This window comes from Toxoplasma gondii, chromosome X (genome assembly GCF_000006565.2).
Source record: "Toxoplasma gondii ME49 chromosome X, whole genome shotgun sequence".
Taxonomy (NCBI): domain Eukaryota; phylum Apicomplexa; class Conoidasida; order Eucoccidiorida; family Sarcocystidae; genus Toxoplasma; species Toxoplasma gondii.
Genome location: NC_031478.1, coordinates 4,126,707 through 4,185,251, shown reverse-complemented (window position 1 = coordinate 4,185,251; position 58,545 = coordinate 4,126,707). Strand labels below are relative to the sequence as shown.

Below are 58,545 nucleotides of genomic sequence, written 5' to 3'. Positions count from 1 at the left end.
GGAGCATGACAAAAACACTTGCATCGTTGCGACTGCATGGGCCACGTGGTTTCCTAGGACAAACATGTTCAGCGATATGCTAACAGCGGTGCTCATAGTTCTGGTTTTCTTTCGTAAGTCAGTAGACAGATTAGCAGCTTACACCTTCAAAAATGGCACATGCTCACGTGCCGTATCATTAGTTTGGCATACACCTGACACCTCTCCATTGCCTTCTCTAGACTGACACACAGGAAAATCCGGCCTTATTCGGTATCTGAAAAAGAAGCTTCTAACTGATACGTATCAAAAGCCCGTATGCGTATGCGAAAACTCCCCTGCTGATCACGCTTTCAGACTCGGCGTTTGTTCCACTAGGATGAATCCGATGCAAACTTCTAGTCCCTCGTTGTGGCACTCCCTTCGGAGCCAGATATTCGGAGAGACGCGTTCGAATAGAAGAGAGAAGCGGTAACAGCAACGCTGACAGCTGTACAGAAACCAAAACTGCTCCTACTGTCTATGTTACTGGGTCTACCATAAAAAAGAAGAATCAGTTGATTTTAGACCTTTACAGTGGGGTTATTTTTCACAGGGTGGTTCCACCCGTCCAACCGGATTGCCCGTAACGGTGGTGGTACTTGAAGTGAAGATTTCACGGTGGGTAAACATCTACCTGCGGCATCTGCATTTACGCCTTCATCACCTCCCACTGTCGCTTGCGTAGTTGCATTATACGCCACAAGGGCATCTACCTATCCATTGTCAATACTGTTGACATCTGATGTATGTAAGTGCCGATGTCGTTGGAACTTAGAGGCGTACCTAGAGTAGCTGACGGTACCTACCTTATCACACCGGGAAGCTCCATGTCTCCCCCTCAGAATCAGTCTGACCACCGCTTTTAGCAGATTTATAAATATGCATGCGATAAGCCTGCCGTCTGGACTGTTTTCTAGCCGCGTACCCAACGTGGGCGCTAACTATGTGGCTAGACAACGCCACAGATATATTGGTTCACATACGTTGTTCTAGCAGCACGTGTACGAAATGGTGTATTTCTGTTTTCATCATACGATGTTGGTTCAGACCCCGCGTGGTGATGCCCCCCATCCCGAAACAGTTGGTCGGACACCATCATAGGTCTGGCTCCCCACTTGTTTAGCTGTTCATCAAAAACTTTTGAGCATGCGTGGATGTTTCGTGTAGTTTAAAGCTGTTGTGGTTACACGCACTTGCGTAGGGTATGTCTATTTTCGGTCGACCACGTTCACTATGGTTCCCACTCTCCAACAGCAGCTACGGTGGAAGACTGTTTCCTCTGGAATGCTGCCACCGTCATTACACAAATGCATTCACACAGAGCTGCAGCGTCGGCACTGGACGGGGGAAGCTCCTCTTTATGAACTTGCTAACTGGCGCATCGGTAGCTCCATGGCCTACGCCTTCTGGGTCACCAAAACAACATCACTGACCAGAGCGTCGAAAATGCAGCTCCGGATGTTACCGCTGTGACTTACTTCCCAGCTCTAGGCCCCACTCATACCGGTGAGCGCCAAACTGCGTTACCGGGTGCCCAGCTTCCTACATCAACTACAGACCCACGGCAGCACCTGGCAAAACATTCTTGCCTAACGTTTGATCTTTGGATCTACCAGTAGCAGAAATACAAAAGGCGCGGTCACGTCCTCGCATACACAGTTTAAATGGGGAGACCACTGTATAGTGAAACATGGTTTGAGGAACCCTCGTTGACATCACAATCGATTAGAGGGATAAGATTCTTTTTCAACAACTGTTCAACAAATGATAACAATTCTGCGCAGATGGCCGTCCAGGTGAGCACAAGTTGGTTCCTTAGCGAGCCTATTTCCTACCCGCAACCTTTGCTTTCAGCAGAAAAGAAAGACGATAGTTGCCGACGGCGCAGATACGCTTGTCTCCCTCTGGAGACGCCTCATCAAGTCACCAAACAACGAGGCGTTCACCTCGCCTCATGCGGCTGCCAGGACAGTCTTAATGCACATCCACGCACATTACGAACACGTACAGCATCCGCAATAGTCAATTCTACCAACCTAGTGATATCAGACTCGCCGGCGTTTGCTTCTCATCATGGGGTTCCTTTCCCTCTCCGAGACGTTTGACGTGAAATGATATCCTCCTTGCGTTCACCGGAACCTCGTAATATTCGACAGTCTAAAATCCTCTCAGGAAGCCCATACACAGTCGTGCAACGATTGAGGTTTCAGCAGCAGTTGCACGGGCCGCAGTTTTCCAGAGAAACCACTAGTAGTCCCATGCGAGGGCTCGTCTGTCATACCAGAAACTACAACGAAACATGGCCTTGCCAGCTGCACACGCAGAACTGTTACGTTTATTCTTTCTACGGCTGTTCGCAGCGAATAGCTCTGAACGAAACCTTCCTCTGTCACCTTTGACAATTCTACAGGAATGACACTCTTCCGGTTGCCCCTGCGTCCGTAACGCGGATCACACACAAAGTGTCTCTCAAGGAGAGATTTAGCAATACCGGCACATCCAGACGTAGGAGAAAACAAACGCCTCTGCCAAGCCATTCTGCGATGAATTAAGGATCTGACGTCATCTGAGCAGCCATTCTGCAAACGTTCGTAGTTTCACCCCCCGCCCCGTGGTGTCCGTCGCCAGCACCTGCACGTATCTTGTTATGGGCGGCTGTTACCCCTTTCAACTATACGGCGTCGTACGTGAAGACACTCTGCCACGTTGTCCGGTGTGCAAGTACCTGAAAAGGAAACAAGCAAATGAGTTTTCATTATCTGCCCGTAGCTTCAGACGAGTGTTTAGGATATTGGCACTCTTCCGTTGTCTTGATCAACACCGGCTTAGCAACTGGGGCCTTCGCGAAGCGGCTGTATGACGAGCATGCTCTTAACGTGTGCTGATCCACCGTCCCACCCGACCAGCCACCGACTCGTCTCAACACTGGGGGGTGCTATGAACAAAAAATAATCGTCGTTCCACAAAATTTGCAGTTCTCATCTTCTTCTTGTATGGTGGAATGTAACGGTGTTGGCGTGTTGTCCTCCGTTGGGTCTTCCATCTTTGTCGATTCGGTCTTCTTTGTTCGTGTGCAAGCCACGCCATTTGTTGGATGGCGAGGAAATACATACCGCAAGTTCCTCGGTTTGGCAATTAGCCCGAATTCCACGTTTTGAGCTGGTTTCCAGTCCGAAGAAGAGAATTGGAGACCAGAAAGAACGCTTTTTTATCGTTTCGGCCACTTTTGTTCACTTTATGGATGCATTCGGGCCATTCTACGCCCCCAAGTTTCTTCGCCGTTGTCTCCTCTCAAGTCGCAAAAAGCCCTCCCTCTACAAGACAAGAAGATTGCCAGTGTCTGTCAGGGCCACTACTTGCCTTCACCACAGGCTCTTCTCTTTTCTAGCCTCTGAGTACTCCGTCGTGAATAGCATTGCGCCAGGCAGCGACGCAGGCTTTGCGTGTCAGGCACCGAGTAAAATTCTGTCCCTTCCTGGTCGCCCCATTGCGTACTTCACTTCGTCGTCATATCCCTTCAAGATGGCGCCGGTAGGTCAGCATCCGATGGTAGAGACAAACACCTACCTCAAAAAGTGATCCACTAAACGTACTTGACACTGAGGTCGTGAGGACCGGCTCACTGTAAATCAGGGTCCTGCTACCACAGCATTTGTTTGCTGGAGACAGCAACTTGACCACTGGTGGGCACACAGTGGTTACATCTCCCCGTTTGCAGTGTTTTATGCAAATCTTTTCTGGGTGAGACTGCCGTGGGCTTTTCTGGGTTGCTTTTTTTCTTCACGAGTGGCGTGGCACGTTGCTTCTTCATGACACAAAACGCGTTGATGAGTCTTTTCTGACGGGAAAATTGACCTTTTACCACCATTTCGGACCATCTGGCCTGAACAGAGACCCGCTCGACTTCATTGATGAGCTGTTGACATGTGTCTGGATGTACAGCAATCCGTTCCACCTGTGGGGAATTTTTCGGGCTTGGCTGCCGCCGTGGGGACCGATCACGAAGAGGCAGACGTCACAATGCTTCAGTCTGCGACTCCCCGTGGTGAGGCTCCAAAACACGGGGAAGAAGGCTCCCGACCAACGGGCACGAAGCCTCTTCAAGCACTCGCTACACAGGACCCCGAACTGTATGAGCTCCTTCGAGAGGAGAAGCGACGACAAATCTCTGGTCTAGAACTCATCGCATCTGAAGTGAGTACTGATGATCGGGTTGAACAGAAGGATATACGTTTCTGAATAGCACGTCTGCAGAGATGCGCGACTCCGGCTCTCTCAGTAGTCCGGCTGTTGGCCGTTTCGCGAAAGGATTCGCCTTGGAATAAACGCGTTATTGCTGTCTCTTACGCCGTCGGTGAGCCTGGGGACATTTGGCCGCGGCCACAGCAGCGGAACGTCAGGTAGTGCCGATATAACTTTGCGAGTTAGCGGTAGTCTCCGCAACCGATGATACGGTTTTAGATCTGGCGCATTTCCCGGCTGTTGTGTGCTCTGCAGAATTTTACGTCACAGGCTGTGATGGAATGTCTTGGTTCCTGCCTGACGAACAAATATAGCGAGGGATACCCTGGGGCACGGTACTATGGAGGAAACGAAGTTATAGATCGCATCGAATGTCTATGCCAGCGTCGCGCGTTGGCTGCCTTCGGCTTGGATATTGAGGAGTGGGCCGTGAATGTTCAACCGTACAGCGGCAGTCCCGCTAACATGGCCGTCTTCGTTGGGTTGCTTCAGCCCCACGATCGAATAATGGGACTTGATCTGCCATCTGGTAAGAAACGTGTGAAAATGGAACGGACACGAGTTTCTCGATGGTCGTAGACGAAAGTCATGAGAGAGGACAAAAAAGCCACGATAGACGGGGACTTTGTGCAGGAAATGGAAAACAGACGCTTGATAACATAAGGGGAGGATCTGGTCGTCCATTTCGAGTGGACAGGTCGAGATTCCCTCTTTGTGCATTTGTGGAATCGTACGCATGAGATAAACACTATATTTAATTCTTCGGGTGTGTCGTTACAGCTTTTCTTTGCTGGTCTTTACTTTCTGTAGAAATAAGTGGATCAATCATGATCCGATTAAATTAGGGGTTCACCCACGCAGATGGTTTGTGCATTCTGCGCGACAGTGTGCTCTGCCACTGTAACTCAGGAGGGCATCTGACGCATGGCTTCTACACTGCGAAGAAGCGTATTAGTGCAACGTCCATTTTTTTCGAGTCCCTCCCATATGGTGTGGATGAAAAAACCGGCTTGATTGATTATGAAGAGCTGCGGAAGCGAGCCCTAGTTTTCAGGCCGAAGCTGATTATCTGCGGCCACTCAGCCTATCCAAGGTACGAGCTGTTTTCAGTTCTGACGAGCGATCCAAACAACACACGTGAATAAGAAGCGGATGCGTGAAAACAGGTTGACGAGACGGTACAGGGCCTGATTGGTTCGTTCCGCGAGTGAGTGCGCAGCTCCTCTTGTATGATAGGAGATTCTTGTTTTCTCATCGCTGACAGATGTATTTGCAACGCGAACAAAGGCTTTCGTCTTCAGTGCCTGCTGTCCTCATGGTTGCAGAGATCTGGACTACGTGAAGTTCAGAGAGATCGCGGATGCCGCCGGCGCAATGCTAATGTGCGACATGGCTCACACCAGTGGTTTGATTGCTGCGAATCTCCTTACTTCGCCCTTCCCATATTGCGATATCGTCACAACTACAACGCACAAAACCCTGAGGTGAGGTGAACAGGTAGCAAAACGAGAAGCCATAGCTGTCGAATGGTACTAAACTCAACTGGGAAGGAAGTGCAGCTGTCGCATAACTGGTAAGTTTTGCCGCTAGTAAAAACAGTTCTGGGCCGGCTGTCTACGATGACTCGTGAATGATCCTAAAATATGTTCACAGGGGTCCTCGCAGTGGAATGATTTTCATCAACAAGAGAAGAGTGCCGGACGGCGAGGGACTCATTAATTCTGGAGTCTTCCCTTCTCTTCAAGGAGGACCGCATAATCACCAAATTGCAGCTCTGGCTTGTCAGCTGAAGGAGGTGCGTTACCGTGGAAGCCACTCTCACGGGTTCTTTACGCTATGTTGTATTGACACTCGATCCATCCCGTAACCCTGTCAGATACTCAATCGAGCACACAGACGCGTGACGCACGCATAACATGACCCGTCCTACACTAGACAGCAGATTCACAGCAGTCTAGGCGATAAGATCATCGACCACAGTTATTCCTTCCTGAATTCTCATTCCAGTTCCCTGAACAGCGTGCATCTGCTTTTCAGGGGCTTGTCGCATGTGTTCTAAGCCAGTCAAGTTCCCTCATGTTGGCGTGGCAGTCTGATATTTTCAGGACAGAGATGCCTATAATCATGTAAATTCAATTTTGCTATATTTTGCGTATCAGTAGAACTGGTGAGGGGAGCGGACGGTATACCGAGCTGAGTGTCAGAGTTCATGTGAATGATACAAAGGCCTGCGTGTACGATTGCTGATGCCTGCTGTCAATCAGGTGATGTCTCCATCGTGGGCGACGTATGCATCTCAAGTTATTCGAAACTCTAACGCTCTGGCTGCGCGCCTTCAACATCACGGCCACCGACTGACGACAGACGGGACTGACAACCATCTCCTCCTTATGGACCTACGTCCAGACGGGATCACCGGCACCAAAATGCAGCTGTGCTGTGATGAAGCAAGCATTACCCTGAACAAGAACACTGTCCCTGGTGATACGTCGGCGGCGAATCCCTCTGGCGTGCGAATTGGATCCCCGGCTCTGACGACAAGAGGATTCAAGGAGAAAGACTTCGAACAAATTGCTGACTGGCTTCACGAAATTGTTCTTATTGCCCAGGAAATTCAGAGTAAGCGAAGGAAGTAACGATACAACGGAACCGACGGGCCAAGAGTGTTTTCGATCTCACACGAGACCAGGTGCGGACGACGCTGCGACATTCGTTATTTTTATGCCGAAGCGCAAAATCGCGCTTCTTCCTCAGACAGGGGCAGGTTGGGTCACCGTCGAACCAAATGCTGTTCTGTGCTAACTGTTGCTTCCCTTCAGCGAACTACGGCAAGAAACTTGTGGATTTCAAAAAAGGCGTTCCCGGAAATCCCCGTTTGCTCGAAATTAAGCAAGCAATCACAGACTGGGCGTGTAGTTTCTCAATGCCTGGCCAAGCGGACATTTGAGGTACCAGAGGACACCGATGTCAGTGTGTGGTCACACCGGTGTGGTCGGGAGACAAACGGACAAACAGCGTCGAGGGAGGCGGCCGTGCAACCGGTGACTCCGAGTGGTGGGGGGATGCTGGACTGTTACAGGAGCGTAAGGGACGTTGTGCAGTGCTGACGTGTATGTTTATTCCCATTTCTCGATGGCTGGGTTGACGTGGCTGAACCTTCTGCATGTGTTTTACCAGCGTTTGGCTTCCGAGACAATTACCGTATTGCGTCTGGAAATTTTAGGAATCCCGTTTTGGACTCGTAATCAGTCTCTCGAGGATTTGATTTATATTGTTCAGCCATTCCACTGCGGTGGTGTAAGCTGCCCTCTAATTTCAGGCATCAATATGCGGCTTAACGGCGAGGCTGTCTTAGACTATCTCAATGGAAGAGACTAACCGCAGCATCGAAGGCGGGCTGCCATACTGCCATACCCGAAGAAATCTGTCTCCTCCCCCACGGTGCTGACAACAAGCGCGGACCTGTAATGGCAAGCTCCATGTCCATCGTCTTGACCCCTTCTCGATGGTCACCATGCTCGACTGAGGTATAGTTCGGTGGGCCTGCTACCAACACCCGAAATTACGAACTCTCTGTGTGTGATGCTGTCGCCCTGTTCTTATTTCCGCAGTCAATTCAAGTCTTCGGAATGCGCTTCGGTACCTACGAAGTGTGCTTGTACAGTTGTCATGATTTGTGTTCGGACCTTGGCATGGAAAACATTGTCCTGTGTGAAACAGTAGCTGTACGCGTCACGATCCTAACAACGGCCGTCTCGACCACGCCGAGTGCGACAGAAACTTTTTGATAAGGTTTCGAGTGTGTTTGCAGCAGGCTTGATTCCCGACAGTCGAATACCAGTCACATATGTTCCAATTAGGGGACAGGAATGACCCAAATTCAGTTACTTAGCCAATGGTGACCATCTCACTAGCACAAAGCGTGCGCCGTACCGGCTTCCACGTCACTGGAACTCACGTCATTGCTGGTAATGATCAACGCCAGACAAAGCGTGTCTCTTTGCACGAGGGGAGAACACACGTTAAAACACCCACATTTGGGATTGTTTCCCCTCTAGTAATGTGACCGCGACAAACGTGTCACTGGCAACACATACCCTTAGAAAGTGTGACTGCGACTTCGAACTCTTGATTTCTCTTTCAGAAAGTATTTTCGGTGGTCATTGTGTTTGGTTTCAGATCGTGCTTGTTACCAATTGCTGCCACTGCCACAGCCACACAATATTTCTCTTGTCCTGGCGTGAACAAGTTTGCTCGTCTGACACTTGCATCCTTTCTAAAATGAATATTCCTGACACCAAAAAAATATCTTCTACTGAGTGCGACTTTTGGTTCACGACGGGCTTCCCTTCAGTGTCCTTGCAATCAATCCTACAATGGAGGCGTCTTCTCTCTCTGAAAAAGCAGTCTCGTCTCCCCACCACATCGAGCTACGTCATGAACCGTGTCACCATCCTGCCTTCTCAGGATGATCCACAGAAAAGCCGCCGAAAAGCGTGTGAATAACTCCACTTGGAGAAACCTTTACTGAAACACTTGCACGATCACAGCGTCTGTACAGCGGGCTTCTGTATCGTTAACGGTGATCCCGAGGGCATCACGAAAAGCTTATGACGACTGGAGGCGCAGGCTCCAGCTCACACTACTGAACAACAAGAGGACATCAGCACGACTACATGTCAAGGCAGCTAATTGTACCATCTATTTTTCAACTTTCTGGCGGCCGGAAGGAAGGCTTCAGCGGCGGTGTGTCTCCGCGTGACGGCACCTGAATCATGCTACTAGCGTGATCCGGGTGAACTCACTATTTCTCTACGATAATGTCACTCTCCATGACGGTCGCGCAACACGTCCTTGTTTTCTCTAGCATCTTACCTGCGACCTTCTTTGCTGTCACCATGTATTCTCTTGTGTTTATATATACACATACGCACGACACAAGTAGGGACGGATGTTTTCCAATATTTTTCTCGTCTTCTCTTCTGTCGACTTCGGTGGCAGAACAGTTACGAGGTATAGTTGCGAATGGGCTCTGCCCGCCGAAGAAAGCAAGGATCATGCAGAAGCTTCCTCATGGCAACGTTCTGGTGGAAAGGACCTTGGGGGGAGCGCACTGATCAGGTGGACGGACATTCTTTCCCTTTCCACGGGGAGTGTGCGCACTTTCAATTTCTGTGCAGAATTTGGCAGCATTGCAACACACTTCATTCCGGGACGAGGCGTCATGCCTCGAGCAATCTTCCGTCGTCCAAAGACGTCACCACCGTGTACACCCACTAGCGAACCACGCCTAACTTTAACAGCAGTTTCCTGCATGGCATCGTTCCTGTCGTGTGTACGCTTGCCGCGTAACATTGCAGCCAACATATTGCCTAAGTGGTGCTTCTCTGGGACAACGTAGAACAGCTTCAGCCGATAAACCGTGCCTGCGTACCAAAAATCAGAATGATAGTGGCTCTCACCCGCGGCGCATGGATGTCGTCGCGGTCTACAAAAGAGGGCAGAAGCGCAAACTTTGTCAGAAGCTTTAAAACATGAGAGGAACACTCTCCCCGTGAGCATGAACCCACCAATGACCAGAATTGATTTGGATTCAAAGCGGGTCGCCAATAATCATATTAGATGTTTATCGGCAGTCTCTGTTTCATCGTCACCATGATCAACTCTTGTAGGGGTTTAACACGAAAGCTGCCAACTCCCGAGAAACAGATTTGTCAAACTGCCGAAATGTTGGTTTCCTTAGCATGGCCATCTGAGGAATGACCACAGCGGCGTGCACGAGTCACCTTTCCAGATTCCCCGGTACTATACCGACGTGTTTATGACCTCAGCTGTGATCCGTCGTCAGAAAAAGGCGCTGCATGGCAGCCACTCGTATGACTCTATGCAGCTGGTCGGCAGAGGCTGAGCTACCGTAGTTTGAGAAAACATACACTTTATTCTTTCAACAGTTGACGAACCTGGTTTCAAATCGTCGAACAGGAGATAATGATCAGCGTCGGGTTCGCACTCTACTTCAATGCCTTCTGTCTCGGTGCCTCCGCCATCTGGCTCCAAGTATGCTCGAATGATCGATTTCCTGTCAACAGCGACGGTTGCTCTGCATGAAACAACGGAGCAGAGTTACCGGGGCGGCAACCGGTAGGCAGCTCGGAGCACTGTACTAGCACCTTACCCGGGGACGTTCTCCAGAGAACTAACGAAGACACATCTGCTGGTGCAGCGCATGATAGATCTGCGCCCAAAAGCAGAGTAGTTGCAAATTACTTGGGCAACCGGTGACCCCCCTCGAAGAGAGACAACATCAACGAGGGAGCTCAACAGCTCGACTGCCTTCATACGTGGACTGCACTATTTTCGCCGATTCGACCACCTTGAATGCCTATCGGTGATTCAAATCCGGACCCTGACAGCATGAAGGAAGACGGGACTTAACGTTTTTTAACACCACATCCTCCGTCTGTTTAAATACACTTATAAACACCGCACAACACAAAACAAATATGCTGGCACTGGACAGTTATTCCGTCACTTACACAACAGAGGTTTTTGTGACACCGAAAAAACGGGTGGGGCGAGTTTGCTGGACGGCATCCTTGGGCACCTACACGCAGATAACGCCATACACAAGCAAATGGAACACGATCCCCGGAATCTTTTGGCGACGTCTTCTGTGGCCGTCCCAACCCTACAGCAGTAATACAGCACGTGTACATCGCGTAACGATGCTTGGGAGCAAACGATACAGTTCTCAGAAATCAACTTAGTCACCGAGTGACTTTGGTTTCCCAACACCATATCCCAGCTGCTTGAGAAGAATCGCCTTCACGAGGATCTCTGTGAGGGTGCGAGTTTAACTATGACGTTCGTCTGGAAGCTGCGCTTGCCGTTTCTGCTCGAGTATCCATGTGATTCACCGCTAATGTAGTGGATCGTGAGATACTATCAGGCGTTCGCACCTTTGAACCGCGTTTCTCCCGTTCTTTTCTCTTTCGCTGGATTTGGCCTTGTCGCCCTGAAGGTGTGCTGACTGGACTCTTGCTGCCGGTGCATCCCATGCTGACGCCCCAGTCGACTCCGGATTTCGCTCCAATTTTACCTCAACTCCATATACTGACACGCCGAGGAACGCCCAGTAATGGCCGAACATCGAAAGCTCCCGTTGTTTCTTCCGTGTATATCGACATCACCTGCGACTCGCAACGCGTGCAACAACCGCGCTTGTGCGGTTCGCAATCACAACGAGAGAGATGTCTCGCGAGACGAGTTTTTGTCGAGATGTCTTCCGTTGCCGTTGAGCGAGAAACGGAGGAAACAACAACCGCGGTCGACGGTTACGGTTTCTGCTAGTTTGTGATTTTGGAGTGCAACAATTTGCCTGTCGGCGCTCACTAGACACAGTCGAACTCATTGTCAAAACAACAGGCTTTGGTGAATATTGATCAAGCTGACCGGAAGGGAACTCGTCTGTCCGGAACTGGATTACAAATATGAACCGGTATCTTGAAATGAGCTGACAACATCATACGCACCTTGTTTAAAGGAAAATTGACGGGTTGCGTTGAGCTCAGCTCGTAGTCGCGTGCATCCTGCATGACTGAGGTGCGGAAGTTGTGCTAAACTGATGCGTTGCTACACAGGCGCCGCTGGCATCCCTAATACACAGGTCGCCCGCTCTGTCACAAGGTGAAGCAATTACTCCAAGAAGAAAGCAGTTATGTCAAAACGACTTTTTGGGGGATGTCGAGCAGCTGTTATGACCTTCCCAGACGAGTAGCTGGGTGGCCCCCGTCTCTGTACACAGTCTCTCTACAATAAGCTGCGCTTGCGCGTGGCGTTGTATGTCGCCGCGAACAGCTCCACCGCGTTCGGCATCGTTCCCAGTAGCATTTATGCACGTATACTACCGGTAAATTGCACAATGCGGACAGGAATGCCAACGAAACCCGATTCGAATGTCAAGATGATACCCGAGAGAACTGGCCCTCTTGTTTGCTTTCATCTCGTCGCATCACTCTTTGAACGGTCACCGCTAGAGGAGCCACGCGGCTATGGAAGAGATCGTCTTGATGACAGAAATGAATTCGCCCTAGAGACGGACCTCTCCCTTTCGTTAGATCTTTCCCCGGCAGTATATAGATATGCTGTAACAAGTTTCTAGATACGCTTTAACAGACACAGACGCTTCTTTCACTTACCATATTGCAAATACTGGCTTTCACACAGCGTCACTCGGTACTGTCGTTCCTGTGTTGGCGGCATCGACTACAACGTCTTGTCAACGAATCAGGCCGTCGGTTCACGTCCATATAGAAGGTATCGTCCAGAATCAACATTGTTCAGGGCTATCTCGGGTAGAATCACTCTAATCGCAAGTTCTCAAGAGATTCTCCGCAGCGCATCATCTACACTGCAAGGTCCACTTCCAATCTCTCGAAAACAGTTGGTGAGCTTCACCAGTAGACCACTCCCACGAACTGACGTTGCCCCTTTCGCAGCTTTCAGTTGCTTTGCCAAAGTGACCGCATTCGCCTGGTTTGAGAATGACAACAAACCGCCCAATATCATCAACCTCAAACATTGTTCTCTGAGAGACATCTTCGTGAGAACGGTGAGTCCACATAGAAGATTAAGATCCTCCACAGCATACCGCCATGAATTACCATCGTGAACGTAGGCATATGAATTGGAAGCGAACACCAGCTACAGAATACAGCCCACAACCGGATGCTCGTAGCCCTATACGAGCGTTTGCGTTACACCATACACCCAGTGGCATCCACGTTTCTCGATGGAGATACCATTTCATTTTTTTGTCTTTAGAGTTTTTCTGCATCCCAATATTTGTCGTAATCGCCACAAGAAACAATGAACTCAATGACTACAATCTTTCGGAACATCACATTTCAGTATGTCTTTCTACTCGAGGTGACCGTTTTTTTCTCGTGTCGGTCCTTCGGCATCGAATCTGCTAGGATGTTTGTATCGGGTGGAGGTCAACATGAACACTTCACACCGCAAACATCCTTCGACAGTGACTTGTTTTCTTCTGCAGTGGGCGCTGTTGTTGATCAAGACCATGGGTCACGTCCGACACTGCCGAGTCTAAGCAGCGACTTCGACGATCCATCACTGGCATCTCTACTGCCATCACGCAGCATGATTGCCACTGTTGTTGATGGGAGCATGCACAACTCAATTTCAGGTGCATCAGGAAATGATGACCTTCCGTTTGAAGCGATGGTCAGCAAAATCTTCGCACCATCGCGTCTGCTGCGTACAGAAGAGCCATCGAAGTTACAAGAATACAAACCCAGACTGCAATACACAGAAGGTAAGACACCACTCTTCATGGTCACAACGCAAACGCATTCCAATAATCTCCACTTTGCCACTGTCCCTTCTCAGACCCTACCCGCCTTCGCGACAACACCGACAAAGCACAACACACGATCCCTCAGCGCATCCTTGCCATTCAAGAATCCGAGGAGGACCTCACACACCCACATCACGCCCACAGCGACGATGACACAGACACTAGCCCGGAAAGCACTCATCGGCTGGCAATCGTGGACGCGGCGAGTGAGTTGAGGCGAGGAATGGAGGCGAGAGCGGACGTGGTCGCCATGGCGAGAGACATTGGAGCGTGGACGAGTGCCGACCCTGAGAGTGGGGACTCTGCAGCTGCATTCGTCGACACGGTGTTGGTTCCAGCTGGCGTCGTCAGTGAAGTCGCAAGCATGATGGAGAGAGCAAGAGAGGCAATGAACGTGGACGGTCTGGTGGCACCAGATACAGCTGATTTCGACGAGTATCATTTGAAGGCGCTTTTGGGTTTGGCGATGGAGCTGGAGAATATTGTTTCGTCAAAGATTGCGTGTGTGGCGATGGCCAAGGCTTTCTTCAAGTTTGTTCTGGTTCCGCTCAAGTTGGCGGCTCCAGTTGCCAGGTTGTTGTTGGATCAGAAGCCGAAGCTCTTATTGGCATTTGCATCGAAGGCCTTGCTGCTGAGGACTACTGGCGGCAACGGATTCGGTGACGACAACATGAAGAAGTTGTTGCTTTTGGCGCTCGTGGCACCGAAGGCTTTGGATCTGCTCAAGCTGAACACAGGCGGCGACCTGTTGCCTCTCCTCAAGTTGCTGCCTCTCCTCGGAGGCACGAAGCTGGAAGCGCTTTTGCCGATCGCGCTCCTCGCAATGACTGCTTTCGAAGGTGCTGAGGCAGCCGGGTTTCTCAAGGCTCTCTTGAGTCAGAAGCTGTCTTCAGGAAGAATCAACGTGGAGTCGACGTCGGAAGGAGTGAGTGGCGACGAGATGGCTATTGTGGACTATGTGGTGGAGTCTTGGACGACTGTTGAAGAAGAGTCGGCGGCGGGCGTGGACGCGGCGAGTGAGTTGAGGCGAGGAATGGAGGCGAGAGCGGACGTGGTCGCCATGGCGAGAGACATTGGAGCGTGGACGAGTGCCGACCCTGAGAGTGGGGACTCTGCAGCTGCATTCGTCGACACGGTGTTGGTTCCAGCTGGCGTCGTCAGTGAAGTCGCAAGCATGATGGAGAGAGCAAGAGAGGCAATGAACGTGGACGGTCTGGTGGCACCAGATACAGCTGATTTCGACGAGTACCATTTGAAGGCGCTTTTGGGTTTGGCGATGGAGCTGGAGAATATTGTTTCGTCAAAGATTGCGTGTGTGGCGATGGCCAAGGCTTTCTTCAAGTTTGTTCTGGTTCCGCTCAAGTTGGCGGCTCCAGTTGCCAGGTTGTTGTTGGATCAGAAGCCGAAGCTCTTATTGGCATTTGCATCGAAGGCCTTGCTGCTGAGGACTACTGGCGGCAACGGATTCGGTGACGACAACATGAAGAAGTTGTTGCTTTTGGCGCTCGTGGCACCGAAGGCTTTGGATCTGCTCAAGCTGAACACAGGCGGCGACCTGTTGCCTCTCCTCAAGTTGCTGCCTCTCCTCGGAGGCACGAAGCTGGAAGCGCTTTTGCCGATCGCGCTCCTCGCAATGACTGCTTTCGAAGGTGCTGAGGCAGCCGGGTTTCTCAAGGCTCTCTTGAGTCAGAAGCTGTCTTCAGGAAGAATCAACGTGGAGTCGACGTCGGAAGGAGTGAGTGGCGACGAGATGGCTATTGTGGACTATGTGGTGGAGTCTTGGACGACTGTTGAAGAAGAGTCGGCGGCGGGCGTGGACGCGGCGAGTGAGTTGAGGCGAGGAATGGAGGCGAGAGCGGACGTGGTCGCCATGGCGAGAGACATTGGAGCGTGGACGAGTGCCGACCCTGAGAGTGGGGACTCTGCAGCTGCATTCGTCGACACGGTGTTGGTTCCAGCTGGCGTCGTCAGTGAAGTCGCAAGCATGATGGAGAGAGCAAGAGAGGCAATGAACGTGGACGGTCTGGTGGCACCAGATACAGCTGATTTCGACGAGTATCATTTGAAGGCGCTTTTGGGTTTGGCGATGGAGCTGGAGAATATTGTTTCGTCAAAGATTGCGTGTGTGGCGATGGCCAAGGCTTTCTTCAAGTTTGTTCTGGTTCCGCTCAAGTTGGCGGCTCCAGTTGCCAGGTTGTTGTTGGATCAGAAGCCGAAGCTCTTATTGGCATTTGCATCGAAGGCCTTGCTGCTGAGGACTACTGGCGGCAACGGATTCGGTGACGACAACATGAAGAAGTTGTTGCTTTTGGCGCTCGTGGCACCGAAGGCTTTGGATCTGCTCAAGCTGAACACAGGCGGCGACCTGTTGCCTCTCCTCAAGTTGCTGCCTCTCCTCGGAGGCACGAAGCTGGAAGCGCTTTTGCCGATCGCGCTCCTCGCAATGACTGCTTTCGAAGGTGCTGAGGCAGCCGGGTTTCTCAAGGCTCTCTTGAGTCAGAAGCTGTCTTCAGGAAGAATCAACGTGGAGTCGACGTCGGAAGGAGTGAGTGGCGACGAGATGGCTATTGTGGACTATGTGGTGGAGTCTTGGACGACTGTTGAAGAAGAGTCGGCGGCGGGCGTGGACGCGGCGAGTGAGTTGAGGCGAGGAATGGAGGCGAGAGCGGACGTGGTCGCCATGGCGAGAGACATTGGAGCGTGGACGAGTGCCGACCCTGAGAGTGGGGACTCTGCAGCTGCATTCGTCGACACGGTGTTGGTTCCAGCTGGCGTCGTCAGTGAAGTCGCAAGCATGATGGAGAGAGCAAGAGAGGCAATGAACGTGGACGGTCTGGTGGCACCAGATACAGCTGATTTCGACGAGTACCATTTGAAGGCGCTTTTGGGTTTGGCGATGGAGCTGGAGAATATTGTTTCGTCAAAGATTGCGTGTGTGGCGATGGCCAAGGCTTTCTTCAAGTTTGTTCTGGTTCCGCTCAAGTTGGCGGCTCCAGTTGCCAGGTTGTTGTTGGATCAGAAGCCGAAGCTCTTATTGGCATTTGCATCGAAGGCCTTGCTGCTGAGGACTACTGGCGGCAATGGATTCGGTGACGTCAACATGAAGAAGTTGTTGCTTTTGGCGCTCGTGGCACCGAAGGCTTTGGATCTGCTCAAGCTGAACACAGGCGGCGACCTGTTGCCTCTCCTCAAGTTGCTGCCTCTCCTCGGAGGCACGAAGCTGGAAGCGCTTTTGCCGATCGCGCTCCTCGCAATGACTGGCTTTGACGCTTTCTGAGGAGCGGCTGCGCTGGGTGTCCGGTGGTAACCTAGGGGAGATTCGTTTTTAATTAAATTTGTGTCGCGTGTTCGTTGTATCTAGATCCATCTACTTTTTTCTGGGCTTTCAAGATGTTGCGTACAGCGTGTGGGCGTAGAAACTCGCTCGTCTACTTGCACCATGCAGTGACGGTGTTGCTACGCCTACCGTCCGTTTGTCCAGTCGTTTACGAACTGATGGGGCGGAGAATCGTATAATCCTGTTGGTATTTGCTTGATGAGTTTTTGTTTAGGCTGCAGTGACGAATGCTAAGCACCACTTCGCACTCATGCCCATGGAAGACGTACGATATCTCTCGAACACGAACGGTAAAACATACTGCGGGTACTCTCGTCGAAGGTACTTTGTGAAAGTGCAGAATAAGACACCGATGAAGAGAAAAGGCTCTCCATACGCAGTAAACACAACCTTTCCCCAGTGTAGGTCTAAACATGTGCCGGTTTAGCGCTTCCATAATCTATCAATAGAGAGTTGCAAACAGAAGCGCGTAGGATCACGTCTGGGTTACGCCACGTATGAGTGCGAATTTGTGTTGCTACCGAACTGCTCTCAATGAAAAAGTGCGTTCCAGAGGATACAAAACGACGGCGCGTGACGCTGTAGCTCGGATTTGCTGACCACGATATCCCCTGTGATTCGGCTTTGTAGCACCCGAAAATAATATCAGAGCGTTTCAGTGTTTCTGTCAATACCAGCCGTGTTTCGTTTACAACAGAGTATTACCATCGAGCAGCACTGGCGTGGTCAGTTGTGTAAAAGAATGTTGTATCGTAAACGTCTGTAGCATCATGGGCCGTATAATGTGGCCAGGGGCTGTACGTCGAGACCAGGTGAAGCCTTGACAACTTACCTAGGACGGTCTGAATGAGATCTCCACAGAACTCACCCAGACACGGAGTTTGTCAGCCCTTCAACCCAAATACTGTGAAACGCCCATCATCAGAGTCAGGGGTCGGGATTCTAACGAAAATATGCCTCAGGCAAAACACATACCGTCAGAACTGAGAGCTGTCAGCCCCATCAGACGTCCCCTTTTCACATCTTGATTAGTTCATCGTTGGTCACAATCTTTTAATTCAGTTCCGGCCAGCTGAAATAAACATCGCAGTGGCGGTGGTGTCACACATGACACGACAGTCCCACGGCCACCTTTTTGATGGCACAGACGAGTCCATTCCACGTTCTCCACGAAAATAGTGTGCTACACGTACCGCATGTGTTGCACAAAGTGGCTGATATACGCATAGTGAATTTGAATGACAGAAATAGCTTCCCTTCTCCTCTCGACAAGTGCTTACACAGTTTCTACCAGAAAGCGCCTCTGCCTGCACACGACAAAAGTGCGTGTATTACCGCACCCACTTTCTAACCCTGTAGAGGATCTATATTCTGAACAAATATATCGATGAAACGTTCGCGCTGCAACGATGTGTTGGCCTATTGTTCGCTAGTGGGAGATGTTCTGGTGCCTAGGAGAACGCCAAAGACGATAAATGCTTCCGAAATCCCACCACGCGGGAAGCCCTGTACCTGTAAGATGGGAGGGGAAACACCCCCTGTGACCGAATAGGAGTCCTGAAACTGCGGTGGCGTAAAACTGAGGTTTTTTATGTAGGCATAGATAATACATCATGACTGTGGTGCGACTAGTGCCGTGACTCACTAATTTTAATCCGAAAATATTCTCTGATCATGAACAGTGAAATTGGAGAGACACTGTTGTGAAACGGATGGTCTCCCTAAAAGTATATCAAGAATGAAGGGACACCCGTTGTTCTGGCCTCTAAGCATAGCCTGCAGCACCTGCAAGCATGGAAGCTACCTGGACCACTTATAAGCCACCCTGCTTGGTAGTCCACGGATCGAACTTTCCATAAAAACTATTGGAAATTGCCTTACACCGCAGGCGATGAAACACAACCACTTCCCGGAACTGCGCCACGTGCGGCTCTCCAAGAAAGTTTCTGGTCGTGTGGAAAGTCCCAACCGACTACCTGTGGCAAACGCTAGGTCAAGAGAAAAAACTGCAGGCAGCGACAGCAGCACTCTAGCACAACAAACCTAACTTGCAACATGCCACCGAAAGGACCGGGTGCTCAGCTACGCACTCTGGATGAATACACCGAAAATACCTGTTCCGTAAATGGTTAAATCACCCAGTTCATGCAAAAGCTACGAAAACCGTGCACCTTCTACACCTTTTCTGCAGAAGACTGGGACCTCGTACCCAACAAAAAAGAGTACATTCTGATAAGCCTCCCGAACCACGTCTTTTTTCAGCAGCTACTTGCCCACCGATCCCCTCGGGAGTTCTGTTTGTCATTGCTGTTCCAAAAAGGGTACTCTCTTTCCAACAAAGAGCTCGAGTGATCGCGACACAAAATAATTGCGGATGATCCGGGGGAAAGGGGGGGGGGTTGGTTTCAGGAGAGATGAACAGCCGTCTTGTCTGGAGGCGGCGATGCCGAAACATTCATACGGGACAGCCCCTTTCACCTCCGAAACAGCACAACACTGCCTCTATCAGCACAATTTCCACTTGCTTCTTCCACGTCAAACACTCATCTATCACGATACTCGGGCTTATGAACAACCCCTAAGAATTCGATAGCAATGCCGGTATCTTTCGCAATTCGACTACTTGCATGCAGCCGTTCACAGCTGGATGACCCTGCGGCGACGCGCGTTTGTATAGCGGCGTGCCAGGCCACCGTATATCTCGCTTGTGCCCGCTGTTTAGAAAAATAGGGTGGCCGACATCGCGATTAACAGATACAAAAGAATTCCCGTCGACAAGACATCCTGAACTCACGCTGTGTGCGCGTAACAGTTTCTTCAGGCATTTGAATTTCACTGTGAGGGACTGTTCAGGACACGCAGGCTTGGCGTCTTTGTTCGGACTATGCGCCGCCAAGAGTTGTGGCTTGTCACTCTGCTTTCTCACACTTCTTCGACATTGCTGACACGCGCTTGCACAATAAGTGAGTGTTTTCCTCCTTTCCACTCAAAACAGCCGTGATTGCCTCGTTCTGGACTGAGCACGCAACAAGTTGGTTTGAGGTTGGGCAGGTCACCTTAGGCAGCGGCGGGCAGCACTCCAGTCAACGAACGCCATACCAGTCCTCGCTTCAGCGACGCTTTAACCTAACAACCACTCACCGTGGCAGCCAACAATGATTGCCTGATTAGTAAGGCGCTGGAGAAGGATGACGACTTGTATGTGCAATGCATTCCTTCACGTGTTCAGATCGCAATCATGGCCCCGAGAAACCCTCTGGCAAAAGATCCGTTGCACGATGACAGCTTGTTGATGATTCCACCGCCCGGCTTCAAATTCATCCCAAAATCCGAGGTGATCTGCGGAAAAGCAGGTTGTTTCGAATGCTTCGATATCTATTGCGAGCGGTGTGAGAGCAAGGATCGTCGAATTGTCGAACTTGAAATGCGGAACAACGACCTGGTCAAGTACATTACGCAGTTGCAAGCGAAGCTTTTCGGAGGTCCGTCGGTTTCTCAAAGGCGGCCACCTGCCTCAGGCTCCGCTTTCAGCAGTCGAGTTCCGTCGGCTCCAGGCCCAGGAGGATCCGGTTATTCAGGTGAGGTCTCCTTCCGTAGACTAGCACCCCAGCGATGACTAAATCTCGGCTGACGGGCAAGGCGGTTACGAGGGAGGGCAGTTTACCCGTACTCCGACACCGAAATTTTGGAGTTGAGCAAGGCAGAACACGCTTTAGAGTGATCTCGGGCTTTGTCTTGCAGACCCACCGTGTTCCAGGAAAAGTCATTGTGTGTGCCACGCTTGTTGAATACCTCAGGTTACCCGTCTCAATGTGCCCCACCGCCCGTCGGTCAAGCAGGGGAGCCATTCGCGTTCATTCAATCTCCAATCCTGTATGACCCGTCTATGGATCTGTCATACGTAGCTACTACGTCGTTCACTCCCGCACCACCGGACTCTATTGGTGGTCCCTCTGTGCCGCTAGGTGGGCGCAAGTAAATGTTATTGCCACTTCTCCGTTGTTTTAATGTCAACCCTCTGTCTCATACTACAACTTCTGCCCAATTCTGTTTTCCTTATTTTGATTGCCACTTCTTGAGGTGTTGTTCGCGGACTGCCTATACCTCGTGTGTCGATGTGTTGTACTACGGTGCCTCACAAGCGGTGAGTGGTGTGCAGTGGGAGGACAGTCACTACTATTCTGGTAATTTTGGGTTGCTGCGAAGATGTTCTGTCTAGTCGAAGCGTTTTATGGTTCTCCGTTCCTGCTTTGCCAACAGTGTGTAACAAGTGACTGAGAAGCAGCATCATCTCTTCCGAGTACGCGGAGATCCGCGTGAGGTAACGGAACACTATTTATCACTCAAACGTGATTGACCTCGGTTGAGATTTCGCTCGGAAGTACCAGGAGCCTCAAGGCGGGCGAAAGCATGGATATGCTCCCCAGCAACGCTAATAGCGAGTCAGTCGACGATACACTATAATCCTCGACGGTGACAAGATATTCTGCTTATAGAAGTGCAGTGTCTCCCGAGGGCCTTCCCCATGGACGGGTAGTGGCTGGCCTCTGGGAAGCATGCAGGCCAAGGTGGGGAGGGAACCTCCAGGGGCTATTAGGCAACATGGACGATTGCATGCGCCATCTCGAAAACGGCTGTATGAATCATTAAGTAGCGTGTGTAAACTCACTTGTTGCACAGGAAGACTTCCGCATACGGACGTAAACAAGAGTAGCTGCCGCCTGGTGCACCTTGAGAGTCGTGGAACACCTGCCTGGTTACCAATGTTTGACAACACAAGCGAGGCAACAACACTGAAATAACGTTAGATTTAGATTTAAACGCTTTATTTGCTCCTGCAGATGCGCCGGACTCAGGGCTGCTGTGCTCAGGAAATCGCGATGCCATCGGGATCGAGTTCTGCGCGTTCCGCTTGTGTCTCTTGTGTTGCTTCTTTAAGGCAAGAGACGCTTTCAGCTGTCCGAAGGGAACACTTACCGTGGGATGTTGCTTGACTGCAACGAGCCTGATGACTTGCGATGCATCCCCTTTGGATGAGGACGCCACGCAATGCACTTGGGCTGGTGACATTTAAAACCGGCGTAGATACGATGCAACGGCTATGATCGAGCTGCAAAGTGCACAACCTCTTTCACTGGAAGCATAAAGTGATATGCTAAGCATCTAGGTATGGGTTGTTCGGAGTAGATGGTCCTCTTCGGCGAAGACGCTGGTGCAATAAAAGTGAAAGGGGGAGAACACTTCGTATCGTATCGACCTAGGGTGTGGCTGACGCGTCACATTCAGCGATAAATAGTGTCTCCGATGTGCCAACAAATGAAACAGTTGTTTTTGGCAGTAATTACTGTGTGCGTTTGAGAAACTTAACAGACTGCTGGCTAGTTCGCCGATTAACGGTTTTGTCGCCAGTTAGAGCACACCCCATGTATGCGGGTGCCGCAAGCAGCTACATCTTGTAAAATTTGTTGTGGAATTGATAACGTGGACATGGGCGCGCCAGATTCATTCGCAGCCTTTCGCGAGGGATGGGTGTAGAGTGGTCAGCCCCAACTATTCGCAAAATTTCGGAGACAAGCTTACCGTTCAAAGATGCACGGTCACGGAATGTTGCGCAGTTGCGCACGAGCGGTGCTTGCACTTGCTACAACGAGGGCATTCCCCTCTACACGTGTAAGTACATTCTCTTGAGTGTCTTCCAAATCATAAGCTTCTTTGCCGTTCAAAAGTGCAGGAGTGACCTGCCCATCGCCAAGGCGCTTCTGTTGAACAACAAACTACGCTCTTTCGGGCGAGCAGCATGCTGCATGACTGCGGCAGATTCAAAAGCATGCGGTATGCGAGAGGGGCCGGGATGGTGACAGAGTCTACGTTTCGAAGAAGATTCCGGCGCATTGTTTCCCTGTCGGATGCGCCTTTCGCCGAGCAAAGCTATTGCCATTTTCCGCACGCCATTTCTTGCTTTGGAAAGGTCTCACTAGGTATCACGTCTGCAACAACTTTATGGTCGATGGTGGTGAAGCAGAAGTATTTGTAGGTACTGTTCGAAATTAGCGTTTTGTGACACCGCGCCCAATCTCGCCGGCTGCCCGTTTTATGAAGAAACAGTGTCTATATTTATCGTGGTTGATGCTTGTTGACCTGTTACAGTCGAGGTGCAAGGGGAATCCGTCCCGATCCACTTTTCAGGGATTCGGTGACGTAAATCGAAACCATAGTGTCGATGTGGGACAGCGGCACAATGCGTTTCGTTTTTCTTGTATATTTACTGTTCCTTGTCATTTGCTTGCGTCCTGCTGGCTCCGCCGCTACTGGATCGGTAACGGCCCTTCGCGAGGGGGGCAAGGGAGAAGCAACTGGAACGGCGAGCGAAAATGAGGGTGCAGGCTTGCAGAAAAATCTGGCTGTAAATACTCATGTATATGGAAACGTAAGAGCAACTGAGTCTCCTCGATCGGCTATGAGGGGCACACCCGTGCTCCCGGCCGACGGGGGGGGTGTGCACGAAGATTTTTCTGGATATGTGGCTTCCACGAGAAGCGTAAAATGGAAGACCGAAAGCAGGCTCAGACGCCAACAGAAGCAGCGGCGGCATACACGTATGGTTGCTGCTAGCTTTTTGTTACTGACTTCACTGCTTTATGGTGGATACTTGCTTCATACCACAATGACTTCCGGGGCCGAGTCGGCATTGGTCAGACCTGCCGGCAACACATATCGGGATAAGGTCGCCGCATTGGTGCCTTCCGAACAAGAAACGACGTTTTCAGCATCCACACCAGCTTCCAGTTCGAAGGTCATCCGCGCTGTACGCGAAAACCAGCAGGTTACAGATTACAAACGTTCGCTGTTCTCCAGAAAAGCTCTTTTCGCCACTATTTCTGTAATGACTGCAGCGGTGGTACTGTTTGCTGCATCGAGCTTTATCAGCTATGAAGCCGGTACCAGTCATGAAGAGTCTTCTCATCATTCAGGTTATGAGGCCCGAAACGTACCAGTGGAACGTGATTCTGACCAACCTGGTCAAGAGGCTGGTGGCTCACAGGAACTACTGAGTCCTCCACGGGATGTAGACTCCGTAGAGAAGACAATGGCGAAATCGGATGTGCTGGAAGCGGCAGAATCTGGTTCAGATGGACTCGATCTTGAAAGGATTTCTGCCCGTTCGATGTTGCCTCAACTCGCGTGGAGTGCAGCTCTGGTGTGGATTGTGTATGTGTCAACAGTATCAATCAGCTCAGGTTTCCGTGAACTGTGGCATTCGCAGCGAGAGCTTAGTGGCCTGGAGGCGCGCCGAGAAGAGGCAGCAGCACATTACACAGGCCTGCGAGATCTAGGAGGAAAACTCGCGCGTAAGGCAGCTCAGACGAAAGATGAGATGACGCGTACGAAGGAGGATCTTGAGCGGCAATCGAGGGAAGTTCGGGAAATTGAAGAAGAATATGAACAACTGGAACAGAGACTCGCGGCCGCTCAACGGAAGCAGAGCATTGTACCTGATACGCTTGACAACATAAAGAGAGCAGGCGCTCTGAATGACGAAGCTTCGGAGTTAACGCAACTCCAGGCAAGACAGAATTATGGAGAATCACTGCTTCGTGAAATCGCTCATTTGACTGCCGAACGAGACCACCTACAGAAGGAGGCGGTGAGGCTACGCGGCGTGTTGAGTGACAAGGAGGCAGATACGGCTGGAGACTCAACAGAAGAGCGAGCGCGAAAGGGGCCGACCGGCGACAAGCCTACGGGGGGGTATCGTGGAGATGATGATGAGCTAGAGGTGGCGCACGAGGCGTTTTCGCAATTACAAGTGGAAGCCCAAGAGAGGTTGGCATTGCTGGAGCAACTACAGGATGAGGTGGACGATTTAACGTCTCAGGAGAGCCACGTCTTGCAAAAGAACCGAAAGCTGACCGAAGTACGCAATAAACTGAAAGAACAACTTAAGGAAACAAGTCTGAGACGTGCCAATGCGCTGCAAGCGTTTGACACGGTGCGTTCTCGTGAAAATGACTTACGCAAGGAGCTGGAGGAAAAAGAGAAATTGTTGGACATGTTGAGAAATGCAGAAAAGTGTACACCGGATAATGAACTTCGAGGGAAAATCCTATCAATTCTGCAGTAATGGTGGAACTTTGTCTCATAAAACGGTTGTAACTAAAACACCTCTGGACAACAGCTGCACACGCTGGGGGCACATAAACAGATGGCTGTGTTTATGCCCCACATTGACTGTTTCATGGAACCAGCTGAAATACATACGTTCAACGGGTGCTGCCGAGTACAGTTCTCCAGGCGGGTCTCTCGGCTTTTACGAGTGTCGCAACCACTGCACTTCCCCGTGAACGTGGAATTTTCTTGAACCCATGAAGATTTGAAAGTGAACGCCGTCACCCCGCTCCTGTGTGGCGCACATATATGCGGGCCATCCAAGCGAAATACTAGTGGAGGAAGACGATTCTTTACATTTTGTGGATACGCGTTCTGCCTCCCGCTTTGCTAAATCGGTGATGGGGATGGATGATGACTTGTTTGCGTGACGCATACGTTTGTTGCGCTCTTTTGTCGAATTTTGGTACCCCTCGCAATTGCCGCGTCTTCAGAAGCGACAGCGAGTACACAAATCGTCACAGCACTCATCAAGTTGCCACTATGCTTGTTCTCTTTTACTGAATGGAGCTCCCACTGCCCGCTTATGAGTCAGTAACGAACTGTAGGGCATGATACATCCGTTCTCCATACGTCGAAAAAAAGTACTATGCAGACTGAAGTTGCATGCACGGAACACATGCTACTTAATCCTAAACGGCAGTCATCCCCACAGGCAGGCCAACTTGTACAATGCTGCTGTGGATCCTCCACACTTCCACGAAGTGGTTGAAGGACTGGGTGACTACCTTTTGTGCCTTACAGAACCAGTCGAAGATATCTTCTAATGGTAATCGATTAGCTACACCCTCGATCCACGTTAATGTCGAGGCATCACCAGACAAAAGAATCTATTATTGATTCGCCATAGCGTGTGATGATCGATAGCGTGCTTGTCGCCCGTGTCACCGAAACTGGCAGACGTACATGAGGATGTACTTGGTTTAACTTAAGTACTCAAGATGCCTGAACACATGGGAGAGCCGGCGTTTTTCATCGATCAGTAGACATGTCAACCAGGGAAAGGCTGGTCCTGTTCTACCGTGTGCTAGACTTCACGTAAAATATTAAAATGCTGGGCACGTGAAGGCTGCACCAAGCGGCGTCGTACGTTGGCGGTGGAAGCCTGCTTCGGCTCCCCAAGACGGCCATCGCAAACAGTTGTCGTTCTGAGCAGGTGCCAGCTTCTTATCGAAGTGGGAAAATCTTCGTGGGATGGGGCAACTCTATTCTCGTTTGCAGTGAAACGCCTGACTTCACAGCACTGTCATAGAGGTGAGGGCAGCGTTAGAAACGACAAAAGACGCCTATCAGGGGGACTCCCTGGGTGCTGACGAAACTATCAACAATTAGGATCCTCCAGGTTATCCCACAAACACGAACATCTGAACTCACGTCAGCTGGCTTCACGCTAAACCCAGTGAATGGGGCAGCGATTACAGGCGTTGCACGAAATTAATCTTCCTCCTTACGCCTTGGTTTACGCGTCTTATTTTACGCAGGTCACAAGGAGACGACACATCTCGAATTTGCGGTCAGCACCGCTGCTGCTTTCTGTGGTGACCTGTTAGCCGAGAAGGTTCCACAGTGAGGAATGCTTAATGAAACTAGCGGAGCAACAACAGCAAGGCTTTAGTACGATTTCACACTAAGTTGGTATACGTGTTTCGCCATTACAACAATATGGCCGATAATCTGCGACTGGTTACTTCACAGCGCCCAAAACAGATCAGAAACACTCCTTTAGCTCAACTTCCTCCTGCAGTCTCCGTGGCACGGAGTCATCAATAGCTAAACGGTATCCATGTTTGGTCGGAGCAACCCTGCCCACCGATGTCGGACAGAAAGCACGCTTCAGAGCTCCAAACCGCCCTCGCGAGCGCCGTCGGCTAACGCCTTAACGCGGCCGATGTACCTGAAACGAACATTCATCGCATGGATATCGCGATGCGTCAGATATTCTGAATAGCACTCGAGAGTACCCTTTTGTAAATACTTCCCATGAATACCTGTCTTCCGATATCTTGCCACCTCTTACCATTAGACATTTTCCGATTTGTCACCGCACCGAGACTCATCCTATCGGACTTTTGGTAACCCAATACAGGAGATAATAGTGGTAGGCAGTCACCTGGTATAACTCCGTGGCACCGATACAGTCGGAAGTGAGGCAACAAGAACACACACACGCAGAGCATCTGTCGCTGAACCTGAGAGTAAACATGCAGCCGCAGAAATTCCTCTGAGGTCAACATACGTACCGGTAGCTTTTCCGGTCAAAGAATACTTTCTTGATGCCTTTCTGAAGCGCGCGCTGTGCTAAGAGCCGGCCCACTGCTCGCGCTGCCCTCATGGTTCCACCGTGTGGACGTGGCGCCCAACCTGTATTCACGGCACAAAAACAAGGGCGACAAGACAACACGTTGGCAGCTCTTCGCAGCCGTCGCGAACGCAACCTGCGATCTGAGTGCTCATTTTTGAACGGCCTTATAACCGCACAAACCATTCATTGAGTGCACAACTCACGCTACGGTAGAAACTCTAATTACGTGACCTCCTGCATAATGTATAATGCAGCACGAGAGCCCACACGACATGTTCAAAGAAGACACCGAAAAGTCTCCCGCTAGTTTTCTGCGTTGTTCGACGAGAGTTGATAGATCACTGCTTCTCGACACATAATGCACAAGCACATAACGCAATACGTAGACGGTTCACCCCAGAGGACCGGATACAAAACGCCCCGCTCTTGTCCGCATTTAGAGATAAACTATTTTAGCTTGCCTTCTTAGACATCTGAAGCAAAGAATGGAGACATTCAGTCATTCCTAATTGCAAATACCGCATGAATGCGAACACGATTTTTTTCAACCGTAGCATATTTCACTTGCTCACCCCTTTTCCGTTGCACGGAACCGATTTCCGTCCGGAGGGAAGGGTCGAAGCTGTTCGCGTACGCATATGTACGCTGTAGGCGATTGTCTACGACACAAGCATGGACCTGATTGTTGCTGAGAGTAATCGTGAGGCGTGCGCGCTTCTCTCCAAGTAGCACCCTGTCTCGCTCCACTGTGTCCGAACGAGGAAGCGCATTTGACTGAAGGAAAGGAAGCTGTCCCTCGGCAGCATCACTCTTCGACGTTTCGCCGTTGCCTAGTATTTCTTCACCTTCAATAGTGTCCTTTTCAGAATTCTTCGCTAGGTCAGGCAGGCTTTCCTTCAAACTCGAAGTTTTACCCGCCAATCTCTGCAAACCACCTTTTAACAGAATCCTTCCTCTTTGGCTCAGTCTCGCGAATTCCTGGCTTCCGTCTCGGTCAACATAAGAGATAGGCCACTTTGAGCTCCGTGGCCACTGTGCTGTTGACACCCGCATGTGTGCTGAGAATGGGAGCGGCACCACGGACGATATAGCGCGCAGTGCATGTGGAGGCGGCGCAAGCTGACACCGCTGGTATGAGCATGATGTGGAGCGCATTTTAGTCTCATGTGAGAAAAAATGAACCTCCGAACAGAGGGGACTTGGGGTCGGTGGACAGAACGATGCTGCCAACGAGGAATCAATACACTTCGACAGAGGCGAAGCGAGTGCAGTTAGGAACGGTACACGTCGTCTGGAGCCACTGCGAAATTTCTGGGCGCGCGACAGGTTTCGTATGAGAGAAGGAATCAAGAAACCTAGGTTTGACCCGGCGCAAAGACGACTCACGGGAGAGCCCCATGGTAATACTACCCAGTATTTTTCACTTGCGAAGACAAATGAAAGTGCCTCCAACTTGCGCAAAGAGCTGGCGTGATGACCTGACAACCTCACCCCTGCACGCCAATGTCGGTGGCCAGGAAGGGCCCTCCAGGAAAGCCCATCATCATTTTTCACCTGCTGACGTGGTGAGGATTCCCTTCCACACTCCGAAGAAGTGGACGAATGCCACGCATACCCTTCTTCGTGTATGCCTTCTCTCTGATCCAGACCACAAGCATGAGGCACGAAAAGTGCTGGACGTGTCGGGGATATTGACGCCAGCATCAGCATCCGTGGTCTGCAGCTGCTGCCGGTTCCATCTTGATCAAAGGTTCCTCTTAACAATTCACTGCCACAGCTTTTGTGCACAGCTATCAAAGGCCGATAGAGACGCACAGATGACGCTGTTGTGAAACGAACCTGAAAAACCAGCAGGTCTATCAAGGAGTGTAAAAGAAGTGACACAACGAAGGAAGACAGACCCGCTGAACAGCGGTAGGGATGCCCGCAAGTGGCTGGCATCGAGGACAACCCACATAAGGCTTAGTAACACTTCCTATGGCACGAAAACACCCGGCGTACGTCGCCCAGGCTGTCTACATTGCAGGAGAAGACTTATCACCCACCGGGGGATGCAGCAGGAAAATCGCCTGTTCCTCCGTGTCCATGCCTGATATACAGGCGCGCCATTCCGCAAGATGAAATTCAGAAAACACAACGAACGAATCACTGCGAGTGGTAATTCAAAATCCTTGAAGCTTTCGGAGCTGGCCACACCGTGACCCACGGGATGAGTAGAGGATCCTGAGGAAGCTATCCGCAGAGAACTCCCGCTGGGGGAACGAGGGATGCGGCACACACGGAGAAATTGACTCTCCACAGCAGAACAATTGGAGCAATGGAGTCTCTTGTAGAAACTGGATGACCGTAATGCACCACAACAACGTTTGGTAATGGTTGGGAAGCCTGAGTTTCTTTTCCTGCCCGCCCAGCGCTTGGTCGTATGGTCGTACGTCATCCATCTACACCGGTAGAAAAGATGAAGACCGCCGGGGCAACAACGAAGTGTTCTTGTAGTCGACGCCGGCCTGGTCACCAGATACTCTTCGTTCATGAATTGTTCCTGCTCACGATTCCAGAAGCTACATGTGCTCAGTTGCTCTCTTGACGCAAAATTGTCTTCGCATGCGTCGATGTTGGGGTCGTTCCGAGGTGCCCGAAGGAATAGGACTCAGTCCCTGCACCGGTACTGCAAACCCGGACGTCGACCCTATTTTCTGCACTGTGCTTTTGATAGATCATGTATTACTGGTAACTCGTGTTTCCCTCTTCGAACCGTGGGGGTTCTTGCCTTTGGAACCCCATTTTCTACACGGCGGGTAGGTCACTCGAAACACGTCGATCCGGCAAGACACGCATTGAAAGCACTCGCTGCGGGGCGAAAGTCGACAATCCGTTGCTTTGTTTGCTGCATTTACCTGAAACCATTTTGCACGACAAATCCCTGTCACTCTTGTTCGACTTCGTGGAAGATCAAACCAGACTCCGCGGGTGTGCAGGACGTGGCAGCCCGATGTCACTGATCGCGTGAGAGTTTATGGAAGGTCCTGTTGAGGCTCGACCCTTGAGGACCAACTAGTTTCACGACTTCTCTTGGTGCGTATATCTCTGAAGGGGAAAGCCAATGTAGAAAAACATGTTTTAAACAGTAGCTGCGGCCTTTTGGAGAGTGAATCCAAGCGTATCGCATTCGGTCAACGGCACGCCTCTGATTGATGGCTGCGTTCGCTGTGGCATGCGCAACCCAGTAACAGTACCAACAACAGGGCTTCCCTTTTGGAGATGAAGCCTTAATTCCTTCAACAGTTTTCATATATAGGGGCACGAATAGTCTTTGACAAGAAGTGTGAGACGGAGGCCTCGTTTTTCTCATTACTATGTGGGCTTCATGCCCACTGTGGTGTGTCCCCGCCACTGTTGGATAGATCTTCCAGTCGGTGAGACTCTGCGACTTACCCGCCTCCTCCAGCTCTCCTGGATAAGCTGCAGATATGTTTAAATGCCAAGTGTTAAGCTGCTTTGTAATATGCCCCTAGTGTTTTTGGCTTCCGATTGTTTTCTAACGTAATGAACATACAAGGATCGGAACGGATGTTCTCGTGCCCCTCCTTGCGTTTGGGCAGAAAATCGAACAATCGTCGTAACGGTCTCTTTGAGGACGGGCCAGACTGTGACTGACAATGTCTGTCACTGCAATTTTAAGGCTCATTTCTTTCTTTCATGTTGTTCTACAAGGATGTAGTGGGTTGGTCCTGTTTGACGCATCGTTGCCAACACGCGGCAAGAGGCACCCCTTCTCAAGACTCCCACCAGAAAACGGCAGCATCCACACGAATTCGGCGAGGCGGAGTCCTTCCTCTTACTCGCGGGCACTGTTTTACGTCCCCAGGCGGCATTTGGTGTGTCAGGGCCCGACCGCATCGGCTAACGAGCCCTATGTGGAAGTCGCGGGACGATTCCGCGTCCACCCTCAACTTTCTCATGATGGATCCTTTGCGTCCACGCCCTTCCGGATAAACAGGCAGAAGGGAGGTACCATGCACCCTCACAAACTGCAACCCACACTGCCCGAGCACTTGACGTCAGATTTCTCCCCGGTCTTTCGTGCTCCTGCCACTCAAGGCAACCCGAAACAGGTAGACGACTCGCCTGCGAGTTTCCTTTCCCCTTGTCCGCTTCTCCATGAGATCTGTGTATATCCTTGTGATTCTGTGGAGCAGGTTGTGTTGCGTTCTGGTAAACGCTGGTCGGCACAGAGACGCCATCCGATATATCGATATGGTCCACGTCTCTCTTTCTTTCCACACACCAATGCAGGCCTCTGCGGGTCGTGGAGGGGCTTTCACTGCAGGGAGAGTGCCAGTACGCAGCAGAAATCGGTCTCTCCTGGTGTGCTGCTCCAGATAGGAGGAATGCATGATTTCGAATCGAAACGAGCTACGCGGAGCAACAAACTCTTCCCGTGGTGCACGGTACTCCTAGAGAGACACTCAGAAAGCGCAGGCAACAGACGGGCTCCAAGACACCATCTCGACCAACCGGAGGCTCTGTCGGGCTGGTCCCAGTCACTAAAGGTATCCGATTTGCCAACCAGTGAAGCACCAGATGATATAGAGCCACCACACCCTGCGGCTACAGACGCAACAAACGCTTCTGAGTACTCGAGAACGTTGCGGCCGACAATTCGAGGACCGAGCCATGAGTCACCGAAGCCATTGCTGTCTCGAGACGACGCCTGGAGCTCTGCAGTCAACGAAAATGACACGCACGCGTCCGTTGGTGAATCGCCTTTGTCCGATCAATTTTCGGCGATCCTGCCAGCGCCAACGGGGCAGCCCGTCAAGGACGACGCTGAACAAACGCCTGCTACAGGCCAGGAGGAACACGGTTCGAGTGGGCAGCAATCACAACACTCTGCAAGAGAACGTCGTGCCCGGGGCCTTCAAAACTCTAAGGGAAATGCATATCGCACAGGACGTCACCGGCACAGGCCCGCTTCTACCAAATGGCCGACGAAAGAAAGAAACGGCTCCAGATTGCCGTCGAGCCGAATCTCCTTGGACGATACTACTGACGGTCGCGCGAGAGTGCTGCAAGACGTAGCTGGTGTAGAGGAATTGCTGCAAGATAGCGCAACACAGCAGCTAGACGAGGCCGACACGCGACGTGACGCGCCCCAGGAGGTTCAGTGTGCAACACCAAACGTGATGCGCTTGTGCCGCAGTAAAGGAACGTTTGAAAAGAGACAACCCGGCCACCGTAGCACATGGACAGCAAATGCTGAAGGTGAAGCATGCGCTGGATTCAGTGCAAGAGATCGGGTGACCACTGGACGCGACATGAATTGGAACGAGCTCCTGAAAGACGCCAACACCAGCGAAAGACATTACATTCGGTTAGGCGAGCGTGTGAAGCAGAATCGACGGGGGAGAACATGTGGTCACCAAGCACCTGAAGATAACAGTGGAGGAGCACCTGTCTCTCTTCCTTCGAGAGCCTCGCGAAGATTCAGAAATCGGGGTAGTACGACAAGCGACTTGCAAGGCGAATGGAGTGCACGGCGCTTGCTGGACGTCAGGCGGCTGGACGACCTCTGGAGCCTTTTGCAAACACAAAATCTGCACAGGCTCTCTGGCACGGAGCTCACCAGTATCGTGTTGCGTCTCTTGTCGTTGTCAAGTGTGGCCGCGAACGCGGAGTTAGGCAATGAGACTGGAGCACTAGTGGGCGCTGAACCGAATGACCTCTATAATCACTCTCAGGCGTTCGAAGGCCAGGATGACAAGAACGCAACAGATTGGAGAAACAGTCAACGGAAAGTGCTGGACATGGCCAAGATGATCCGAATGCGGGAGGATGTCAAGAGACACCCGATTTTCAAGGTGCGGGAGGTATTACGACTGAGATCGTTGGGAAAATGCTGCATTTCTGGAGCTGGCTACGGGGCAATGGGTCGTTCCAGTTGTTGAGTTTTGTCTATGGCGTTTGACTCCCCAATTCGTAGCGACCCATGCTGTTTATTTTGGAATCGACTGAATACACAAATCGCAACTGGCACGGCGACTGTGGGCACTCTCCCGATGGAGCGGCAGGCTGCCTCGCTTGCTATTTGGCGAGAATACCACAAACTCTAGACGGACACAGAACAGGCAGTAACAAGGAACTTTCTGCGGTGGTGCAACATGTCCAGACGGGCTGCGACTGCGGCAATCTCCGAGTCGACCGTCACTTGTGCGCTCATCTTGGGCGGATGCAACCTCGTCTTCCTGAATAAAGTTGCGGGGATTTACTTGTGCCTTCGGCAACAATGCTAGCCTGCGCCCTTGTTCTGTTAGCGCGCTGTTCCACGCCTTCGGATTTTTGTACCCCTGCAGGGTTCTAGATAAGATCATGTCGTCGTCGTTATAGCAATCACCTTCACGTACTGAATACGGGTCAACTCTTTCTGAAAGGCCAGTGCTGTATCTAAGTAGGCGTTATCCCCTTGTGCCGTGTTGCTGTGTTTCTCGTCCGCTGTCGCACTTTGCTCTTGCAGGACATCCTCTCTCTGCTACCGCAAAGAGTCGACTCACTGGACGCATCATCAGGAGTAGCTCTTCTTCATGCTCTCGCGCGGTTTGGTCTTCGTCCCTCTGCGACGCTGCTGGGCCGGTTAGGAGATGTGATTGTCGATCGCGCTCTTGCAGGCGTCCTATATCCTATGAAGTTCAAGACCAATGAGAACGCGAGGGCTCCTGAGCATCTCACGGAGCATCATGCTGAACTTACGAACGCTGAACTGAGTAAGGCTCCCATTGCTACGCACAGAGGTTCCTGCGGACAGAACTAGCCTTCATGTGTTGTGGAGTTCGTTGCCGTGATTGTTTACGAGTTTCTTGTTAACCACAACGTTGGCCAGCTTCCCATAACCATAGGATACTGACCGGCCTGTTCACGTGCCCGCTTTGTTGGCATTTCAGTTTTTTTCTGATTCTGATTCAGCGCATTGGGCGTGTGTGCCCTGAGCTCGTGCATCGAGCTAAGGCATCTGGACTTTAGCAGAGGTTGGCAGCCGCTGTTGCGTGCTTCTGCCCTTACTTTCAGCGGAGAACTCTTGACGTGATGGTATGCAGCTGCTTGGGTCCTGCTCACATTTCGCGGCTGCGAGGAGGGTGAATTTTGGATGTGTCATTGCGTCACTCTTTGCAGGCCAGTTGTGGGTTTCATGCGAGACTCTCGTGCCTCTTCAGCGCGCGCGACTTTTCCAAGCTCTGATGCAGCTGACAATGGATAAGTTCAGGACAGCAACTGCTCGTTTGGAGAGCGCCCTCAGCAGAGAGGAAGAATCGTGGCATAAACCCTTAGAGGAGAGCAGTAGTCACGGAGGCCAACGCCAGCCTTCCGACCAGTTTCCCGAACTGAACCACATTAATGAGGGCGGAACACTGGGATGTCAAGAAGGCAGCAACAAAGAAGTACCCGGTTCGACCGAACAGACACGGCGCACTCAGGCGGGACAAGGAGGAATTTGGAGAGATCTACAAGACTTGGGCGTCGACGTCGGAACCATTGCGGCCGTGGCCAGGGCAGCGGCTGGAATGAACCTCGGCGAATTTCACAAACCATTTGTACAGGTATGAGCCACGCAGCGAAAACATGTGAGCTGCTTCCATCCAAGACACAAACCTGACAGAATAGGAAGTGTTGATGTTTTTTTTACGGTTGTCAGGCAGCATTAGCGGAGATCCTTGTCATTGGCTATCAGCGGGCAACACACGAACGTTACACGGTTTGCATGGATAACAAAGATGTGCTGTTTATGAACGGTCCCAACAACGTAGACTCTGGTAGCAATTTGGAAACCTCAGGGTGTTGTTGTGTCTTCTTTTCATAAGGAGTGAAGCCACAGATCTGTCACAATATGGTAAGGCCGTTAACAAGCCTGCTGTCGGAGTGCCACTTCGATGTCGATACGGAATGCGTATCAGGTTTTGGAAAGACTAGTTACCGCTTTACTTCGGCTTGGCTGCCAGAGTATCGGAAGGAGCGCTGCACCTCAGGAGATAAGCGAAAGTGGAGAATCAGATCCTCACTTCTCAGGCTGCCCGGCACACGAGCATAGCCGTGAAACATCATCATCTCGACGGGAAAGTTTGGACCCACCAGCTTTTGATACACAAGGCGGTTGCGGAACCTCAGCGGTTCATTCTCAGTTCGCATCTGTCCTGGGGCGGCTGGTATATTCCGTGACGAAACTGAAACAAGAACGCGAAGGGCAACCTGCCTTAGGGGGATCAGAGGCGTGCGCAGGCGGAAAAGATAACAACCGCAAGACGACGAATCCTGGAATGGCTCCATATTACGATTGGGCAGCTGGAAACGATGAAGTAACCTACGCGACCGCAGCACGTCAGGATGGGGCTGCAACGGTTTCACTCGCAAAAGAAAGGAATCTTCTCCCTCCACTGAGACCGGTGCTGCATAGTGGAGGTGACGACCGTAAGGTGGAGCGCCGTCTTGACACGGACGTGGATGATCTGCTGGAAAGTTTTACTGCGTTCTTTGCAACTGCTGCGGACTGTGTCCGTCCAGTGCATTCCGTACTACCTCATCTGCTCGCTGCTGCGAGCTTCCTCTTTCGTGGATATGTCAAAATGCTAGGGAGAGAATTGCCACCGGAGACAGTGATGCTGACCACAGACAACGAGACAGGATGCAGGGGGATGGGTCGCAAATTGCAGCAGGCGTTGCCGCCCCGTGGTATGAAAAGCAGGGAGGCTGGGACCTTCAGGCTTGACTTTGGGAAGACGCGTACAGGAATGGCCGAGGGGAAATCAAGGTTGGATCAGCTTGCGGAAAACATGTCATGCTTGCTTTCACTAGCTTCTCGGGCTGTAGATCGGGAATGGGACCGCCTTGACAGTTTGCCCAATGTTGTGACTATGCTTCTCAGCCTTCACTCTCTCGAGCAAAGCAGGATTCGTTTAGTAGCCATGAATCGTGATTCCAGGAAGGTAGAACCTGGCGTCCGGAAGGGGGGAGCGGCCAGCGATGGGTCGCAGTCTGGGGCAAGTCCTGAAGGAAAGGAAGATGCGGCGTCAAGTGCGGGATACCTCAAACGCACCCAACGTCGCTCCCATGGTGCCTCTGTCGTGCGGCGACTCGCTGCTCGACTTCAGCTCCTCCTTAGTAAGCTCGAGAACCACAGGGAAGTCAATCGAAACATCCCAGACATAACCTCCGAAACGGGAAAGGAGTGGGAGCGTATGGGGATGTACGGTGTTTCTGGGGGCAGCAACACATCGGACAAACACCCCTCAGAGAACTCATCGTTGCAGGTGAAGCACCTGCCGCTCTTGGAAAACAGCTGTACCTTGCTGCGACTGCTAATTCGCCTAAACATGCGTAGTACGGCAACTCTGCTCGTAAAACGCATCAGTTCTATCATTGGGTTAGAAAGTGAAGATTGGGATTCGTTGGAGTCGAGTACCGAAAGAGGCCGAAGCAGTCGCTGCACAGGATCCGGAGGGAGGCAAAGGGAGGAAAGTGTGGGGGCGGCTCCACGACACGGTCAGTCTGAGCACATATTTGAGGGCAGCTGGCTGACGCGTTTTGATGCAAGAGTTACTCGGAAGGTGAGAGAGCTCAGTTTGAGCAGAGAGTTTCGAAGACGTATTCAGTGGGCTGATAGTGTGGAAGAGGTTCTGGAGGCTGTTGGTGCAGCTGCGGCAGAGTGCGATAGCATCACTGGGACAGATGCACACATGGAGTCAGGGTCCGCAGTGAACAATGAGACGTCGCCTACGAGGTTACCTGCCAGCCACTTGAGAGAACGCGACGCGTTGTGCCTCGATTCACTGTCTCTTAGCTCGGCGCTCCACCGATTGGCAATTCTCCAGGAACTGCATGTTACTGACAGAGTCCGTATCAATGGCCCTACGCTGACTGCGCCAAGGCCAAGCAGTGAAACGAAGACGCGCCGAATAGCGGATGATCAAAATGTAAACGGATTGAAAAAAAGAGCCAGTGATTGGTGGTTGCACGACAGCAGGATGCAGAGACTGTTGTGGACTGTCGTTGTCAAATTACCTACAATGGATCATCAAATAACTCGCATTCTGTGGGCCCTCGAAAAGCTCGGTTTCTTCAGGTCGTTGTCGGGTGCATCCCCGCTTCAGGGTTTGTCGTTGCTTAAGGTCTCAGCAGCAACCGCGGCTTCAAATGACTCATCCGGGGACAGTCTGGCGAGACGTCGTGCATCATCAGTGGATAACATATCTGACAGGGGCTACTCATCCTCATCGTCCCCTGACGACAGCGCGAAAGAAGATGCCGCCACGGATGGTTACGCGCCAACTGCTTCTTCAATCTGGCAACAACTCCCCTCGAGTCTGTTTTCACGGCTTTCAGAACTGGCCGTCAATCATGAACTAAACGGTACGCAGCTGTCATCTGCGCTTCGGGTCATCGCAAGCATTAAAGCTAAGGGATTCTTTGCCTCATGTTCCCAGGCAGGCACTGTCCGAGTTGGCACGTCCACATCTTCTGACTTTCAAGATACGGCAGCTTCACAGGCAGAGCGCATCGGAGCAAAATTACTGTTCGTACCATCGTCACTGCGAACCGTTGATGCCTCTTTTCAGAAACGGATCGAGGAGAGTGAGGCGTGTCTTAAAGTTAGCTTCCGTAGTCTTCTGCTGCATCTAGCTCCATCAATGAGTGCATTAGATGCGAGCACGTCTTTATTCTCTCTTGCTACTCTCGGTTGGCACTCGGAGAGATCAGGCTTGTCTTTCCCAGTGAAAGCTGATGCGGAACCAGGAGAGCTTCGGCGAGGGTTCAAGGCTTCAGCAGATGCTGACCCTGTTGTTGCTGCCATCCTTCGGCGACTCAGAATGCAAATATCAAATTGTAATGCTCAGGCTCTGACAAATGCTATCTGGGCCGTGGCTACGATTGCTAGCAAGCGGCAAAAGGGATTCGATCCTTGGCAGCTGAAGCATACGTTGCCCAATGAGCTACGTCGTGACAGCGTATTTCACGCCAGCGACGATACCCCTGCACGCTTTGAAGAGGAGGACAGACTTGATGGTATCGACTCGTCCAGTGAGAGTGAAGAGTTCGCCTTGTACGTAGAGCCGGTGGCCTTAGATACGGAGGAACGGTTGTTTCTTGAGACCGTGCGTCGGGATATCATCTGCCAAGTGCACCTGTTGGGCAGAGAAGCTCTGAGCATGCTGCTGCTAGCGGCAGTCATGCTGCGATGGCAGGAGCCAGACCTGCTTTTGAGAGCAGTGCGGCGCGCACTCGCGCTGCTTCGTCGATCGCAGCGGCCGCGCTACATGCGGCAAAGCGTAAATCGAGATGGATGCCATGAGCAGAACGCTGAGGCACCTCAACGTGGCCAGCCGTCTGCCGCGGCCTTTTCCGGCTCGTTTTGCTCCACACCACAATCTGTTTCTTCAGATGACTTCCTGGCTTCTGATGGGCTGCGATTGCGTGGGGAGGAGGATCGAGGAGAAGGTGAATTGCACAGCCGAGTGTGGGCTATCCTGGCAATGCTTCAACAACAGTCTCTGGACAAATACCGTAGCCCAAGCGAGTTTCCCGGGGCATGCGTAACTGAACGAGGCGACACAGTCGAGTGTGCCACTGAGCTGAAGCGGGGCTGGCATTCACTAAAACAGAGGGAGAACTCGAAGATAGTTTCTGACGGCGGTCGAGGTTGCGGTGTGTCTCAAACGCTGACCGGAGAAGGGATGCCTGGTGCTGAACAGCGCGCGTATGATTTTTTGGATGCCGCGATGGAAGCTGCTGAGGTGCTGAAAGCGGCTCTAGCCCGCGTTCTTAGTCATACTGGCTGGACTCCTCCCAAGCACCAATGGAGATCTAAACATGTTCAGTCTATCCTACTTTCTCTCATGACTCTAAAGAGAGATCGGGAGAGGTACGCGCAAGAGAGAGGATCTGTAGTGAACCTAGAGGGCCGCTGGTGGGTGCCGGAGGAGCAACAACAATGTGTGAGGGGCGAACTTCCGTTCTTTGAGCAGACAGAAGCTTCTGCAAACGTGGCCACAGATCTAGGAGTGTCTACCGAAAGAGCACAGGGTGTAATTGAGGAACAACAGCAACGGCAGCACCGTTTTGCTTCAGGATGTGAGGAGCTGGTTCTCATGCTGGAAACGTTTGTTGCTCGGTCGATTCGCGCCGTGACATCTGAGCTTACGGGTATGCGCACAGAGGGGAAGAACGAAGGGCTTTCAACTTCTGAGGTGCCAATAGCGCGTGAAGCTGGCGAAACCGAGACGCTTGGCGGCATGCAGAAAATTGTGAATCTCTGGGTGAAACGGGCCAGTTTGCTTCTTTTCGCCCTGCGTCACCTACGCCGAACAACGTCTGGGACTGACAGCCTGGCAGCATGGTGTATCAGGAACGGCCAGCACACCTGTGAATCGCGGACAAAGGCGAATTTGACGAGTCCCATCTTGGAAGGTTCACGGAGTGGTCCATATCCGGGTACAGAGGTTTCGGCGAGTGCCGAGCAAGATGAGAAGGATGATAAACAAACACGAAGCCATCAGCGGAAACTGCGGCGCAGCAACGCCGACTCGCCTGCTTTTTTTTCTGATCAGTCACAGTGCACAGGGACGTCCAGCGATGCATTAGTTGCGATGGTTGAGTTAATTGCAGTCATGCTTCGCAGTGGATTCGCCTCTTCTAGCCATCAACAGTTCCCGAGCCTCCTTTTCGAGTTGCATTCATTTCTCGTGGCTTGCCATCATGAGTCGCTGCCTTATCAGCGGAAATTAGCCAAAGGAAGTGCGACTTCGGACGTGACGTTGGACAGCCTGGCAACTGCGGGGAACAAGAGCACAGAGGAGCGCTCAAATTCTGGTCACAGAGGGCAGGCAGCCGATCAGAAAGCTAGCGTTTCCACAGCGACACCCGCTCCAGTCCGTCAGGAGTGGTTCGAAGGTTCGCACGTCTCTCAGCATATTGCGGATGCCCTGAAACGTGGCGACAATCTCGAGCCTTTCGGTTCGGCGAGAATACATGCAGTTCTGGAACATCAGTTAAGGCCGGCACTCATTTCCTGGCTTGTTGAGAATATGCATAGTATCAGCGACCCGATGTACAACCGTTTGTTTCCGTTGCTGCACCTCCTGGGAGCCATGGAAGAGTTTCTTAATACTCTCAACGGTGTTGCTCTCCAAAGTGGCACCGAAGAGAGAGCGGATGTAGACGGCACCCTCAGTCTGGACACCGCTTCTGATTCCAGACTCAACAGTACAGTGCCAGACAAAATGCACGTTGATGAGTCTACGGCGCGGATGCCTATTCATGAAGCATCAGATGTCATGGCCGCCGTACGCAGATCTCGAGCAGCGTTGCTCTCCCTTCTTCTGCATCGGCGAGAGCGCCTCACCTTTCAGCCGCCTTCTCTCCTGATGTCGCTTCTTAAGGCGGCGTTTCCTCGACGTCTGCTGGCACACCTTCTGCCCGCCGACCTTGCTCACGGTCTGACGGCTCTTCAGCGCCTGAAAACCTCCGCAGAGACTCGGGATGATGCTGCGGTTGCGTCGTTCATGGCAACTGCGTATGCGGGAAGAACAGACGCGGAAGCGCTGAGGGATTCTCGTGTATTGGAGCGAATCTCCAGCTCACCGGTGGCCACATCTGCATCGTATGGAAAAGGCGTCGTTGACCGTACAAGACCAGGAGCAGGGAAGAATCTGGGTTCAGCGCTAGAGGACCGGCTCCTGCAACAGTCAAACGAACACACACACACTTCAGACTGGGCAAGAAGTATTGTCGAAGACGTTCCTGTTGAGCTTATTGCGATGCTAAATCGCCCAACGGAAGAGTACTACATGCTCCCAACAAAGGGGAACACAGGCAAGACTGTCGATCCATGCGAAATGCGCGCACAAATGGATACGGAACACAACCGTGACGGAGTAATCATTCTACCCCGAAAGCCGTCTACCCCTACTAATGCAATCGGATCTAGTACTCATCTCCGGGGTAGGCGGCTGCACCAATTCAACGTTGACACTGATTGCGACAACTGCGGCATGCCAATGGAACTTCCGGGTTCCAGCGGAGTGTCCGCGAGCGCCGTGGGGTACCGGTGTGGAGCAGCGTATCGAAAAGCCACTAGACAAGGAATTGCGAACACAACCCGGACACAGTGGGACTTGCTGGGTCCACAGCAGTTGGCACACGCAGGCACCGCCGCTGCTCAGTTGCTCGGAGTGCCATCGGCAGCCCCCGTCTGGCTACGAATGTTGGAGAGAGGTCAACCGGAGATTGCTGTGGGAGATGCGCAAGCAGCAGGCGGAACCGATGCCGGGAAATCTTATTGTAACAACTGTGGCTCGCCGTCAGGTGGCGCTACTGCGCATCCTGAGCTTCATTCTGCTCACCGTAGAAATGAAACGACTCACAACCTCCTGCCAGACAGTTCAGTCTCTTCTTTTTTGGCCCCGGCAGCGGCCGCTCTGACTGGTTATTTACTCTCACTCGAATCCCCAACAGGTCACACTAATGTGACCTCCAAACCGACTCCAGGTGGCTTGCGTGCGTGGGCAGTACCTGAGGCTGTAACGACATCTGCTTTATTAAGCAAGCAAGACACATGCCAGTCTTCTCTTTTGCGGACATCACCTGCTCTTGGACTGCCGCAGGAACCACTATCACGTGACGGGTGTACCAGGGCTGCTGAAGAACAAAACACGTTCCAGCAGTCGCAGATTGACCCATCAACGTCTTGGACCTGGAGACGCGTTCGCGCGCTCGTACGCGAGAAAGGAGACCGACTTAGCGCAGCAGGGGCTTTGCGCCTTCTTGGCGGTGGTCCTCAGGGCCCGGCGGTTGCTCGGGGACTCGCGAACGACGCGACAACGTTAGCAAATGTGCTACATCTGATTCAGGGCTCTCAGCATCGGATCGAAAAGGTTGGGTCCAATGTTAATGGCTCGAGGCAGAGACAGGTGGCGAAAGTCGAAAGCGAGGTAGATGCCAAACTTAGGGAGAGACGCATGCAACTGGAAGCCACAGGGGAGCAGCCGGCGGTGCTCGCGCCAATACGACTTAAAGGGAACGGAGCTGCCGTGGCGAACGAGTCCCTAAGACTTCTTGTCTCCGAAGAAAGGCCGGAGGGGACCGGACACAGTGGCAAGCAACTCCCGATCTACGATGAAGATGCAGCGGCTTTCAGACATGGCTCATGCGCAGCGACGTCGACTGGAACTGGAGATGTTCGTATGGCTGCCAATGAGAGTGCCGAGGCCAAAGAAGAAATGCAGTATGCGGAACGCCTACTGCCTTTGCAGCAGCTAAGCGTATCCTACATCCTGGAACTCATAGAACAACTCGCTCTGCTGGAAGAGCAACAGATCACCTCTCAGCATCACAAGTCGCTGAAGCGTGTGCACACTTCGGGAGAATGGAAGATGACTCAGTCACTGTTGTCGTCAGGCGCGGCGGATAATGCAGATGAGGATCGGGATATCGCAGTGCGGCAGTCCTATACCGAAGATGATGCCGTGAATATTCGACGGTCGGTGACTCGGCTGCTGATGGCGTTGGCAATTGCACCTACTTTGCCGCTTGATTCGGCGGCATCTCTCGTTGGCCCAGTCGTATCTATGTATCAGAAACTCCAGCGAGGGAACGAAGCAGCCGATGCAGGATGGCAGCGGCCGGACGACACAAAAAAGGAGTGCGGCCGCATAGCTTCAGTTGGGGCGTTCCAGATGAAGTGCCAACCAGCTCGAGTCGACCACTTGTCTCAAGACAGAAATGAAAGCCACCAGGAGGATAAAGTGTGCTGCAAAAATCCCAGCCCGCCGGCGAAGCGCGCAAGACAATGCAGAAACCTGCCGGAAAATGCGTATTTGAACAAAACGTGTGATGCCCACGCGATGTATGCTGATACAGGGGGCCATCTTGACTCTCCAACGGTATCCGATCAACTCAATCGGGACCTGTTTCTCGCAGCTTCGTGCTTTTTGCACAGGATGCTCCCTCTTGCCCAGGAGTGGTTCCCACGTTTGCACGGACATCGCGGGGCTGCGCTGCTTCGTTTGCTGTGGGAGTGTAACAGTAGTGAGGCTCTTCCACGGCATGAATGTTCTTCTGAACTAACAAACCCAAAAACGATAGAGGCCCTTGGTTCACGAACGGATGGTGGCGCAATAAGGAGTCATGCGTCGTGTCGTGTTGGCGGAAGTTGCAGGACAGCTGACGGACCCGTCGAGCGGTACCATCGAGCAAACGAGCGGGATTCGAGAACGACAACGGATCTGATGGGCCGTGGCACTAGCCAGGAAGCTGCACCCAGCGAACAGAAGCAACACAGTGAAGAAGATGCATGGCTACGGGAAGCCGCACAACCGTACTTGACACGGAATGTGCCAGCGACTGTGGAAGATTGTCTATTCCGTGACAGAGCGCTAGTTCACAATTTACAGGCCGCTGTGTTGAGAAGCATGAGCAACCTGAGTCCTGGTGCTCTTGCACGGTTGTGGGAGGCACTGTCAATCCAAGCAGGTGCAGCATCCAGTGCAGACCGTAATCCATCGTTACTCGGTAGTCAAGGCCTCCGTCACGGACGCTTTTTAACGAGTCCTGCAGTAGGCAATATTGTGGCTGAAAAGCTCATGGCGCTGGGGTGTACCGCTGCATACGGTGGATGGCCCCGCTGCGCGACAGACGGGGCCAACGCCCCTACAGCCAACGGGGGTTTGCTTGCCGAATCCGATGATGGCCATGCAGTGCCAATAGGGTATGGAAACGATGACCGAAGTCAACAGCCAACGTCGAAGACAATCCACAAAGCAGGTCACGAACAGTCGTCCGTCGAGACCGCTTCTGCACTACCAGAGGATCGGGATGCAGCTAGTGAAGGTCACTGGATTGCAGGTGCTGTTGCTGCGGCAGGATCTGGGCTGCTTGGTAGTGAGGAGCAGCAGCGCATAGCAACGGCAAAAGCGCGAGAGACGCACGGCAGCGCTGCTTATTTTGCTCTGCTTTCGTTTTTCGCCAACTCAAAGAATGTTTCATTGGCAGATATTGCACATGTGGTGCGCAAATTGCTCTTTAACGCCCAACGCCTCATCAGAAGAGATGGGTCGCTGGATGTGCGATCCCGTCTTGAAGCCGAACCGTACAAGACTCGACTGTGTGAGCCTGAAGCATGCAGAAAGACACCAGCCGAGCGAGGCAATGCATTTGCCAAACCAGGTCACGAAGCTGCTCAGCAGAGAAACAATGAAGGAAGCAGGCTGAAGTGCAAAGATGCAGAACAGCCGAAAGAGGAGTCTTCTCATGCCGGCGTGAAAGACTCTCGCGTCCAGTCTGGGATGCAAGAGACGAACTCGCGTAGACGGAAGGGGTGTTGCCAAGAATCACTGGAACTCGAGGATAACTTTTCTTCACGTGCAGATGTGGACGGCGAGACCGTGATCTGTGAAGAAAGTCGAAAGAGAAAAGAGGGAAGTCGAGAGATAGATCTGATGGCTGCCGGCTGGTTCCTTTGGATCGCTGCAAATATTCTCCATAATTCTGGTACCACTGGAGAGAAATATGAACCTCAAGGTTTACTTCGAGCACAAATGACTCCAGAAGATAACCAAATCACTCATGACCTGAATGCTGCGCTTCAATCACTGCTGGACGCCGTGCTGGCCGATCTCGCGGCGTAAGTAGATGGAGCAAACCCATGACTCTTTTCTGTGTGTCGGAGGTTCCGTGACAACGACTGTATGTACAGCTCAAAATTGTGTTGCATTGTAAAGGGATGATGATGAGTGAGCATTGTGTTCAACAGCCCAGTTTTATCTCAGTTGTTGCTCTAAGCACACCGATTCCCACCGCCTCCTGAAAGTACAGATCGTCTTGTGAGTGTCAAGACGCCACACTCGAGTGATGGCTTGCAGTGCTTCCTATTTGTCTTCTGCATGATAGTAGGCTTTGAGAGGGTGTGCATCGTTCAGGCTCCAAAACACACATGATTGTCCATAATGCTTTTCACCCATTCCTGTTTTTCCCTCAAAGATACAGGATACAAGCCAGCATCGAGCAAGAACGACCTTCTTCCGGAAACAGTTCGTCGAAAGCCATAGGCACGCGTTCGAAGCCGGGAGAGCTCTACATTCAGTTGATCCTATGTCTCGACATTGTGGCTAGGATACGACACCCCCTCGTCCATCCCGGCAGCCCAGATGGATTTCGTGCTGGTGTTCTTACCAGACATTCCGCTCTCCCTGTAAGATCCGATGATGACATACGAACTAGCACTAATTGGGCAGCTGATTTAGTGTCTTCGGGCGACAAGCGGCAGGCACGTGTTGTTGCACCAACTCTGCACAGCGACACGATAAGAGTTCCTCAGAGTGAAACGCTCAGCGTTTTTCTTGTATAGCATGTTGTGAGTTCGGGTCTTAGTCTGGGAGAACCTCCTCAACGAAGAAACAGCGTCGGCATTCTAGGGCCTCACTGTTGAGGAGTTGCTCACTGAATGTGTGCGGTATATCGTCGTCCCGAACTGACGTGTTTTTTTAAAGAGCGGTCTTGTGGGCATGTTTTCACGAATATGTAACTATTTCTGTTCGTAGATTCAGCCAACGCACAAGCAGAGATCTGCCGACTAGATAAGTGGCTGAACGTACCATTCGGCAAGAGTCGCGTTACCAGTTGACACTGTTTCCAAGGTCACGGCAACAGTGAATTCGAGCTAATCAGCGTGCGAACCATTCCGAGTTGTTTCGCTCATGTGCTTCCTGGTGGGCAATGCCTTTTCAGGACCTTCTGGATGGGATAGCCCACTTGATAAACGACTGCGCTTCGGACATAGAAGCCGACGTAGCAGCAAGGACAACTACTGACGGTGTCCGTCAGTCCTCAATGGAGCAAGCCTGCCCACCGCCCCATTTCCTGAATGAAGTGGAGAGACGCAGACGTTACTGTTCTCTTGATTCTCTCGCGTATGTTTTTCACTTAAGTAGACAGGCTCGTGTTTTCTACCCACCTTTGGTAGAGGCAGTTTCTAGGGCTGTACGAGCCCACAGGCGTCTACGGTGCGTTAGCTGTAACACTGCGTCATCACACCAGCCAAACGATGCCTTGCGAAGTGGGGCAGCTGTGGAAGATGTGCCATCAAGTGCTTTTGTCTCACCGCAGCAGGTACCTGAGAGCATTTTCACAGCCTCTTTCAAACAGACGAATGGGCTGTCGCCTGGCGAGTCAAGCACTTCCCTCCCCCAATCGCCTAATAGAACGCTACGGAAAGATGACAGCTGCCATTCACAGAAGGAAAGACATTGGCCGGCTTTGCTTCTTCTCGCAGATGCAGCAATCCATCAGCCACAGGAGGCACTTGTGATGCTCAGGCGTGAGCTTTTGCTTTTCTTAGATGATAAACATACGATGGAAGCTCTTCCTCTGCAACACCTTATCCGCGTTCTGCGGTTCGCTCTTACGGCCCGAGATCCGGTACAGTACACAGCCAACGAGAAAACGTTTCCGGCCGTCTCGGGCAGGCACGCGTTTGGCTACGACAAGGCACCGTCGTCGTCTGGGAGGGTGGGGCTTAGCAAAGAACTTGCACTTGAGAATCAGCCAGCGAACAGTGTCCAGGATGGTATGCCGCATGGGACGTTGACAGTGGATGGGGAAGAGAAAACGGACGTTGGCTTGAAGCGACAAGATCGTATTGATTCATTTGAAGAAAACGATCTGAGCGTCTTTGAAAACAGATTAGACGACCAGCACTCTCCGAAGAGTGATTTCTCGGCTGCGCGGAGCACAGACTCAAAATCGCCAGAATCCTTAATACCGGCGAACTTCACCCGCAGCCACGACTTTGGGGAACCAACCAGCACGCGTCTAGCTTGCCATCCGGACGATGCACGGGCAGAGGCGGTGTACGCGACAGTAGCGGCTCGTTGTGTGAGAGAGGGCGCCCTGTTACTCAAGAGACTGCAGGAAAAAAGAGAACAAGGACGCGGAGCGTTTTTGCATCTTCTGATGGAACTGGAAAGGAAGGGGTACGCACCGATCGGCCTCATTGATACTCTGAACAAGGTGAGACAACCTGACGCAAGCAAATCATGGTCATTCAATGACGATTCCTGATATATTTTGCGCGGCAGAACCAGAGCTTCACCTTGAATCGTTTGTTCGTGCTCCTGAGCGCCAGGATCATACACAAAATCACGCGTGGTTCTGCTATGCTCGAACAATATAGGCGCTTTCATGATGGTGCATACCAGCGTTTTTGTAGATTCGTCTGCCCACCTAGACGTGGGGATGCGTCGGATCCAACTAGGGGATCAGAGCGACTCTGTAATTTGGCATGTTAAATTTTGATGAATGGGTGAATCATGGTGCAGGTCCGCTTGCTACATCTAATGAGCGCAACACGGTTCCAGCGGCCGGCGTCATTCCCTGGCAGTTTTCGTGCATCAGGCCCTGAGATGAGCTTTACCACGATGCCTCCTAAGGAAAACGGCATACTCCAGAGGCACAACCAGGATATATCTCTATTAACAACTCCACCTGCTGCCGCGCACCAATGGAAGGAGATTCCTTTCGCAAAGTTCGGCGAGTATGGACGTGCTGGTTCACAAGAGGGTTCACTGCATCAAAATTCGTCATTATCACGATCGGTCAGAAACAAGGCCGAGGTTTTCCGCCTCTTATTAGACGAAGGCCGTGAGTGGCCAGAGCTACTACGCGCAGCTGCGCGCCACTATATCAGTAAAGGGTCATCAGGATTTCACATGGTGAGTAACATCCGGTCCATGAATGTGCTAGGCAGCTACACCGCGATTGGCGTTGACACGCTTTTTGGAGACTCTTTTGTAACACTCCATTTGAAGCAATCGTCATCTGAATGAGTACGTCTTACGGTGCTGTCTTCCGGCTGAACAATTAAGCGGACGTTACGCTCTGCAAGCTTTGTGTAGTATCGCAATCTACTACCATCGAAACATCTTGCGTGGAGTGCGCTTCCGAACCTGATGCCTGTGTAGCTTTTACACAGCTAATTTGAGACACTCAGGAAGTTAACGTGTGTTCACGATACGACCTCCGACGAGAAAAAATTGTGACCAGAGGCGACTCATCAGTCTTTTCAGGGAAGAAATAGGATCGATGTTTTACTTAGCACATCACTTTGGTTCACCATTTACACTGTCGGACATCTTCTCGATACCGGTGAAGAATATATCTAGACGCGTTTTCGCATTTTGTTACATTTTCTGGGTTTTCTGTGGTTCTGCCACGTGCTGTTCATGTTTATTGCATGCGTCATGGAAACGGATGAGCGCTCGGCTGACGCTGTGGTGTGTTACGACATCAGGCTATAAGCGCGACTCTGGCAGACGACTTGGGCATTGCTCACGAGAACGAGGCTTGGACGAACGAAGGAATGTCTCTGGATATCACTCTGGCGACGGTGAGATTTCTATTTGTCCTCTTCCTTTTCTTATAATCTGGAAGTAGAGCGGTGATATGTTTGGTTGAGGGAGTGTTCGACTCAGGCTCGACGAATCCTGCCAGACATGACTACGTCAATCTGAATTGGCTTTAACTGAAGACGCGACGCCGAATTCAAGCCGGTTTCGAGTCTCGGTGATCCGCTGCGATTCTGGATTTGCTCATTTGGAGCTGTCAGGCAGCTCACAGCAAACAGCTCCACAGTTGCTGATAAACTTTGTTTTACCCTGTGCATGAACGACCATGGTTTTTCCGGAAACGCCGTTTTTGACATTTTCGTAACGCACCGGGTATCAAGGCGACTGCAACAATCAGGCGGCCCCACAATGTTTGCCGAGGGATGAATACTATCCCTGAACGCGACACGCAACTTTGCAATTGGCCCTAAAATTTTGTTGTGCGGGGACTGAGTGGCATACCGAAGCCAACTGCTTGTGATTCCGTCTGGCTACACAGAAGTAGATATGATGGAGATTTGCGGTTGTCTGTGCGTGCCTGTAGGCACGGTTTTAGGCTGTTCTTGTACTTATTGTGCTATGAAATTTTTTTCCAGGAAGCCGCCGACGGGCGACACGTGGCGGTGGAGGTAGACGGCCCCACTCATTTTGTCGAGTTCCTGAGAGGGCCTGCATTACCTCGGGATTCGGCAGGTTCAGCAGCAGCACTTGATGAATCATTGAGAAATTCATGTCGCTGGTTTCAAAAGATCGATCACCATCACAACGCACACAAAACGCCGTTTTCGACTGCGGTCCTTGAATATGATCCTGGTGGAGAGGCCCGTTTCACAGAAACGGAAAGGAAACGGATGAAACAGAAAGCGTTTGGGCCACGTGTTGAAGCAACGCGTTGCGGCGGTACGACTCAGTATCTGCCTACGGCCTTGACACAAATCAAGCACCAGATTCTGCGATTATTTGGGTGGCACGTCCTGTCAGTACCGTTCTTTGAGTGGCAGGCGGCGCAGGCACCGGAAGCATCAGGATGCCGGCCTCAGCGTCAGATTCTTTTGCTGAGGAGAAAGCTGGCTGCCTACTTGCCTCGCTTCGCCGAGTCGCTACAGATCATCCCAACATCTTCACATGCTCGTTTGCGGCGTCACATGCAGAGACAAAATCAGCGTCGCAGCAACGACACGGACGAACAGGGTAGCGACGGAGGTATCAATTCTGTCAACCTAGGCACTGGGTCCAAGCAGTCGTTATGCGGATATCTGAGTCTTTCGTCCAAGGACAGCAATAATCAGCCAGTTTTCCCCGAAGAGACTGTGGCACGTGAGGGACATGACACAGTCTCAGGCCAGCCAGCAGGGCTGTTTTTGGCACCAGGTTCGAAACAGCTGCAGCAGGCCATTACGAGTGCAAGAGATCCGAACAAAACTCACGACTGTAAGAACGGCGATACGTACCGGACTACTGGTGCCGGCCACCACGAACACGCCGCCGTTGGCAGTGGTGGTGGAAGCAAATTATCGTCGGATAAGCAGGGTGAGGACACATGCTGTGAGTCCCAGCATGCAGAACACACCAGCACCGACGCTGTGCCTCAAGAGTGGCATGGCAAGGAGGGCCGCCCGCCACCACCTCAGAAGAGACATGTTGCCAATGAGAGCAACGCAAGCCAGAAGCCAACCAACGAGGGAAGACGTTCAGGGACGAGCGTGCAGTGCAAACAAAATCAGGAACCAAGGGGACGCTCTAAAGGAAGAAAACGAAACCCATCTGCAAAGAGTATAACCGGCGTCGCGCGAGCGCTACAACCAGACAATCTCGGAGGCATCGAGTCAGTAGTAGGTGACGGAACGATGGCAAACTTTGGGGGCGGCTGTGCAGGTGGCCGAGACGATGCTTCACCACAAGGAGCCGATTGCGGAGGATGTAGGGGACGTCACAGGAAGCTGTCGGGAACGCGAATGACGCAAGTATACCAGGGACAAGCGGAGAAAATTCGACGTAATAGCACCGCACTTCTACCAGAGCCTTTCATCAATGCAGAATCGACAGAGTGTAAAGACTTGCCGACTTTTGCAAAGCCATAGATCTTGCGTACTGCACACATACAGACTCAACAGGAAATATGCTCACATTGGCGGCGAAGTGTGATGCCGTGCAAAGGCGGCCTGCTCTAGGATAGGAATCTCTACATTACGATGTTAACAAAAGGACGTCAGTGTTCTGTTCCTTCCGTTTTCTGTGTTACCTATTGCTCCAGTGGTGCTGTGGCCGCTCCTAGCTCGTGTCGGAACAGATCCGGTTTGCGTTCGGATCAGCCGCCGGAGTCTGCCTTCAGTGATGCCGCGTATCTCCAGGAGCGGCAGCTGAGTTCCTAGCTCAACTATCTGATATGTTCTGTGAGATCTTGCGGCGATTGTGTCTAAGGAACTGGTATAGAGTTATATCTTTACGAGCACACACCTGGCGACGCAGGTGGCGGGTCTTGCAGACCTGGCATAGCAGGGTAACGCGCGATGCAACCGCTTGGATGGACACCAGCCAAGCCTAAACTTATCACAATTTACGAAGTGCGATCCGAACACGGACTTATTTCCTCGTGCAGGCAGGTGTTGCCAGAGAGACTTTTCTTCTATTTTGTCGGTGATACACCAGAGTGGAACTGCGTTCTCTCGGCGGCTACACTTGTAGGTCCGAATCAGGTTGAGTTCTCGTCTCGTTTCGCAAGGGAGCGATGTTCCTACGAAACACAGAGATGCCTCTCTTTCGATCAGAGGCCAGTGAAAATGTAGTGTTGCCAAAGCACGGCAAACGTACCCAACAGCTGGAGCACGACTAGGCAGGCACCTTGTCTTTACGTCCAGAAGCGATCTGTGGACAGGTGCTCAGCTGTACAGAAACTCGGAATCCTTCACTCTCTATTCCTCATGGCCTGACGTTCGCTAAGCAAGGCGGTACCCCGCACCTTACGGGCATTCCCGCATTGCCAAGGCGCCAGCCTAAATGTGACACACCTGAGCAACGTTCGTCCGCATATGCATCAGTAGCTTTCGCTTTGGTTCCACGCAGCTCACACGTGCTTCCGTACAATTGCCATATGTAGGTGCAGCCAATGCGATGACTCTTTCCAATGCCAGTGGCCCTCCATTGCATGTCGCGGCCGCGAGGGTCGTTTTTTGATAGTTGATTTGCATGTCCTTCCTTGGCATGCGATCGCCCATGTGTAATCGGTGACGGTTAATCAAGAAAACTGTCGTTCGCAGTGAGTGGCGCCCAAGCCACTCACAGGCCAGCCCCGATACGATCGCTGGGTCCTTGGATGGATTATCTCGCGACATGCGCTCCTTACCGACTTTTTAAAAAGCCTGTTTTCAGGATTTACACTCTCATATGTTGTGGGTCGCACCCGCCTAGCATCTCTGCGGCGTTCGTTCGCTTGTTCTCATCCGTAGTTGTCCTCACTGGCCCGGGCTTCCATCGAGATACTGGATGAACTAACGGAACGCGCATGCCTGTCAGAGGGAAAACCTCTTTCTGGTTCACAAGTTTCAAGTACCCTGTTACTTTTCCACAACAGAAGTCCCTGAAGGCTACCGATGACTAGCTCCTTGTACTGGTCCAGCCTACAAGTTGCTCGGGAGGTACCTAGCATGATGCGCGCGCCTTCGACACGGTCGCTGGCGCCAATAACCCTGTTTTCGAGAGCAGCAGCCAACATTTCAGCCAACTGGTAGAATGTTCTGAATCATAGTGGGTGGGCGTGACTCTAAATGATGGCAGGGGCACTCCAATCATTACTACGGTCCCAGCGATGGAATTGTTCTGTCTTCTGTGTCCAATAAATGAATCATCACAGGCGGGGGTGTGACACCGCTTAGAGAACGATCAACGATAGTAGATCGCAGATAAATGTCCAGCCGTAATTGGTTGGCCGTTGCACGCAACGAGAAATCTTTAAAGACGGCAAGTTACACAGATCTGAAAAATGTGGTTGTGTACCGCGGGGAACTTATGTGGTGGCACTCTTCAAGGATGGCGGTAATTAACATAAACTGACGATTCAGAAGAAGGTTGAAGTTTGTGACGGTTATCGCTGCGCTTTTCCACCGCATTCTTCTGCGGTGAGATCCGATGGTGAGCGAATTTCACTATCGTTGAAAGCGGTGCCGACATCCCGCCCAGAGTTTGAAATGAATTGATCCTGAGGCGCTTTCGTGTCGGCATCCGTTTACACTCTTTTCCCCCTACTCTATGCAAGTTCAGCACAAAACATCTTTCTTGTGCATGCTTCTGTGTGCCCTGTGACCGACGAGAGGGACCCCACGGAGTAAAGATCACTGGACCTACGTAGCAAGCTCGAAATACTTGTCGAGCATATCCATGGCTCGAATAACGTCACCTTGCTGGATGTAAATGGCACCAAGACTAAGGCCGGCCGATGCTTGCGTTATCTGGTGTTGCTGGCCACAAATATGTGTCACACCAGAAGGAAGGAGCACAAGCATTTGATACCTACTTGCCCTTGCCATTTTGTTTGGCACTTATTCAGCTTTTTGGATCAAGAAGTGGCTTTCACTGGCTGTACGCCGCCTCAGTCCGATTCCAAGTATGATACTTCCCAAACAGTTACAGGCAATCGGTGAGAGCTACTCTTCAAGTTTCGCTCACCATTTTTGCTGATATTTCCAACAACTCTTCCAGCAACTTTACTGCTTCCTGCAAGCCTCGACACAAGCAAGCGCGGGTCGTTGAGGATTAACTTCTTATAAGCAGAAATGATTGCATCAAATGTGTCTCGTTCAAATCTGTTGCTGTCTACGACAGCTGGCACACTGTATCTCTTGGGGAACGTCTAGTACACTATGGTAGGGGCGCCGGGTGATGCGCACGATGGTTCTTCACGGATGGTTTGACGCACAGTATAAGAGACATGCTGCTGTGCTCCACTCAATATTGTAAACACGACTGAAAAGCCTGTTGCAGAGTGACTTTGCATTGTGCTGCCGTTTCTTATTGTTCGTGCAAAACGACAAAGAGGAACCTGCGTGGATCACCTGTGTTTCCCCTGAAGCCTCCAGCGCCTTTGCAAGAGCAGAACGGGTAATGTTGCCGCACTCGTCGTCTTGCGTGCCTCTGCCCATTACGCACGAAACGATGCTGCTGTGGCATACTTGTACGAAAGCGAAACTGAACTAACATCGGTTTTCTCACTAACGCTCTTCATTTGCCATTTGTTGCACAGAAATTTGCTGAGGTTGATCTATTCAAACCTAAAACGCAGCCCCAGGCTGTGATTGACTTGCATGGATATTATGCCGCACCATCGACTGATCAAATCTGATGCGCACCGGTAGATACGCGATGGTACTCTTTCAATGCTTCCACAAATGTCCGAAGGCAGTTGAGCCATGAAAAAGCCAAGGTTGGAACTGAGAGCATGGGGGGTTTTCTGTTGGCAGCTTGAGAACTGTCCCGCTTACGCACAAACGCGGCATCGGTGATGCTGAGTAATACTCACCTGCTGAGGTCGAGACACTTTCTGTGAATCCGTATTGCTTCTTCGTAGTCGCCTGGAACCATGACACAGTATCAGCTGAAATGGCTTGAACACAAAATGGATCTCGTCGGTTTAATGAGGTCACAGTACAGCCTCCGTCACAATCCGCAGTGGTGTTCGGCAACCGGATGGCGCTTCCGAATGTGTACTGGCCTAGGTTGACTCCTCTGAAATGCACCCCCGAAGGGCACGTCGACTCTGCGCTATCACGCGGTTACTGGTGCCCTGCTGGCGGACGGCCAAACCAGAGTAACGGAAACATTGTTTGCGAGAACAATTGTTCCATCTACTTTGGCTCTTGATAACGACAATGTGAGGTACTCGTCTGACCACTTGTCTTTTACCGATCAGCTCACCGAGCTTGCAGTGAACTTGACCTAGAGAATGGAGGGCCCGCCACTCAGCACTCTTGTTAGAACAGGCTTTTGCATAGCGTAGGGCCTCCCCATACAGTCGCCGGGCTTCCTCAAACTGACAATCCTGTAAGCGGTTCAGATATTCATCTGTGGCAAGACTGAAGAAGGCTTACGACAATTCATCGTCCGCGTACAAAGCTTTACAAATCATATGCGATATGAGTCACAGTCACCTCGTTGCAGACGTGGAGTGTTCCGTTGTCGCGATGATGGCAGGATCACGTTTTTCAGTCGTGTGGAGAAGCATCAGCAGCAGTGTTGCTATGCGTCGCGATACAAACAATGGAATTCGGCCCCGTGAAATTATGTACTTCCATTTTATCGCCAGCCAGCTTGTCATACACTGTAGCGAGAGAGTCTGCGGTCATCTGTTGATTCGAATTCATTTCACAACCAAGTTCCTCGCAGATTTTAAGAGAGCTCTCGTATGCACCGCATGCCTTCGTCCATTGATTCTGGCTGCCGTACACATCGCCTGTTGGAGAAACCATGGAAAAATTTCAGACGGGCTATGCAACGACTATCGAATGTTTCTTGGTTCTCCAAGAAGTGGCCATGTGTGGATATGACGTGCACGGTTGGAGAACGTTCCATGTGCACGGGGATGGAGGCAAATGCCATGCTTCAACTTTGTCACACGATGGAAGCATCATATGCTAAATTAGTTGCGTCTTGAGCGGTGTGCAGCTACCATTGCATACCCGGTAATTCACAGAAGAAAAAAGACGTGGAGAACTCATGTAACTTGACGTACTTCCGTCGGGCACAACGCTCCTCCATTTCTGTTGTTTCTTCTCTTGATGAGACAATGTGTCGACACCTTCACTTCCTCGACATATGACATAAAATTCGAGTCTGTGCCTAGCATCATCTTACCAGTTATACCAGAGACGAAACTCCGCATGCATGCTCGCCGCTGAACAGACGCCCTCTATATGACAAGAGTTCTACAAATTACTTGTGCTTGCGTGTTGATTTAGAAAAGTTAAAAGACATCGTTGCCTGGTTGACGAGTGGCCTAGAACAGAAAATGCGGTGTGCGTGTTGCCATGCAAATCGTGGGAGATGATATTTGCGGTTCGTACCCATTTCTCCAAGAACAGCCGCTACCTCAAGGTTGGCCTCCATTTCACGAGCTATGTCGATACATCGCCACTGATAGACCTGGGTCATCGTCACATTTCCTTTGGAATGGAGGAACCTAGAGAGCTCGTGGTACATCTTCAATGCCCGATGCCGCTCGCCGTCCCACAACAAGTTTTCGGCCTCAGTCATTGTCTGTATCATGCATTGTAGTTCTGATTCTGTCCATGGCGTGGGGTCGTCGATGCCTGCGTGACATGGACGACACCACCCTGAATTCGGAAAGGGGAACTGAAGGTTGCTGATGTCGTCCCATACATGTGGCCCACGACTACAAATGAATATAGTTATGCTTAACTCCACTGAATACTCGAGTTGGGGACCTTTAGAGGTCCAGCCTAGGCTGTTCTATGATTGAAGGATTATACCGGCTGTTTAAACTTAAGTCGACCGCCAGCGTAGTGCAACAACAATTCGTTGACTTAGAGATGTGAACCTCTCACGCCACTGAGCTCTCCTGCTGTTGCATCGTGGTCACATGGTTCCTTCACATACGAGCACATTACGTCGACTTAAATGTTTCGGAAAACTCCTCCTAGGGTAGCATCACCCTCTGGAAGCTGACGACACTACTGACTTTATGAGGTTCAACAAAAGCACTTGACTAGTTCACTTGTGTAGTCTCACAACTCAGAAAACTCCGATATTCAGTCCACACCTTACGCACTGAAATCACGCTGAACATACGGCCTCCCCTTTCGATTGTCAAATCCGAAACTTTTAAACCATTGACATCATCAAGCACCCTCTCTTCATAGCTGTGACAACATTTCAAGCTACACGAATATGTCGCTGTCGCAGCGTTCTCACACATACCTGGAAGGGAAATAGTGCCAGCAGCGCTCGCAGCGCGAGTGTCAAGTGTCACAACTTTTGCGCCTGCCGAGCCGTCGCCACTACAATCCAATGCTTCAGAGGAGGAGATATTTGTCAGCTCGAACAAATCGACAAATGATTGAACACAGCCTTCTACCAGTAGTTTGATACATGCATTCTGCTCATCCTGAAGACTACTCCGGCAATCTGTAGACGCAAACATAGCCTTAGAGAAAATGGCACGGACAACCGCTGACCCATGGAAAATTTCGAAGTCCCTCAGTTTTCCCACCTCGCTTTAGGCCGCGTGAAAAGTTAGAGGGGGCACTGCACCTGACCTCTGTCTGTTTGCCAACCCCAGTACATTTCGTCGTTGACAACTCCGTACTCGCTTTCTCTTTCATCGAAACAGTTTGCCATGCCCGCTTGGTGTGTGCGATAACAAAATGAACCGAGCAAGTGCCCATGTAGCACGCCCAACCACTTTACTTTTTTTCCTATCGCTCATCTAATCGCGTCGTTGCTGTCATCTATCACTGCCATCCTGCCATGTACCCATGGAATCATGTCATAGACAGACCTGCTGTTTTTGTGGACAGTTCCATTTCTCTTGGAAATATCGAGGCTTCGTTCTGCGGCTCTTCGTGTTTGCCTTCCGAAACCTGTGTTCCGGTGTCATTGTAGCAGGCTGGCTGTTGTGAAGATTTATGAACAGTATCCTCCGTCATGTGTAGACGGGCGGGAATATTTTTTGCGTTCATTCCTGCTGGAATAGTTACGTCATGGACTGGTATGTTCCTACAATTATGTAACGATGGTCTCGACTGACACTTTTCTGGTGGGTCCATTGTTGCCTAGAGTAAGAAAATAAATAAACGATCTACCGATGCTCCAGTGTAACCACCTGAGACGTCTTCAGGCTGTACAGAATTTGGTGTTTGCTCCCCCAAAAGTCGCGGCTTCGATCATGGGCCCCAGCCACTAGTGTGCTTTCGCGCGAAACAGCGGAAACCACTTTTCACAAACCCGTATGAGGTTCAGAACTGGCCCACGCAATGATGATTCGTCATTACCGAGATTGTGTACAGCGAACGTTTCGGGTGGGGCGCCCTCCATAAAAATGAAATTGTTATTAGGACAGTTACACGACGACGATCGTTCTGATTTTCATCAGGCAGCGATAACAACATCAAGAGACGAACGAACACAATAGGGGTGAGTATGGCTGCGGTAAACCCCTGCGGCAAAGCCTGTATGTCTCTACAGGAAGATAGTGCGTTGCTAATTTTTGAAATTTTACACCGAAGCAGAACATCACATCCAGCCGTAGGAAACACACACACATCGGAAGGTTCGGTCCTCAGCCTAGGCCAAGGCACATATGTTAGGGAATGCACATCCCTTCTGAAACGCATCAGAAATCAACAGGCGCCGAATGCACTGGAGATGACACTTTGTTTTTTCGAAACGAAGGACAAATATGTGGCTTATTGCTCTTTTCGTAATTCACCGCACCGCATGCGAGTGCCCCACGACGCTGTCTGGGTTAAAACGAGGAGAAAGGATAACAAACTGGCAAATATCCTGCAGTTGGTAGCTTTAGAGTAATAGATACTCTACTCGACAGTCATCTGACAAACCGCTCAATGCGTACTTTTGTGTTCCCGGTTTGTCTTCACCTGGTGAAGGTCGTCTGGAGTGGCCAACTGCCAAGAGCCCAGATTGTGAGGGACGCAATCAGACAAGTATTCCCCTG

The 58,545-nt window shown here is 51.4% G+C and overlaps 8 protein-coding genes across 8 annotated transcripts; 5 read left to right on the top strand and 3 right to left on the bottom strand.

Annotated features, from left to right (window-relative positions):
- Positions 1–2,971: 2,971 nt before the first annotated feature.
- Positions 2,972–7,967, top strand: TGME49_234190 (serine hydroxymethyltransferase 2, putative). Its single transcript, XM_018780388.1, has 9 exons — positions 2,972–3,552; positions 3,964–4,215; positions 4,519–4,792; positions 5,173–5,356; positions 5,589–5,747; positions 5,917–6,058; positions 6,528–6,882; positions 7,083–7,211; positions 7,583–7,967. Exons 1-8 carry the CDS (start codon positions 3,259–3,261, stop codon positions 7,208–7,210), a joined length of 1,788 nt encoding a protein of 595 aa, XP_018635867.1. The 5' UTR covers positions 2,972–3,258; the 3' UTR covers position 7,211; positions 7,583–7,967.
- A 309-nt stretch (positions 7,968–8,276) lies between these two features.
- Positions 8,277–12,021, bottom strand: TGME49_234180 (hypothetical protein). The gene is made up of 4 exons (XM_018780387.1): positions 11,223–12,021; positions 10,800–10,867; positions 10,224–10,363; positions 8,277–9,689 (listed from the first exon to the last, which is right to left on the bottom strand). The coding sequence occupies exons 1-4, from the start codon at positions 11,319–11,321 to the stop codon at positions 9,319–9,321; spliced, it is 678 nt and encodes a 225-aa protein (XP_018635868.1). The 5' UTR covers positions 11,322–12,021; the 3' UTR covers positions 8,277–9,318.
- Positions 12,022–13,503: 1,482 nt separating this feature from the next.
- On the top strand, positions 13,504–17,283 carry TGME49_234165 (hypothetical protein; the record flags this gene model as incomplete). Its single annotated transcript, XM_002368816.2, has 2 exons — positions 13,504–13,597; positions 13,672–17,283. The coding sequence occupies 2 exons, from the start codon at positions 13,504–13,506 to the stop codon at positions 16,914–16,916; spliced, it is 3,339 nt and encodes a 1,112-aa protein (XP_002368857.2). The 3' UTR covers positions 16,917–17,283.
- A 2,413-nt stretch (positions 17,284–19,696) lies between these two features.
- TGME49_211850 (hypothetical protein) lies at positions 19,697–22,599 on the top strand. Its single transcript, XM_002371756.2, has 3 exons — positions 19,697–19,939; positions 20,206–20,554; positions 20,774–22,599. The coding sequence occupies exons 2-3, from the start codon at positions 20,215–20,217 to the stop codon at positions 20,953–20,955; spliced, it is 522 nt and encodes a 173-aa protein (XP_002371797.1). The 5' UTR covers positions 19,697–19,939; positions 20,206–20,214; the 3' UTR covers positions 20,956–22,599.
- Positions 21,780–25,760, top strand: TGME49_211860 (hypothetical protein). Its single transcript, XM_018779552.1, has one exon. It carries the CDS (start codon positions 23,197–23,199, stop codon positions 25,096–25,098), a length of 1,902 nt encoding a protein of 633 aa, XP_018635869.1. The 5' UTR covers positions 21,780–23,196; the 3' UTR covers positions 25,099–25,760.
- Positions 25,761–26,975: 1,215 nt separating this feature from the next.
- On the bottom strand, positions 26,976–29,385 carry TGME49_211870 (LSU ribosomal protein L18P, putative; the record flags this gene model as incomplete). Its single annotated transcript, XM_018779553.1, has 3 exons — positions 26,976–27,036; positions 27,383–27,503; positions 28,017–29,385. The coding sequence occupies 3 exons, from the start codon at positions 29,383–29,385 to the stop codon at positions 26,976–26,978; spliced, it is 1,551 nt and encodes a 516-aa protein (XP_018635870.1).
- A 34-nt stretch (positions 29,386–29,419) lies between these two features.
- On the bottom strand, positions 29,420–29,992 carry TGME49_211880 (hypothetical protein; the record flags this gene model as incomplete). The annotated part of the gene is made up of 1 exon (XM_002371759.2): positions 29,420–29,992. Exon 1 carries the CDS (start codon positions 29,975–29,977, stop codon positions 29,420–29,422), a length of 558 nt encoding a protein of 185 aa, XP_002371800.1. The 5' UTR covers positions 29,978–29,992.
- A 1,376-nt stretch (positions 29,993–31,368) lies between these two features.
- On the top strand, positions 31,369–51,310 carry TGME49_211890 (RAP domain-containing protein). Its single transcript, XM_018779554.1, has 9 exons — positions 31,369–33,305; positions 33,959–34,205; positions 34,612–35,036; positions 35,391–45,106; positions 45,463–45,673; positions 46,210–47,490; positions 47,799–48,191; positions 48,770–48,865; positions 49,460–51,310. The coding sequence occupies exons 1-9, from the start codon at positions 31,461–31,463 to the stop codon at positions 50,942–50,944; spliced, it is 15,699 nt and encodes a 5,232-aa protein (XP_018635871.1). The 5' UTR covers positions 31,369–31,460; the 3' UTR covers positions 50,945–51,310.
- Positions 51,311–58,545: the final 7,235 nt, after the last annotated feature.

What these genes read in the sequence shown, in the direction of transcription:
- TGME49_234180 (XM_018780387.1), bottom strand. Translation starts at nt 11,321, where the DNA reads ATGGGATGCACCGGCAGCAAGAGTCCAGTCAGCACACCTTCAGGGCGA. An exon ending in GGGAGAAACGCGGTTCAAAG is followed by an intron (nt 10,868 to 11,222) that starts GTGCGAACGCCT and finishes ATCTGCGTGTAG; the next exon opens with GTGCCCAAGGATGCCGTCCA. An exon ending in GTCACAAAAACCTCTGTTGT is followed by an intron (nt 10,364 to 10,799) that starts GTAAGTGACGGA and finishes TGTTTCATGCAG; the next exon opens with AGCAACCGTCGCTGTTGACA.
- TGME49_211850 (XM_002371756.2), top strand. Translation starts at nt 20,215, where the DNA reads ATGGCCCCGAGAAACCCTCTGGCAAAAGATCCGTTGCACGATGACAGC. An exon ending in AGGAGGATCCGGTTATTCAG is followed by an intron (nt 20,555 to 20,773) that starts GTGAGGTCTCCT and finishes TGAATACCTCAG; the next exon opens with GTTACCCGTCTCAATGTGCC.
- TGME49_211860 (XM_018779552.1), top strand. Translation starts at nt 23,197, where the DNA reads ATGTGGGACAGCGGCACAATGCGTTTCGTTTTTCTTGTATATTTACTG.
- TGME49_211890 (XM_018779554.1), top strand. Translation starts at nt 31,461, where the DNA reads ATGCACCCTCACAAACTGCAACCCACACTGCCCGAGCACTTGACGTCA. An exon ending in AGAGACACCCGATTTTCAAG is followed by an intron (nt 33,306 to 33,958) that starts GTGCGGGAGGTA and finishes TTGCTCTTGCAG; the next exon opens with GACATCCTCTCTCTGCTACC. An exon ending in ACTTACGAACGCTGAACTGA is followed by an intron (nt 34,206 to 34,611) that starts GTAAGGCTCCCA and finishes CACTCTTTGCAG; the next exon opens with GCCAGTTGTGGGTTTCATGC.
- TGME49_234190 (XM_018780388.1), top strand. Translation starts at nt 3,259, where the DNA reads ATGGATGCATTCGGGCCATTCTACGCCCCCAAGTTTCTTCGCCGTTGT. An exon ending in ATCCCTTCAAGATGGCGCCG is followed by an intron (nt 3,553 to 3,963) that starts GTAGGTCAGCAT and finishes CTGGATGTACAG; the next exon opens with CAATCCGTTCCACCTGTGGG. An exon ending in TAGAACTCATCGCATCTGAA is followed by an intron (nt 4,216 to 4,518) that starts GTGAGTACTGAT and finishes TGTGCTCTGCAG; the next exon opens with AATTTTACGTCACAGGCTGT.